Source organism: Syzygium oleosum, unplaced genomic scaffold (genome assembly GCF_021117445.2).
Source record: "Syzygium oleosum isolate NSW1041296 unplaced genomic scaffold, Sole_v2.1 Sole_v2.12, whole genome shotgun sequence".
NCBI lineage: Eukaryota > Viridiplantae > Streptophyta > Magnoliopsida > Myrtales > Myrtaceae > Syzygium > Syzygium oleosum.
Genome location: NW_026607496.1, coordinates 523,081 through 594,166, shown reverse-complemented (window position 1 = coordinate 594,166; position 71,086 = coordinate 523,081). Strand labels below are relative to the sequence as shown.

Here is a 71,086-nt window from a genome sequence, read left to right as displayed (position 1 = left end):
GATGGAGGAAGGCGTGGAGTTCTCGCCGAGGTGATGATCGAGTGGGGGGGAGCCTTTGTGTTACCTGGTGGCGGCCCGGAGGTCCGATGCGCGATGCCGCGACGTCGGTGACGATCGAGGGTTTTTTTTCCCCCGCCGATTCCTCGCTGTTTTTCCCGGTGCCGGAGTGGATTGATGGCTGCTCGGATGCGGATTCGGGCTTAGGCTGTTGATTTCCCCCCTTTTGAGTAGGTATGGGAGCTGCGGTTTTGGTAGAGGCGAGCGGGTGAGGATGTGAGGTGTGTTTTTGGATTTGTGCGATGAGTCGAGGTCGGAGTTAGTTCGGCATGTTGTAGTTTCTGGACGCGGGAGGAATTGGCTTTTGCTTGATCGGGGATCGGGGTGCTTCTCTTTTTTTTTTGTTCGCCGCAGCTCGGAAGATGGAGGAAGAGAAACGCTTTGCGGCCTGGAGCAATGACTTGGAGCCGGGGAATCAGACGAACGGCGAGCGTTTCGCGAAATCTGGCGAGCCGAAACTTGAGGAGAGCGGGAATGGAGATTTCGTTGATGGAAGTGGCGATCTTTGTCTGGAAGGTGGCGAGGGCCCTAACACTCTCTGCTCGACCGGAGGTTCCCATGTAAGCGAAGACGCGAGGGCGTTGTCGGGTTGCCCTTGCCGCTCCAAAAAGCTCAAGTCCGGAGTAGGTCCGGCGGATTCGGGGCTCTCGAAGAAGGAGAAGTATGGGCCGGACAAGAAATTGAGTAGACAGGACAGGATTGAGCTGTGCAGGCTGTTTCAGGGAGCAGTGAGCTCGCATGACTGGGAGCTTGCGGAGAGTTTGATACTGTTGGCTGATCCCCAGACACTCAATGATACTTTATGCATTGCTCTAGACTCGATATGGTTCTTGAGCACTCATCAAGAGCTACACGGGATCACCGGATTGATAAAGAATATCATCGCTAATGGTGCTTATGATTTCACGAGAGCGGCTCTTAGGACTTCGTTTCTGGCTTCCTGTGTCTCGGCTTGCCAAAGTCGGACAATGAGTTTGGCAGATACAGTAACTATGATGGCCCAAAGGCAAGAACTGTAGCTTTCTACTAATAGATTATTTCCGATTGGCAAAGTTCCATGAACTATTCGTGCTGCAGTTTAGCTTGCATAGATCTGTAGAACTCAGATCACCAATGGCTATGAATCTCTATCTTTGTTCTTACTATCTCTGTCTCGCTTATGTGAAGTTATTCCGCTGCCTTGCTTATGTAAACCCTCTCGAAGCAGCGGAGCTTCATCCATTCGGATCATGCTTTATATGTTCTTTCCTAGAATCCGTGGCAAGTAGATTTGTGTACATATGGTGCTGGTTGTGTGCGAATCTTATCTTGCTCATTTCTATCCCATTTGGATATATGTCCTGATTTGTACACTGCTTTTAAGTTTTTATAGATCTTGCTTGATGGGGATTCGTGCTCCGTGAATTAGCGTCAATTTGATCAGCTGCAGGTCAAAAAAGTTGAGATACTAGTTAGCTGGTGTCCTCTTTCTAAATCCTTAAAACACATGCTATTTGTTGGGAAGGATTCCTTGTGATTAGCCCATATAAGGCAATGAACGCATGCAATGAATATGCAGCTGCTTTAACCATACTAGTGTAGAAAAATCAGCGCATGGAGCTTATACATTTCACTCCCTGTAAGAATCTCATCATTGCTTTCTATATCAGGTTGCACGAGCGTCTCCAAGAGTGTAATGGTGATGAGGTTCTGAAAGCAGAGGCTGGTGCTAAGGTCCAAAAATTTTCTGAATGGGCATTGAAGTGTATTGGATTGCATTCTCGGTGCCAAGGAAATAGAGATAGGATCAACCACAGCTCAGCTGTTGAAATTCAACTCCAGCTCTCTGCATTTAAGACATTCCTGGATCTTGCTGGTAATCATCTTACAGGGAAGGACTTCACGGAGGCTTTTGACGCTGCTTGCTTTCCTCTTACTCTTTTCTCTAGTACATTTGATCCTGGTTGGGCATCTGGTATAGCTGCAACTGCCATCCAAGGGTTGCTGGGCATGCTTGTCGAGGGGGGTGCTGACAATGTTAACCAGTGTTTTCTTGAAGCATCACGGTTTGGAAGCACAGAACTTGTGCGCATTCTGTTACAGGTGATCTTTCTAACCTGTTTATTTTCTGAAAATTCTTTACTTTAGTTTGCATGTGCTCTTTGTGAAAATATTTTCATAGAACATCATTCCAGTTGTGTTCTGTATTTTCTATTTCCCTTGACTCGGGTTTCTTGTTGATGCTTCTCTTTCCAATGCATGAGAAGCAAATGTTTTTTCTCAATTGTAATTCTTATGCATCTTTCTCATGTACGAATTTTCTTTGTTGAATGTGCTGTATGGAGTACATTAGTTAAGTTTCATTTTCAGTTGTTGCTTGGTGGATGATTTCTATAAAAACAGAGATACATACTTCTCAGGCTTATCAATGACATTTCAGTGGCATGATTTGTGTGGTTAATATTAGTGTGCCCTGGTTCTTGTTCTGATCGCCTCCACAGAGTACTGCTCGATATGAAATTATTTTGGTGCGCTATGGAATCTGGGAATCCGCTTCTGATGCCTCAAACAAACTAGAATTTGTTTGGTTTCTTGCGTAAAAGTCCAATTAGAAGGTTGATTGGTAATCTGACTATTCAGGGTAAACCATCTTGCCACCATAAATTTTTTTTGGCCTAAATGACAATGTCCCTTAATTTGACTTTTTGGGCCGAGATAATTTTCATGGTTTTAAAATGCTGTCCCAAGCATCTGGGGGTTCACAGACCATCGTTTCAAACTAACACTGACACCTCCAACAAAAATAATACAAAACAGGCCCAAGCTGGCAGAGCCTGGTCAAAGTTTTTTTTTCTTTGCTGAGCAAGATAAGTCTTGTTAAAGGCGAGAACCTTTATTCAACTCAGAGGATGCCGCCTGAGACATTTTTATCGTTTGACCATTTGTGGACTCAGATAGTCATAATATGTTCCTTTTGCTTCAACGGCTGGATAGAGGATTGAAGCTGACAAACCTATGTGAAACAAGGATAACTATTTACTGATATCCTTTCTCCAAATGAACATTTGTTACATTTATGACATGGATCTGTCAGCGTGTGCATGCACTTATTTCTTTTTCCTTCCTTTTGCCAAGTTCTTGAATTTTAGGTACCAGTTTAGATGAATTAGTTGCTTCCGAAGTATAGAAAAGGACAAGATAGATAGCTAGCTACATGCCCTAGTGCAAGATTCGAAGTATAGTCTAAATAACTTAATGGTATCCTTCAATTAAACATAGAAATTCGGATTGATATTTTTGGTAGATCAGTGTAACGTGAATGATGCATGAGATAGTGGCATATATTCTGGTGAAAATGGAAGTGAACAGGCAATTAAATAACTGAAAATATGAAGCGTGTCTTTGGATTTCTTTTATGATTTGGACTGTTCTTCAATGAGGTACAATATGGAAGTAGATGGTTGGTTTGTAGCTGTTGCCAATAACTGAATATATGAATTCTCTTGTTAATGCTTTGCTGGACGTGGTTCAGAGCTTGAGCTTTGTTTATATGTATGCTTGTATGCCTGCTTTCTTGACTACTAGCCACGGGTTTTTTTAGAATATTCATGTTGAAGAGTACCTTTGTTCATTACTATAGTTTTACAGTAGTTTTTTTTTTTTTTGATAAACTTACAGATTATTTGGTTTGTTCTGTCAGATTGCTCAGAGGAACAGCTTGGATGTTGATGTCGACTTGGCTTTGGGTTTTGCTTCTCACTATTGCAAGATTGGGACAATGGAGTGTCTAGTTGAAGAGGGGAATGCAATGGCTTTCTTGGGTCCTTTGTTGAGGGCAGCGGAGAGGGGTTGTTTGGAGGTTGTGCAGTGGTTTGTGAGGAGGCGCTGTCGAGATATGGAGCTTTGCCTTGCCCTAACTGCTGCAACAGCTAGCAGCCAAGTGGAAGTCGCTGCGTATCTCCTCCCTCATGTTCCTCAACCCAACCTCACTGCTCTCAGTGTTGAAATTCTTAAAGCCGCCGGTGAACGAAGTGGTGGTTCTCTGGATGGTGTAGCTTTTCTAATGCGATCGGATTTTCTTGGGGATCCGGTTGCAACTTATGCTGTCGCTGACAGCATTGCTAGGTCAGAAGATGAGTCGATAGATCCTTTACTGCGGGCTTTTCTTCAAGAGCACTGGTCAGAGGCAGCTTTTGTTGATGGGCTGAGGCAAGGCCAAATACATTACATGAATTTCATGCGGATACTGAAGCGGGGTGAGTCTCCATTATGCTTGACAGATATTCCTGGACCTCTGAGGGCCGCGATCGCCTATCTGCCATTGTACAGAGAGTGCACTGAGGCAGGTGGCTCCTTGCTGTCCCAAAGACTCAGGGGACAGCTTGTTGAGGCCGTGAGAAGGCTCGAGAATGCAGCCTTAGAGCCAGTACGCCCTTGCAGAGAGCTCTTATCTATTTTGGAGCATCACCTTCCTCGATTTTTGCTCAGTGCTCCGAATGTTGCCTAGCAAGAGTTTTCCTTGCGGCACCCTTTTTTCTCCGTGCTTTTACTTCTCTCTATCCCTCTATATTTCCTACAAATCACTGATAATAATCGCATGAAAGCGGGTTGAAGGTGAGAAAGATCTTCGAAGGTAGATGAGATTTTCGTTGAAGTGTCGCCTTGCTGGCTAAAGCTGTAGTGCCTCTCGGCTTATCTGCCGCATCATCCTCGTGTGCCACCGTATGAAGAGTATGGGTATTGATCTAAATATGTAAGAAGACAGAACAAACTTGGATGTGCATAGTTTGTTGGCAAGCTCCTTAGTTTTATTGTAACACCCGTGGCCGACTTCTTACTTCCTATGATCCCTTTTTGGTCGGGTCATGTGGCTTCTCTCGGGGGTAAAGAAGGGTGGGTACCGATCTTATATACGTCTTAAAAGATGCTTCAATGGCTGTGGAAAGCGACTTGCATACTGTAATGCTATGTTGGTCTAGTTAATGCTTCCTCGCAATCTTTTTACAGCTAGTGCTTGATCGGCTCAAAACACGTACAAGCTTGAAAAGACTTTTGTTTGGTAATCCAAACATCATTGCTTCCATTTAGAATGGAAACAAAGGACATTATCATAAGTTTTGGTCCTTGTGATTGAAAACGCGGAAAAATGATACTTTTTTACGGTCCCGTCGTCGAAACAACCAACTGGAGAAAACTCTTCAGCGACTGTTGCTGTGCTTTTGTCCGGTTTAGCTGAGGGTCCAGAGACTCATTGTGCTCCGGTGATGCGGCGCATCTCGCCGCCAACCTTAGGCAAAAATTGGTGGCGAGTTAAGACACTCACCGCCATGACTCGGCGAGGGGTGGCGTCCCTCGCCGAGATCATGGCACTTGTGACTGCCCTTTCCTGAGCATGGCGAGAGTCCCGACGAGGGTCTGGTGACCGTTGCTGATGGTTTTGTGATGGCCCATGTGGCCTCTCTGTCTTTCTCTCTCTCCCTCACTCTCCCCCTCCAGTTCTTTTCTTTGGGTTTTCTGAAAATTTTTCACTTCCGCCTCATCGTTTTGAATCCAGTACGCATCGGGATCGTCATTCCTAATCTAATTTCAAGGACCGATATGAACCTAAAGGCCACAGTTTAGGTTCTCGATTGGCTAAAATAAGTTTTGAGGAGTAGATTAAACATTCGAAAAAGGTCTATACGGAACTATCGAAACCATGGATGGGACCCCACATGCTATATCATTTTCGGTAAGCAGAACTCCTATGAGTCCAATCTATAGATTACATATCTACATCTAACCACATGCGCGGTCGTGCATCCGAAACCTTGGCAACGTTAGGACTCAAGATTGGTCATTTACAAGTTCAGGTACCTTTGGTTCTTCCTTTACTGGGTTTAATTAGCTTTCAAGGACATTGATTAGTGCCATTGTTTGTGGCGAGTGCACCAAACTTATAGGCATTTGGCACTTCTCTCAGTGCCAATGGCACAAAACTAGTAATCTATTATTACATCCTTGATTACCTCGACCGGACAATAAGATTGTCAAATACACGATGCAAATCGTTTTCACTTGATAGATTCCACCATTATACGCCCAGTGGCAACACGTCAATTCCACAATTCCCAATAGACAAAGATATATCCTGGCAAAGTTATAGATTTCATTTCAAGTTCCTGACAGAGCAAGTGTTGACCAGATACGCAAAGGATAACAATGGCATGTACAGGTCGCGGCATGCACAATTTAACCGATGTCTCATGACCGCAATTTATGAGAATTCGATGTTAAAGAGCATCTCAACTGAGGTATCGAAGTACCAATGAAGGAAACGTTTGAAAATCCTCTTTCTTCTTTCTCCTCTTTGAACACCGGAAGATCGGGTTTACAAGAATGGTATGATCGACTCACGAAATGAAACACACACTCTTTACATATATGCGTACGTCAAGTCCCTCACATTGGAAGGCATAAAGGCCAGTATCACGAGCACAACCAGAATGCCGATGGGAAGCAAAAGCAACATGAATGGGGGAGGCGGCAATGGCGGGAGTATCAACGGTAGTATGAGCAATGACACCGTCAGGCATATCAACACGTACAACGACTGTAAGCTGAAATATCCTGAAGCCGGCAACAGTCTCTTGGCACTTCTCTGCCGATTGTACTCCATCTTCTTTCCCTCAGCCAACCATCTCGGTTCTGACCCCATTTTCCTGCTGTATTCTATGTTCTTGTCAACTGGTCTTCTCACTCTCCTATCCATTATGAAACCCAGATTTATGATTCCCTGTCTCTGTCTCGGATCTGCTTGATCAAGTTCGGAACTCATCTACAATTATGAGTGCTGCTGCACGGCAGATGGGGCCAATGCTTATCTGACTGCCAACCAAATGAACCAAAGGAGGGCGGACGACGCAAGTGCTTAACGTTCGATCAATTCCCTTCTCTCAGTATCCTCACTGAGGATGTTTAGGTAGTAACACCAGGCCGATATGTGCTAATTACAACTCTGAGATGCTGAAAGAACAAGCAAGACGTCTCCCGAAACTCAAGTGCATCTGGTGAATTCTCTGAACTCCATCGTCTTGTACATCCACTTGCCCCCTAAAGTTCAGATTGAAAGCCGCGAACGTCGTTCCCAACGATCCAGCTGCAATACGACGGTGAAGCAACAAGATCAATGCAGAGAAAGCACCTCCCTTGCAATCACATTTCATCCTAGTCAATTCAACAATGTCTCCTCCACCACACAATCCACACATATACCAAAACACAATGTCCCCAACTCAAAAGCAAAGAGAGCTCACAGGATCCAAGCATCTCTCTCTCTCTCTCTCTCTCTCTCTCTAAAAGGTTTCTTTTTCCTTCCAAAGATCTAAACTTTAAACAACGCTATGAAAAAATGAGTTCTAACGGACAATCAGAACAAGCCCACGAATACTAAAACACCTCCAAACGGCCACAAACTAAACCCAACACAATCAACCAAACAGACGGGGAACCAAGCTAAAGACGGGTACCTGTGATACCGAATGAGATGGCAGCGATTGTTATGTGGAGATCTCAAACCATCCGGACAAGAACAAGGAGAAGACGGCAGACAGATTCGGCCAGGGGCACATCTTCGCATCTCAGCCCCTCCGGGCGCCCCTCGCTCTCTTCCAAATTCTTCAACTTTCGTCTCGTTCTCTACTCAACTCCACAGAATCCCAAAGACCCAGAAACGGGGGAAGGCGCAAGTGCTGCGGAACGGGCTGCGCTCGGTAAAAAATAGCCAAGAAAAAGAGAGGGAGAGGGAGGTGAAAAGAACGGCATGTGCGTGATGCTCCGCCTTTCCTGAGGGGGAAGGGGCGGGCGATGGGGATGGATGGATGAATGAATGAAGGAACGAAGATTTAAGTGCAGTGTATTTGATTGAATTGATGAAACGTAATTATTGTGAAATTGAACTGAATTGAATTATAGAAAAACAAAAGTAGGAAAGAGAGGAGAAGGAAGCAGAAGGCAAGAAGAAGGAAGAGAGAGAATGAGACACGAAGATGGGTCTGGTTCAGTGAACGGCAAAGTCAAGTGGGGTGATACGAAAGTTGCTTGTTCTGGAATACATTTCACATCTCTCTCCCTCTGCCTCTGCCTCCCAACCCAAGGTTCTTCTCCCCTGGACTCCCTCTCTCCCTGTCTCTGTCCCCACCCTCTTTTTCTCTCTTTTGTTAGCAAAACTACCGCGGTTTGCCACCCTTCCTAGGGGCGTTCAAGGAAACTGAAACCCCCCACCCGGAAATCGGCAGTTTCCGTGAGGATTAATCCGGTTTTCGGTTCCAATTTATTAGAACCCGTGAGTACCCGTCCAGTTTTCGATTCTGGGCATGGAACCGCCCACTTGCTCACCCAGACCGGATCGATAATATACATAATTTCTCGAAAAAAATTTCGACCCAAAAAAAAAAGAGAGAAAATATTTTAAGAAAAATGAAAACCCTAAAATCCCTAATCTAAAGCTTTAACGCCCATCAACTGAATGTTCGTCTCGTCTCGTCTTGTCTCACTCTCACTTTGTCTGAATCGTTTCTCTATATCTCATTCATTGTATCGACTCTTAAGCTCATTGTCTACTGACTCATGGCTTCGACTCTCAACTCCCGTCAACTCACGGTCGCACCTCCGACCATTCATCGGCTCCATCTCTCGCTCTCGGTCATCTCCATTTACGTGAAATTTGATGGGACCGGTTCCATGGACCCATCAGTGAATCGGACCGGATCGCGATTTGGTTCCCCGGTGGATTCGTGGAACCGATGAGCGGTTCTCAGTTTCAATTTTTCGGAATCAATCTTTAGTGGGCAGTTTCCCGGTTCCATGATAGAAACCGTCCACCCAAACCATATTCACCTCTAACCCTTCCTATTTGGGAAAGGAAAGGTCTTTTCAGGGGGCTAAGGGTGGAGATATTTAGTTTCAGACGTGGATTTCGATTCCGACGTTTTACAAAGAGACATGACAAAAGTCTAGAGTAAGTTAAGAATTAGAACAGATAAAATAATAATTATAGCATTATTTTATTTATATCATAAGTCGATATATTGAGTTTTGTTAAATTATACTATTCTCTTTTCCTTTTCTTTTTCTTTTTACATTTTCCCCTCTCTCTTCTTTTTTCTTCCTTCTCCTCCCGAGCACCTCCTCCCCCGTTTGTGCATCGCCGCAGTCGCCACTGCCAATCGGTGACGTCCCTCATCTCCTGCCAGCCATCGAGTCTGATTGGCGCGCCCCTCTTGGCCTTATTTGCAGTTGCGATCTCATATTAAAGTCATCAATTTCAGGCGACCCAGATCGAAGGTTGCTCAAGACCGATCGACTTTTGAGGTGTGATGTTGAGCACCTCCGAAAGGTGCAATCAATTCACAGGTGCTCACCATCACACCTCGGTTCATTTATATAATATAATATAATATAATATATATATATATTTAAAAAAAAGGAGGAATTATGATTGGTTGGATATGCGTTTGATTTTTTTTTTCTCGATTTTTCCATAAAGTTGCGTAAAACGAGGGAATGTGGCTCAACTTGGACCATTTTATTTGATCGTTCATGTGTCTGAGTATTTAAAAGCAGTAAATTTAAGATGTGAGTAAATCTCCTAATTTTTTTTTTTACAAAAAAATTTCCTAAATTTAGAGGATCTGTAACCTTGATACCAACTTGATTATTAGCATGCATTGAGAAAATGTGAAAGGGTTGAATTCGATGTGTTAATAATTGTCCTGGTTAGGTGGGCCAGGCTTGCAGTTTATAACGTCTTTACTTATATGTACTCACATCTTGTAGTTTACCGCTACTACTTTTCCAGTTCTTATAATCACATTAAAGAAAAAAAAATCTAACTGATTATTTAACAAGTAAGCGCGTTTATTTAAGCAACCTCGGATGATGCTACTCTAGAGGCATTTGTCTTTGTGCTCCAGTGATTACACAATTTTAGAGGTCAAATTTTGAAAAAGAAGAAGAAGATAAACATAATTTGTCACTTTGGAGATGAGAATGCTTACAATTGTAAAGTTTTTTGTCAATCTCAAATTCGTCGATTTGGAACACGAATTCGAACATTTCTGGGTTTCGCCATCCTCGTGAATTTCTAGGCAATTGGAACAAAGTTTGAGTGGTCTTTCGTTCTTAGATTTCCAACTAAAAACTTTTGCCAAAGAAGATCCGACAGAGAATGTTAGAATAGAGGGTAAAATCAAGAGAAGTTGCGGTGGCAGAAAAGAAACAGGAAGAGGAGGTGGAGATGGACTGATAAGCATCCCATCTTTGATGGGAGAAGAAGATCAAGGGTAACATTGAAAAAAGAAGAGGGAAAATTCCCGAAATCATCTCGAAGATGTACCGTTTCTTAAAGTTTAACCTCAGAAGTTAGATTTTGTTTCAAAATAGCCTATAAATCTATTCAATTTGATCTGATAATCCCCTGAAGTAGCGTTCGTTTCTCAAAGTTTTTGCCAAGACTTGACTTTGTTCCAAAATACTCGTGAACTTGATCACTTTGACTTGCTAACTCCTCAAGCTCATCGGCATAGAAAGATAGTGACAGGCTAATGAGCAAGCAGGTGCATGTTTCGCGCCTTTTCCAGAGGCATTTTAGTTTGGAAGAAAAGAAAACTGCAGTCCTCTCGTGCCACGCACATGCACATAAAAAAACTCAAAAGAGTGTCAAATTTGATCCGCATATATAAATGAAGAAGAAAGTGCTAGGGTTTCTCGAGCATTGATCGGAATATTGGAGATGGATGATCGCTGCCAAATGTGGGAGGAGAGTTGTAATGCGAATGTCGTGTTGTGGACTCGACTCAACCCAGATAGGCGCTTTGTACGTGTGAGAAATACGGGGTAAAGTCAATTGAGGGTTTTTTGATTTCGATTTTGTAGGTTGCGATAGTTCTTGGACCAAAATATCCTTGGGAAAGGTGCGGAATGAGCACGTGACCAGCACATGTTCGTCGGCCAACCGTTATTTTCACCTGTAATGAACTATTGGATCAAAATGATCAAGCTCAAGAGGATGATTGGATATCAAAATGATCAAGTTCAGAGAGTATTATCAGAATAAAATCAAATTTAATGGAAATTTTCAAAACCGATGTTGCTTAGTAATTCCAAAATCCCTAAAGAGGACGTGTAGCACTGCTTTGGATCGTGATGAATACGCCCTCTTGCGTCATGTTCTTACTTGGATGATTTGATCTCTCGAAGTGTTTATTTTTATTTTTGGCAATCTTGACCCAACCCTTTGAGTGAATTTGAATCCACAAGGCAATCGACCTGGTTGGAATTGCTTCTACTCGACACAAGAACAAAAATCTGGTGTGACTAATATTTTTTTTTTGGTAAGGTAAGTGTGACTAATATTTAGTTCTCCTAAAGATTGTTTTACATATCAGGGACCAATTCGTAGTTTACAAACTACCTATTTATTTTACGATGATAATCTTAACGATTACCTAAAGGAAAATTTACAGTATTCAATACACTTATTTTCTTGCGTGACATGGGCAATCATGTTTTAAGAATCGAACTATTCTATACACATATTAAGCACCCTAAACACGTTCCTCGAAAGAGAATCAAACAAACAATATTAAAAAGTTGGGTATTTCCTAAATTAAACAGCTGTAGCATGTGGCGCATGACCACAAAGTGGACCCATGAATAAATTGAAAATCATACGAGACAAAGGACGTGAAAATGGGGGCCATTTCATTAGCTGTGGACCAGCTCCTCCTCATCTAATTTGCTCCTGGAAGAATATAAAAAGGAAAAATTGAAAAAAAAGGAGAAAAAGAAAAACAAGAGCACTAGCAAAATTCCTCGTACAAAACTATCTTTTACACAATTAATTATTAATGCAACTTGTCTAGGGTTTGAAGTTTGAACTACAATTCTTTGATGATATATAAGTGCTCTGAGTGCCTGCAAAGACTTTGGCTTATGAATTGAATGCATCCACGCTATTCATTTTGTAACCTGCGCATTCATATAACATGTTAGGTAGTATCTTATTCATCAATAATCTCAAGTGTCATGCTAGACGTGGTATCACCAAATATTTCACTAAATTAATCATGAATACTAAAGTTTCGTAGTTCGAAACTTGAGTAGTTACAGATTGTTGTACAAGTACCGTTGAGATAGGACCGATTGATTGATAAGATATCAACCCGACACAAAGCATTAAGCATCATCCATGCATGAGATGCTTTTCTTTTGTCATTAAATGCATGAGATACCTTGCTTATGTTCCTTCGCGAAATGGTATGTTCACAATTCTTTTACCTTCTTGGGTTTTTAAATACATTAAGTCTTCTGATAAACATGGTGGAAACTCATATAACATGTTAGATAGTACATTATTCATTGATAAATATCAAGTGTCATGCTAGATGTGATATCACCAAACATTTCAGTAAACTAATCATGGATACTGAATTTTCATAGTTTGAAACTCTGATAGTCACAGATGGATGTGCACTTAGAATTAAGATAGAACCGATTGGATGATAAAACATCAACCCGACACAAAGGAATAAGCATCATCGTGCATCAGATACTTTTCTTCTGCCATTGAATGCATGAGATACCTTGTTTGTGTTTATTCGCGGAATGGTTGATTCACGATTCTTTTTTCTTATTGGGTTTTGAATAGATGCTACCTTTTGGCATACATGATGCACACTCATATAACATGTCAGATAGTATCTTATTCATCGGTAATGTCAAGTGTCATGCTAGATGTGATATCACCAAACATTTCACTAAACTAATCATGGTTACTAAATTTTCTTAGTTCGCAACTCTGATAGTCACAGATGGATGTGCAATTAGAATTAAGATAGGACCAACTAGATGATAAAACATTAACCCGACACAAGGAAATAAGCATCATCGTGCATCGGATACTTTTCTTCTGCCATTGAATGCATGAGCTACCTCGCTTGTGTTCATTCGCGGAATGGTTGATTCACGATTCTTTTTCCTTATTGGGTTTTTGAATAGATGCTACCTTCTAACATACTCGATGCACACTCATATAACATGTTAGATAGTATCTTATTCATTGGTAATATCAAGTGTCATGCTAGATGTGACATCACCAAACATTTCACTAAACTAATCATGGTTACTAAATTTTCTTTGGTTGAAACTCTGATAGTCACAGATGGATGTGCAATTAGAATTAAGATAGGACCGATTGGATGATAAAACATTAACCCGACACAAAGGAATAAGCATCATCGTCCATCAAATACTTTTCTTTTACCATTTAATGCATGAGATACCTTGCTTGTGTCCATTCATGGAATGGTTGATTCACGATTCTTTTTCCTTATTGGGTTTTTGAATAAATACCGCCTTCTAACAAACAAGTAAGGAGCCATCTTATCATGTATATAAACAGTCCCCACTATTCCTCCTATGCATTTTGTTGTCCCCTAAATCATATTAGAGAGCAGTGATACAATTCAAACTAAGCAAAAAATATGACATTTATCTCCATTGCAGATAGGTGGAACAAATGGAACATTCGGGACTTCATCATAGCAAGTCTCTCGTTTAAGGTTTTTCTCATTTTATTTGCACTCAAAAGAAAACAATGCAGGATGAGAGCTGTAATGAGTATGTCATGTCGTGAACCGAACTAAACCTAGCTAGGTGCTTTTTGTACGTGAGAATTACAGGGTAAAGTCAATTGAGCATTTTTTAATTTCAATTTTTAAGTTACGATAGTTCTTGGACCAAAATACCCCTAGTAAAGGTGCGATACGTGCACGTGACAATCACATGTTTGTCGGCCGGCCATTATTTTCACCTATAATGAATTTAAGGGTTATTGAGTCAAAGTGATCAAGTTCAAGGGGATGATCGGGTCAAAATGATCAAAGTTCATAGAGTATTTTGAAATAAAGCCAAATTTAAGGGGGATTTTGAAAACGGACACCACTGCAGGGGGATTCCAAAAGTGGACGTGCACCGCTCGAATCAAAGCCAGTAGGCCCTGTTGCCTCTTATTCTTCCTCGGATGTTTTATGGATGTCTTGGATGATTTGATTTCTTGATGTCTTTACCTTTTATTTTTGGCCATCTTGACCCAACCCGTTGAGTGAATTCGAATCCACAAGGCAATTGACTTAATTGGAATTGCTTCTACTCGACTCAAGCACATGAATCTGGTGCGACTAATATTTATTCCTCATAAAGAATGCTGTACATTTCGCGACCAACTTGGAATTTACAAACTACCTATATATTTTTATAAGGATAGTCTTAACGAATACCAAAAGGAAAATTTACAATATTCAATGCACTTATTTTCTTGCGTGTCATGGGCAATTATATTTTGAAATTCAACTATTCTATACACATATTAAGCACCCTAAACAGCTGTAGCCTGGAGACCTGTAGACAATGGCACATGACCACAAAGTGGACCCATGAATGAATTGAAAATTATACGAGACAAAGGAAGTGAAAGTGGGGGCCATTTCATTTCATGCGTGGACCAGCACTTCCTCATCTAGTTTGCTTAGGGAAGAATATAAAAATGAAAATTTGAAAAAAAGAAAACGAAAAAGAGAACTAGTTCCTCGTACAAACTAGCTTTTGCACAATAAATTTTATAATGCAACTAGTCTAGGGTTTGAAGTTCGAGCACTTACAACTATTTTTGATAATGTACGCGTGCTATGGCCGCTTTTTGCGTTGCGAAAACTTTGGCTTATGAACTGAATGCACCCACAATGTCCACTTTGCAACATTTAATTCAAAAGTGCATGAATGCTTCCAAGGATTGAATCCTTAATAAACATTTCTCATTAACTCAGGGCAGCATCCTTAGCGAACCGACCCCTCTTTCCCTTCTCTCTCCTTTGTTTATTTTTAAATCGTTTTGCAACGCCAATCCAGTGTCACGTGTCGATTATGCCGCATTGTCAATGCCCCGTCACTTATTTGATGGTGTCGCATTGTCAACGCCAATCATGGATACTGAATTTTCATAGTTCAAAACTCATTCACTATTTTCATAGTTCTGAACTCAAGATTGAGTACTACATGCAATTCTTATATCTGTGATTTGTGTTCGATGCGTAATCTCAGCGCTGATAAAATAATGGATGACCTGTGAGATTGGAGGCGATGAAACGACCCTCGGCGGCCTCGGCAATGGCTTGGATCCGAATATCGAAAGCACGAGCTCCGAATGACCCTTGCCTGGCTCCATTTTGCGATTGTTCTCTTCATCTTTGAGAAAGCTCTGCACCTCCGACTTCCCCTGGTTTTTCCAAGAATCAAAGCTTGCTTTGCAATTTTTATAAACTTACAGGAGTCACGGTCGAATCCAATCAGTTCACTCTAACTGCTGTGTTTCGGCCATTTTGGGAAAGTGGAGCCTTTTTTTTTCTAAAGTTTTCCGGACGATTTGATTCTGTTTTAAAATATCTTACAAACTTGATCACTTTGATTTAATAAACCCGTTAAGTGGCGTTTGTTTCTCAAAGTTCCATGCACCTAGACTCGATCTTAGTCCAAAATAGCCCATGAACTCGATCACTTCGACCAAGTAACCCTCCCAGGCTCATCGCCGTCGAAAATAACGGCCGGCCAATGTACACGTGCATGTTTCGCGCCTTTTCCGGTGGCAATCTATTTTTTAAAAAGAAAAACACATTTCTCCCGTGCCACTCACGTGTACGTAAAAATCGTTCAAGAAAGCATTGAACTTGCCTCGCATTTACGGATCATAAAGAAAATGGCTAAGGTTTCTCAACCACAGACCAAAAAATTTGAGATGGATGATCACTGCGAATGCGGGAGGAGAGCCGAAATGAGAATGTCGTGTTGTGGATTGAAGCGGACCCGGCTAAACGATTTCTATGTGTGAGAACTATGGGGTAAAGTCAATTGGATCAAAATACCCCTAGGAAAGGTATCAAATGTGTAAGCGATGTGCACATAATCGTCGGCCAGCCATTATTTTCACCGGCAACGAACCCCGCTTCAAAGGGATTCCAATCCCTAAATTGGACGTCCGACACCGCTTGGATCGTAACGAGTAGGCCCTATTGCATCATCCTTGCTTGTATTATTTGTCAATGTCGTTAATGATTTGAGTTCCAAATTCTCCCTTTCTTTTTTGTTTTGCAATCTTGACCCAATCCGTGGAGTGAATTCCATTCCACAAGGCAATCTACTTAATTGGAATTGCTTCCGCTAGACTCAAGAACAAGAATCTGATGCGACTAACTTTTATTTCTCCTGAAGAGCGCTTTAAGTTCGGGACCAATTTGGAATTTACCAACTACCTATTTCTTTCGTAAGGATAATCTTAACGAATATGAAAAAGAGAATTTGCAGCATTCAATGAACTTAGCTTTTGCGTGTCATGAATGATTTACGAGACAAGTGGACCTATAAATAAATAAGAAATATAGGAGACAAAGCAAGTGAACAATGGGGGCCAATTCATTTCATGTGGACCACCTCCTCCTCATCTGATTTGCTCGTGGAAGAATATAAAAAAACGCAAAATTGAAAAAAAAAGAAGGATAAGAAAAGAAAAGAAAAGAAGAGGAGCAGCAAAATTCCTCGTACGGAGCTATCTTTTACTCATTAAATTTTATAATGCAACTAGCCTAGGGTTTGAAGTTTGAACACCAACAACTTATTTGATAATGTATACGTGCTATGACCGCTTTTCGTGCTGCGAAAACTTTAGTTCGTGAACTGAATGCGCCCACGATATTCACTTTGCAACATGCAATTCAAAAGTGCATGAATGCTTCCAAAGACTGAAGCCTCGATAGACATTAATCCATCTACTTAGGGCACCATCCCTAGCGAACCGAACCCCACTTCCCCTTCTCTCTCCTTCGTTTATTTTCAAATCGTTTTGCCACGCCAACGCGGTGTTGCGTGTCGGTTTTCCACATTGTCAGTGCCCCGTCACTTATTTGATTGTGACAATAGAGGTGATCATTGGATGGGCGGCATTATGTGCCCCCACCTGGATTTGGTCAGCACGATGGACAAAACTGGCGGTCAAGCAATTCCATTTTCGAATCGTGCCGTGTACCCGTCCAGCCTGCCTAGACCCGATCGATTTAAATTGGAAACCTGATGTTTTTAATGCTCGGGAGGTTGCTGTGGTTTTTACTTTTTAGGCCCGGAACTAGACTTGACCCACTGATAGGGGCGAGCATGGTCCGGGTGGGCGATTCTCATCATGAAACCGGGAACCGCCCACTAAGGATTGGTTCCGAAAAATTGAAACCGGGAACCGCTTGTTGGTTCCATGGATCCACTCGGGAACCGGTCCCACCAAGCTTCACGCAAATGGAGGTGACCGAGAGCAAGAGAGGGAGGCAATGAACGGTCAGAGATGAGGTCGTGAGTTAATGGGAATTAAGAATCCTGACTGTGAGTCAATGAGCGTTGACCTTGAGAGTCAAGACCATGAGTGAGAGATCAGACAAAGTCAGATGGAGATGAGACGAGCACTTAATTGATAGGCGTTGAGCTTCAGATTAGGAATTTTTGGATTTTCATTTTTCTTAGAATGTTTTTTTTTTTTGGTTGGAAATTTTTCTTAAAAATTATATATTTTTATATATTAGGAGTCCGGTCCGAGTGAACGGTTCCATGTCTAGAACCGGGAACCGGACCGGTGCTCACCGGTTCTAGTAAATTGGAACCGGAAACCGGACTAATCCCCATGGGAATAACCAATTTTAGGCCGTAGGTTTTAGCATGGGTTGCGGTAGGTTTTTAGCCCACGGGACGGGTACGGAGAACGCGATCCCTGCCATCCCCCGTGCCCATCCCTACATTCGCACAGCTACTAGTCCAGTTCATATGTCATTATAGGTGTAGCGTTTGGCGATGATGGGTGCTAAGGGATGATGAAATTTGGTTGAAGATGTGTTGCTGCAAGTGGATTCTTGACTCTGGACTAGGAAGGAGTTCGCCTAATGGAAGTCTTGCCCGCGATGAGAGATTTATTGATGAGAGATTTATTGAGGTGCACGTGCAAAAATTTTATCGAAATGGAGCTCCCACAATAGAGAATTCATGTGGCATCGAGCTGTTAAAATATGTAGGCGATCAATTAATCAATGGCTTAACTTTTGAGTGAAGTTAGATCCAACTAAATATCTTAATCATATTCAATTTGAGCTTCCTTTTTGTGAGCTCCCAACGGTACAGTATTGGTGTTCTATCGTGCGTTTCAATCAAAAGACGCTTTGGGAACTTTGTATCCATCAAGATAGGGATGTATTAGATGTTTGTGGATCATCATTTGCAATGAAAATTTATTCCTGGACAAAGTAGACATGGCTTTAGTGATAAACATTTCATTCTGATTAATAGACAGTGAAAATTGAAATGGTTCCCTTACAGAGAGCAATGTGCCTCTGTAGAAGAAGTAAATTTTGCACTTTCTGAGATCTCAATGGTCATGGAGAAACTTGCAGATAATAATAGTTCATCATCCACGGGTCACAAAATACTGCCATCGGGAATAACCGCGCTGTGAAGAACAACCACTATTCCATCGCGAATCACATATCCTTGGTCTTCTCTGTCGCCTTCTTTAACGTTGTCTGAATTAACAATCTACAAATACAAGCTCAAAAGTTCAATTCTTCTGGACGACAGTTTCCGGGTCTTCATCAGTAATTCTTGTGAGTACATGGAAGGTATGCAACGACTCAGATTGCAGGGTATCATCATTTGTTCAAGTGAAAAAGAGGGACGATCGCCATTGTTTCTTGAATGAATTCAATCTAAGTATCAGAAAAATCGACTTGCTAGCAAAAGATGTTCTGAGAGTATCTGAAATCCACTTCTTAGCAATAGAATTTCATTTTCCTTCTCACAAGAACGATAATAGAACTTCTTGCTGTTTTGCTTACCGCCACATTTTTGCCGATCCTCGCATTCTTATCAACAATAGCTGTCCTTATGCGCGTTTTTCCCCCGATGCCGATTGGTATGCTCATGCATTTCCTGTCCACAGAATTCTGTGGAACTTCCATCTGTCATGTTGAGGTAGTTACATCATCATCATCATTGTCAGTATGACAGTTACCGGCGAAATCACAGTTCGATATTGAACCAAAGTTAACAAAGCAAGTGTTTGCATCGGTCTTGTGTGAACTAATCAGATGTTGCTTAAGAATGCTGGTCATTTCAACGCATAAGATGCAACCAAACCGAATGGTTCAAATAGATTCTCACAGAGACATGGATGGTTAGTACTTCGCATATTTGCTATACACGTGGAAATTCGACAACTCAAAGCGCGGATGCCTCTTACTTCATAGACGTCGGACCCCATGATAATTGAGTCCTCGATTATAGCCCCATCTTCAATCCTTGTCCTCATACCAACTACAGCTCCTGTGATTTTGCATCTCTACTCTTGTACATATAACAGAAGTAAAAATCCAAAATGAGTGAGCTGCATAAAGGGGCTGACTTTAAATCCCTGATACAGTCGAAGAAGCTATCATAATCAGATGCAGCATTGCAGACTTATGATGCATTTTTTCACTGAAAGACTTCAGATTTTGTCGATCTATGTCAGGGCAAGGATCAGGAGAAACTTTTAATTCAATTTGTTCTGAGAACCAAAGGACTTCTTACATTGAGTATGCATCCGTCTCCAATAACACTGTCTGTGACTAATGAATCTGTCACGACGCTCGGAGGCAGACACCGAGGCAAAGTGTACACGAGAGAATCCCTTTTGAAGAAACTGTAAGATAAAAGCCGTGATTTGTTCGACTGTCGGCGAAAAAAACTTAAGAGCAAGGTGAAGCATTTTCATGAAAAATCTATGGGCAATGTGACTCTTACTCGTATCCCCTGTTGCATTTCCTTGTGCTCTCCATATTCGCTCGGTAAAACGCTCCAATGCTTCTCATGTCCTCCCAATATCCATCGAATGGATATGCCATAACCTGACAATTTCTCAGAGAAACATAAACTCTCCTAAATGCAGCGAAAAGAGGGACCGATAAAATCTCAAACAAAACAATTCGTGAAACCCGGCGCGACCTTCATTCCAGTGGATATCGCGCCTCGTATTACTTCACTGGAAAAGTCGTTTGCGCCAGGGAAACTCTCTTTTAGAAGCTTTATCATGACATCTCTGTTGATGAGATATATTCCCATGCTTGAGAACCAATGGCAATCAAATGTGTTTTGACATTTGGGATTTCCAGTAGACTTATCTTTGAGCTCTACCACTCTATTCTCATCAGTTATCTTCAAAGAGCCAAAACCTGGGTCTTGGTCCCAAATAGCATTCAGGACTGCGACGGTTATATCGGCCTCGCTTCTCCAATGCAACTCCACGAGTTCCCTGTAGTCCATCTGGTAAAGATGGTGGCCTGGAAGGACCAGAAATTCGGTGACTGGATACTCTTCAAGCACCCACAGACATCTCCTCACAGCATCAGCATTCCCCTGAATTTAGAAATAACAGAAACTTCAGTAAAAGATACGAAAAGCCATAACAGCTAAAACAAATGAAGACTAACAGTTAGGGACAATGGAGGTGTACAAATTAGAGTTTGAGCTTTAGAATCATAGGAAATTAACTTGGATAAGCGATCCAATTATAGTACATTGGATCGAATTGTAGTTTAACATTTTTTTTGTCATTTTGAACCAAAAGCAAACATAGGAGTACTCTCTAATTTCCATGTTACATCAATATGATGTCATAGATTGCAATAGGATGTTAGTATGACTAAAAAGGTTACACTGCCAGACCTGAAACCAGCCCTGGTCTTCGAGGCTTTGATACGCGGCGATCACTTCAACGAAGCCTTCCTTCCCGAGGCCAGCCCCGGAATAAGCCCTCAAGAGGTGCGAGTTCAGGGACGTGGAATTGAATTGGGTGAGAGCGTATATTTTGCTTATGCCACTGTTGATGCAGTTGCTCACTACTGCATCGATGAGCCTGTAATTGGCCGCTATCGGTATCGCCCCTTCTGATCTCCTCTTCGTCAAAGGATACAGTCTTGATTCTGAGCCATCCCCGAGTATAATCGCCGCAACACTCTAACCACACACATATATACTGAGTTAGAGTTTGATTTGCAAGAAAGTCATTTCGCATTTTCATTTTCAGTGGAACGTTTTCAAGAATTGTGTTCCATTTTCAATCTTTCACCTTTTCTGAATATAGACATATATTGTTCATATGCTTTCTCTGCTTTACAGAAAATCGAAGAGGCCATCAGAACACATTCCTATAGTAGTTTTTGCCTAATATTGAAACAGAAAACCCCAGAAAAAATAGAGCCAAAACAGGGCTTTCATCAAAATCTCTGCAATGAAATGCGACCTGATTCATTGGAGGAAACTGAGATATGGACTGATGATGGCGCTGTGAATTGGCACAACGAATCTTCTGCGACCGTCTGAGGCAAATGCGGGGCTGGCTCGTGCCAAGTTGCATCTTCCACTGCAGAAACACAGAATTGGATTGGGGATGCTGCATCATAATCACCAATTTAACAATTGGGATATTGTTGAAGAATGTAAACAGACTATGGACTAATTTTATTGTTAAAGATGCCATTATTGCTTGTATTTGTAGTATGATAGAGGGAAGAATGAGAGAATATTGAGGTTTCTTCTAGTTCATGACCACCTATCTGAGGAAGGATCTTTGCTTTTGCATGGCCATGACACTGCCTAAGGCAGTAAAAACGTGAGTGTCTCAGGCTCTCAACACTATCAGATTGGAAAGCTGCACTTTGGTACTTTATATTAATTTATTTGTCTATTTTGATATTCACTTTGGTATTCTTTTTCCTATTGCATGTAAGAAGCATGAAGAGGAAGTTGAGTGATGGGCATGGCATATTTTCTCTATATAGAGATGGAAATGTCTTGCTTGGATTCCAATCCTCCCTTTGGCTTCTTTCATCTTTATTCCTTGGGTAGGATTTCAAATATACTTTCTGTTGGCTGTGAGGATGAGGAGAAAGAAGCCGAGAAAATCTGTTAAGCATTACCGATATCACGTGCCGTACCGACTTAGTATTATCAAGCTAATGATATTTCTTTTCAAATTCAAAAATTACAAAACTGGCTGATTATCGTGCCGGCGAAATGGAAGAGCTGTGATTGTTCTACCGACACCATATTAACATACCACTCGATATAACTTATACATAAAACACTTTTGCAGGACCCTATCAAAACTTTACCTCAAATTACACTCTAGCACCCTCTACTTTCCAAAATTTACATTTTCTACCCCCCAACCACTTTATTTTAAATAATCTCGTCCATCATTTTCAATTTGGCCCGCCTGCAACAAACGCTACAAAAACTCAATTCAAAAGCTTCGATCGCAATGCTCTCGCAGTCGTTCCCGTCTTCCTCCTCCGCATTCTTCAGAGTTGGTCTGCGCAATCGACGGCGACGGCTGAGCAAAGCGGGAGATGGGCGATGCGAAATCTGGAGCGGCGGATGCGCCGGCGGCGGGCGAGCCGAAGGGCGGCGGGTCGGACGCCGCCAGGATCTCGGAGGTGAAGGCGTGGCTGGCCTCCCAGTTTGAGGCCGCCGGCAAGGAGGTCCCCGACTTCGAGTACAATTCCCGGAGCGTCGCGCATCTGTACAACCTCGCCGCCGCCTCCCAGGCCAAGACGCAGGCCGCCAGCATCGTCGCCTCCGATTTCCGCCAGAAAGCCGCCGAGTACCGCTCGCAAGGTCAGTTCGGTTAAATTTTTGGATGGTAGCGACGCCCGCATGCTTTGCGGGATTGGGAAGTGATGTGAAGCTGTGAAGAAGTTCAATTGGTGGTTTCCTCTAGTTGTTCTGGAATTCGATTCATCTGAATCGGCTTCAAATGGGTTCTTCTCCAATTTTTAGTAACTGTGTGAGAGCAATGGTTGTTCTGTAGGGGTAATACTTCATATGGGTTTTTAAATTGAGGCATAGTATTAGAAATTTTTGAAGGGTTTGGTCATTTTTTGAAGTTTTGTGGATGCAGCTGCTAGGATTAGAGAGATACTGGAAAGTGCAGGGTTGGCACAAGAGAGTTTGGCTTCAAACATTGTGGCCTCTGCTCAAGCACTGGCCAATGTCGCCAATTTGTTGAATATTAGGGATACTGAACTGAGTAGGTGAGAGGGCTTCCTGTATTAGTTTTGTTATCCTTGAATGATGTCCTTCTGGTTTGTATGATTCATATGTGGAAGTTGCAGCTTTCTTGTAGCGATGGGGGACATTTCTTTGCGAAAGTCTAGTGTGGAGGAGAAGAGGGCTAAAGTGGAGAAGGATTCGAAGGTTCTCCTTGATTACACCAGGAAGGCAATAGCAAGACTAACCTATTTGAAAAGGTAAAAGCCAATGTAGAAGTTACCTGTTCTCCGCAGGAATTGTGATATGTATGCTGTGGGAAGTTTGTGACTTCATGAGTAACGGGAGATGCAACAATGTATGCACTTTGTGATGCTGAGTAATTTGTGGCTGATGGGTCTCTGTCGTTTTTTTCCTTAACATGCTCCTGCGGTGTGTTTGGATTAAAATTGCATGCTCATGCTTTCTTAACAATATCCTGGCAAAATGTCTGGACAGGACACTTGCACAGCTTGAAGACGATGTAGCTCCCTGTGAGGCTCAGGTGGAAAATTGGAAAACTAATTTGGCTGTGATGGCTTCAAAGGAGCGACAATACACGCAGCAGTATGCCAACTACAAGGTACCATTCCTTTGCTTATTGGCGTTCTGAGATCCACAGTGAAATTAAGTTTTCAGTCTAATAACAAAGCCAGAGAATTTAACATTTGCATTGTCCTTCTCATTGTATTCGGGTAGCACTGTTAGGTGATTATGAAGTTTCTTTGGAGCTAAATTTTGATATTATCAAGTAGGGGTGAGCGGTTCTCTTTTCGGTCCGGTTTGGTCCAACCCAAAAACCGGGAACTGGACCGGGAGGACCGGTTCCTAGTTTCTAGGACCGGGCACTGGACCGGACCATCAGTCCGGTCTGGTCCGGTCTAGTTCCAATGGGACCAATATTAAATATTATTTGTGAACTGGGAACCGATTGTTCCGTTTTTTTCTTTGTAGTTCTGATTTGATCTCATAAGGCCATGGAAAAAATTGGAAAAATATATATAATATATGAAAAAATTGAACAATCGGTTCCAATGGGACCAATATTAAATATTTTTCATATATATTATGTATTATATATATGAAAAAATTAGAAAAATATATATTTATCGATCCGGTCCGGTCCGGTTCCCATCCTAGAACCAGGAACCGAACTGCCCCGAAACCGGTTCCACTTTTAGGAACCGGGAACCGGACCGATATTCCTGAGAACCGGACCAAACCGGTCGGTTCGGTCCGGTCCGGTCCGGTCCCGGTTTGGGCTGTCCATCTTGCTCACCACTATTATCAAGTGTATGCATCTTGAGTTGAACAGGCTGCTATCTGGATGCTACATGAATCCCTAGAAATTCATGTTATAAGTTTTTTCCCTCTTTGATCATTTGGCGAATTCTATACAGACGGCACTAAATCGGGTAGGATACACTCCAGAGATCAGCCATAGTGTACTGGTGGAGATGGCTGAACACCGAAAGGAACTAGAGAAGAAAACAAAGCCCATTCTTGATACTTTGAGAAGTTACCAAGACTTGCCTCCGGTAATTTTTCCTTTTCTTTTGCCTAATATCAACTCAAGCTCAACACTGCAAATGTTGACCACTTTACCTGTATTGAGGTCTGTCTTATGTCTGAATTATGCTCCTCCTTATGTGTTATCTTCTTGCAGGACAAGGCTTTAGCTGCTTTAGCAATTGAGGACAAGAAAAGGCAGTATGCTGCAGCTGAGAAATATCTTGAAGACGTGTTGCATTCAGCTCTTTCAACATCTGAATGACAACGAATATTGATCTGATGTAAGCATTGCCTCGTACATTTTGTTTCTCGGGGGGTGGGGTGTTAAACGGAAAAAAGAGGTTTGGTTTTTCGTCGTTTGAAACTCATGAACGATTGAGCTGTCCTTCGGGGGTAGCTCTCAGTGGATGAGATAGATTTGTGTCTATATGGGTGATGAATTTCTTAACCAAGTTAGCGGAAGAATTTAAACGATGAAGATGTTGAATGATTCACCTGGAATATTGATGATACCCCTGAGTTCAGATGATTCGAATCTCAGATTAAATGACTAGTTTTATCCAACAATTTCTGCTCAAGCAATCAATCACATTGTGTGTACAAGGATACATATCGAAGGTGGCAAGCTTATTTATTCAGTAAATTTGTAGTGTTCAAACCTTATTCTACAATCTTGAAGTGGGAACTTCACCCCAATCCTATCAAAGCATTCGGTGGTTGTTTTATCAGTGGCAGAGGTCAGACACGAAGTGCAATCTGCATGCGAGAGACCTCCATTGCACGCTGCATGGCCATAGCAGGTCGGACCATCACCTGGATATGCATCGTAGTAAATGTAACCTTGGTCCTCTGTCCTCTCCACCAAATCATTGAGGACCCAGTTTCGATTACTTCCAAACTTACCTCCATTGCAGATTTTGTCTACCAACTTTCTGTTCGGACCACCCCGATGACGGGAAAGATGCTTAGCAGAAATGCAGATCTTTGAAGAGCACACAATGGTTGTTCTCTCATCCTCATTTTCTTTTCCCTCTTCAATGCCTTTTTGTTACTGTTCGAATAATGAATTCATTTGACTTTATAAAGGCTTCAGTCTCTTAGGCTGCGCATAACAATTTGCCAAGCAGTGTTTGATTCTGTTCTTTTGTTTCCAGAATCAGTTTGAGAACAGAAATGCGTTTGTTTAATATTTTGATTCTGGGCACAATTTTGTCAAAAATTGTTCCCATAATCAGTTTTCAAGAATAAAAAAAAAGTAGTTTCTTGATTCTGGGAACAATTTTGAGAATCAATTTTTTTTTCTTCTTCCTTTTCTTGGTTTTTAATGTAGCTTCTAATGTCCGGCCCGAGGACCGCCCTCGCCGGATCTGATGAGAATAAAATATTTTAATAAAAAATATTTTACCAGTCATGGCCGGCGACCAGGCTATGGCAAAAAAAAAAGAAAAAAATATATTTTTAATAAGTTAAAATATTTTACCAGCCATGGCCGGCGACCAAGCCATGGCAAAAAAAAAATATATATATTTAATAAAAATATTTTAATAAAAAATATTATTAATAAAAAAAATATTTTACCGGCCATGGCCCAAAAAAATAAAAATGTATATTTTTAATAAAAATATTTTAATGAAAAATGTTATTAATAAAAAAAATATTTTACCTGTCATGGCAAAAAAAAATAAAAATATTTTAATAAAAAATATTATTAATAAAAAAAATATTTTACCGGCCATGGCAAAAAAAAATAAAATATATATTTTTAATAAAAATATTATTAATAAAAAAATATTTTACCGATCATGACCGGCGACCAGGCCATGGCAAAAAAAAAGAAAAAATACTTTTAATAAAAATATTATTAATAAAAAAATATTTTACCGGTCATGGCCGGCGAGCAGGCCATGGCCAAGAAGGAGGAAAAGAAAAAAAAAAGAAAAAAAAAGAAATATTAAAATATTTAAAAATATTATTAATAAAAAGAAATTTTGTGGCGTTACCAAATGCATTTCTGTTCTTTTTCTATTCCAGGGATGGAATTTTGGACCGTTAACAAACGCCTTAAAATGCTCAGAATCAATTCCGGGCACAGAATAAAAAAGAATCACTTCTGAGCAGAATCTGTTTCCGGGCACAGAATCGTTGTCATGCGCAGCCTTAGCATTCTCCGCACCTTTGCCATCGTTGGATTAGATTATGATTTCTTACCAGCTTTGGTCCTCTCTCTCTCTAGTTTTTTTGTAAGGAAGAAGTGAATGTTACAAGAGAAAGAAGGATAATGCACGAAATGTTCTCAAACTAGTGTGCAGCTCTAACATGGAACTTCGTGTTTGTAATCTAACGTGTGATGTGGATAGATTGCCATAACTGTCATCGTTTTCTCGTTAGATGAGTAGGATTCGATCATATTTTACGACAAGACTATCATAACGTTACGAATCAACTTACAACTTGTTGGGACGATTTTGTATTTAATTAAGATGGCGCTTCGTGTGAAGTCATACGGTACATCAAGTGCACTGTAAAGGAGCCCGAATGATCTTTAGTGCACAAAACCTTTGCAGGAGTACGAGCTCCTTTTAATACTGAGATTTAAGTAGCTTTTTAGATCTACATCTTGAATTGTTGGTTTAGTAGGGTATAGACCTAAGTTTGTTAGAAGTAAATAATATACTCCATCGTAACAATCAACGCGCAAAGAATTTGATAAAGGGCAATTTAGTGCTATATTGTAAAATTTTTGATTCATGAGGATTTGTGTAATTTCCTCTACTTCATAATAATTTGTACCCAACGACTCATTTCAACCTCAAAATTTGACCCAGGATTTCCATGAGAGCCCACGTCCTTAGAGAAGATAAAACATATTACAACAAATTACAATCATATGGGTGAAACTATATTCAAATAACCAATATGCTTGTCAACTAATCTTACAAATTTCTTATATTCCGAATCTGAATTTCAATCTTTCTATCATGCAACAACTTTGGACTTTCCTTAAACTAATTTGAATCTTTAAACATTCTTTTATAAACTTAATATATATATGTATGTATATATGAAATACTTTTTTTTTTGGTCAAATGCTTAGAAAAAAACCACAAAAATGATCAAAACCCTGAACCTCTCAGCTCAAAAGCTCGAAGTCGCGTCTCCCACTTCACCGTCTCCTCTCCTCCCCGGTAGAGAATTCCAAGTTCGCAGCTGCTCTCTGATTGTTCCCGTCTTCTGCCTCCACCGATGGCGATGGCGTCCACGCGAGTCGTGCTCCCAGCCAGGAACAGCTTGTGCGGAGCAGAAGCAGCTCCACTCGCTTCTCTATCGCCGAGACAACGCACAAGGCGCGGCCTTTCGCTTCTTCGCGAACGATGCGCCGCGGTGACCATGTCGGCCTCGCCCATCCCTCAGATGGACCTCCAAGTCCGAGCTTCTAAGAAATTAGACATACCCATCATGGTAATGACACTTTTGCCCGCGTAGTGTTTGATGAAATGGCTTTCCTTTTTGTTGGTGGTGGTGTGAGACAAATGTGATGGAGTCGTCTTGTTTGAAGTGCGCAAAATGCTTTCTTTTGCCTAATTCTGCTTGGTGGAAACCGTATTTGGGCATTGAGAAGTTGCAATTGCTTGGTTTTAGCATTGAAATATATGTAAATTTTGGGTAATGTGTGCTTTCGTCCTAAGTTACTGAAACATCTCAATACAATATTCAATCTTTTCCTGGCCATTTTTATTTTTGGCTTAGTCGATGGATGCATCGCATCTTTGCTGTTGCTGCAGGTGAACAGTAGTTCGGGCAAAATGGGGAAGGCTGTTATAAAAGCAGCTGAATCTGCAGGGCTCGATATTATCCCCATGTCATTTGGCTGTGCCGAAGAGGCTGGAAAATCCGTAGAGGTGTGTGGAAAAGAGATTAAGGTGCATGGACCTTCAGATAGAGAAAGCGTTCTGGCCTCGGTCTTTCGTGAACACCCGAATATGATTGTGGTCGACTACACTGTGCCTGATGCAGTGAACAGTAAGTGACACATCTTTAAGAGATTATGTACTGTTCGCTTGATAAGTTAAATTAAATTCTTATTACTTCTATTATGAAGGTAACGCCGAGCTGTATTGCAATGTTGGAGTTCCATTTGTCATGGGAACTACTGGAGGGGACAGGGATCAGCTTTACAAAACAGTCCGAGATTCAAATTTATATGCAGTAATTTCCCCACAAATGGGGAAACAGGTAACAGAACCCAAGGTCCTTGTTCAGTTTTAGCCATCTCTGTGCTTTCTTATTTTGTCCTAATTATTCTCTAGCTTTTGGTAGGTTGTGGCATTTCTTGCAGCAATGGAAATTATGGCAGAGCAATTTCCAGGAGCCTTCTCTGGGTATTCTCTAAAGGTGCTCAGTCCTTGCTCTTCTGCATCTGCTTTCTCCTATTCTGCTCCTCACTTTGCTCTCTGTCTTGTGTAGTTCATCCCTTTAACCGGGTCTTGTTTAATGATTTTATGGATGTTTAAGTGCACATATAGCTGATGTTAAAATTAGATATTCTCACCGATGTTTGATTAGATACTTTTGATAGAGCATTGGTTGTAAGATTGACTGTGCATGTAAAAAAAAAAGGATGTGAGAATGGAAGTTCTGTGAGTTTTATCCTAAATTTGTCAATTAGGTGCTGTTGATCTCTTTATTTTCTGTATTATATCAACGCAAAGATAAAATATAAACACAATGATACAAACAACACACTACCTAAATCGCAAAGCAGAAAAAAGACGGTGGCCAAGTGAGGTTATAGGTGACTCATTTATGTTGTGCTAAGCCGATGTGGGTTTCACGGCAGATTAGATACTGTTAATCTTACCAATATAGGTCTGATTCTATCCTGTGAGCTTATCTTTATTCAGTTCCTATCCTCAATTAGATTTGTCGTATTTTACCTGTTATCATTTAACTCGTCATGTTTCATTTGCTTAGTTATCAAGCTGAATGATGGTCGAGTACTCTGCCAGTTGTTGTGAAGCGACCCACTAACCAGAATAGGGAATGAGATAGGAGTTCGGGTGCCCATACACTGAACCACTATCTTCACTGAAGTTTGAGGGAACAAATAAGAGAAAAAAGATTTTTTGTTAGGTGAGAAATAGGCTTCTTATATCAGTATCTCAGGAAGCATGAGAGCTGGAACCTGTGGCAATTTGAGTCCCTCGGGCTTTTCTGTAGTTACCCTTTTCTTAAACTCTATCTTTCTGAGCGATTGAGGGCCATCTTCGATCTTTAAAATGCCATAGTGTGGTTTTACCCCCTGCCTACTTCTCCTCATTTTTTCCAGTTTGAATGGGTGCATCGTTGATGTCTATTCTGGTGCACTGAGTTGTAGTGGAAGACCGGATGTTATGCTGCTTTCTTAAGTGCTTGAAATAGCTTGAGAATCAGTATATGTTGTTGCTGTGGTTTGGTCTGGTGGTTTGCATTAGTTGATGAACATTTACTCGAGTGCAATGAATTTGGGTTAATTATTAATATTGCAACACTCTATTGATTTACTCTTGACCTAATGATTCCGAATTTTTATTGTAGACATAGTATAGTAAGTTATTAGTGCTTTCAGTTCACGTTTGGATTTGCTCACAGAGGCACTGATGAATTTGTTTATAAAGTATAGGTGATGGAGTCCCACCAATCAAGCAAATTGGACACCTCTGGAACAGCTAAGGCAGTGATTTCTTGCTTCAAGAAGTTGGGAGTGTCTTTTGACATGGATCAGGTTGGTTGTGAAATTATGTTCGTGGCTTGGACTCAATTTATTGGGAAATTCTTGTTAATTATTCTTTTATTTTCCTATAAAAGGCACGTTGAGGAACATTTACATATTTGTTGCGAGTCCAGATCATTTATCTGTGTTTATATAGATTGAATTGTTAGTAAGCAGGCTGTAGATTAGTTCTTGGCAAAATTCATGAATTCGTTTTAGTTTGTTTCGTAAATCTTGATAAAGCTTTGTTTTTATGTACTCTCTCAAGAGCTAAGAGGTCTTTGGGTTCAATTCTTATACCATTGGCCTACATTGCCTATGGGGGAAAACCTTCGTTTTATACTCGCATCTTAAATATTTACTAAATTATGCATGAGTGAATGGCACAGTAGATGATAAACCGTAACAATAATCTTTGTAATTGCTAGTTCTATTATTAAGATTATTATTAATATTTCCACAGTTAAAAATATCTCACACTTATCTGTGCTTTTGCTTTGGAATACCATCAGATCCAGATGATCCGTGATCCTCAACAACAAATGGAGATGGTGGGAGTTCCAGAAGAGTATTTGCCTGGTCATGCTTTCCATTTGTATCATCTGGCATCGCCCGATGAAACGTAATTATGTTTTATTGTTAATATCTCCACCTTCTTATTTCATATGATTTTCTAGAGATGAGCATTGCAACATATTTGTCTCCTCTTTACAGAGTGTCTTTCGAGTTTCAGCACAATGTTTGCGGCAGATCAATATACGCCGAGGGTACAGTTGATGCTGTCTTGTTTTTAGCCAAGAAGGTGATAATTCTTCCAACAGAACCCACTTTAGTTTGGAATTGAATTTTTTCCTGGATGTATAAGTGCACATTAATCAAAACTTGCCCGTAATGATATTTAAAAGTTCTTTTCCTTTACTTGCCAAAAATGAGACAAGGCATTACAAAATGGCAAGCTTTGAAGTGACACCAGCTTGCCCCTCCTATAAATACTTATATATATAATCAGATTCACATAATGTCTGAATGCAATGTACAATATCTTAGTTCTGAATGAGGAAATTTTTCTTTGTATCTAATCAAAGTTAACTGTTAGGAGTTGTAGATAATTATTGTCCCTATACATCCCATTGCCAATGTACTCGCTAATCGTGGTTTGTGAAATGTGTTGTCTTTTAGCAGATCCAGCAGAAGGCAGACCAGCATATATACAATATGATTGATGTATTGCGTGAGGGTAGCATGCGTTGATACTATTTTCATGCTGAGGTTTCTTGTGCGGCGCTTATCTTTCAGGTCAGCTGTATTGCCTTACTTCTGTTTGTAGTCTCAACTCTTCTTCTTCTTCGTATCATTATTATAATAATTATTAGTAGTATTTGTTTGGCAGATGTTGTATCTCCAATTCAGGACTCTGGTTTTTAGAACTTTTTGATAATCATCGTTGCTTCACATGGTAATAGAATAGAAAAGATTGCAAGACTTGTTCTGGAGATGGATCATTAAGCTTGAGCAGCTGCAGCTTCTCTTTGAGACGTGTAGGATTTTGATTATTTGTGCTGCAAGGCATGCGTCTTAAAATCAGAGGATGCTAAGTAGAATGGTTTTGTAATTTCCCTGCAACTCTCTCATACTCAGCATTGTCGGCAACTGTACAATTTGAGCTTGCAACTTGGAAGCCATATCGAAGTGTCCTGCTTTTCTCATTCTTGCTTGAAAACTGATTTCCAGAGGTGAACGATGAGTTGTGGAGGAAGCTTAATGAAGTTTGATGTTCAAACTTGAAAGGCCCACTGTCACGCCCCGCACCCTACGAGCGCGCGATCATCCCTCGATGGTCGATCATTGAATGCGACGTCCCAGACACGTCGCCGACCCAACCCAAACATCAGAGATTAGGCACGTGCGGAAACAAATAGAAACAACCCGGACAATTAATAATGACAAGGGGTAACAATAGCACAAAACAATAACTGTAATTCCTACACTTGACAGATACATACGACGTCTACAAAAAGACAATTCCTAAGCTAGGCCACAACAACAGAACCACATTCCTCAAAAGGGACAAAGGTTTACAAACTTAACTCCTCTACAAAGGGGGCTCAAAATACCGAGTACTTGACCCGTCCTCGATCTCCGAGATACCCTTGCAGCGTCTCCAGTCACTCATGATCGCGGATCTGAAATGGTTATATAATAACCGTGAGAACGAGTCTCAATAAGCAACCCCTATACCCCACGTAGGCCAATGCGTACCCAGACAAGTCGTACATGCAAACTACCCCATAACATATAGAGTTCACATCATTATACTTACCTTGCCCTCGAATCACGAGCCAACCCTGCATATTAGTCCAAACAAGATAATGCAAGAATAGTTCATCATCATATCACGGTCACCCGGCACACGCAATCTCACTCGCATTCAACCAGCCCAGCCAAGCAACCACACGTTCAACTGGTCAATTAAATCACACGCTCAACCAGCCAAATCAGTCACACGCTCAACCAGCCAATTCAATCACACTCAAATCACATGCGTGTCCGAACATCTTTCTCACAACTCGCGCCACTGCACCTCAAATTCATTCTCACAGGCACACAAGCCTCACAATTCGATCAATTCCAATGGCCGCCACAACACGTCCCAAGCCATATCATTCAATCAATTCCAGTGGCCGCCGTCAACACGTCCCAAGCCACACTATTCAATCAATTCCCATGACCGACGTAAACACGTCCCGGTCCAATCACACCTTTAACGGGCCACCGTCAACACGTCTCAAGCCCGCATCCATTTGGCACATCGACCATTCATGCCTTCACACGGACCGCCGTCAACACGTCCCAAGTCCGTAGCCCTCCGATCGATCCGAGCTTAAAATCGACAGGCAAACACACGCCAATCAATTAAATCAATTTCACGCCAATTGCATCAAACAGCCCATAATCACAACTCAGTCCAATTCACAATTCGCCACCTCAATCCACAAACCCGACGTTCAAGTCGGCCACACGCAATTATCCAATCGAGCATATTATTTAATCAAATTCAAGTAGCAAAACTATAAAATAATATAATTAGATGAAACACGCCCTAGCCGTTCTAAACCCGAGACAAGTCGATGAAATACCCACGTACAAATCAGACTCACATCACAGTCCATCACACTTGCCCACAAATCCGTCATTTATGCCTACCACATACGAACATCAAGTCCACCCATGAATGCCACTACAATATTATCAATTAGCCCACCATAATTAGTCATTAATTAAGCCCCACACTTCTCACAATTTAAATTATCAATTAAGCACGTACAAAAATTGCTCACAATCCACGTTAAGCCCTAAACCGGTACTAATTACCCCCTGGACAAGTCTAATAATACCCGATGTACTAGGTAAGGTTTAGGGAGTCACTTACCGAGTTTTGGCCCGGGAAAAGTCGTCTCGGGCCTAGGATGGCCAAGGTGAACAGTGCGGACCAGGCACGTGCGCGGGCACGGCGGTCGGCCGCGGGCACGGGCGCGGCGACGGCGCGGGCGCGGGCAACGGGCGCTGCAGCGGAGCGCGGCAGCGGGCGCGGCAGCGGCGTGGGCACGCGGCTTGGTCACGGTCCGAGCTGGTCAGTCGGGGCTAGCTGGCTGGTCGGGGCGGCGACCAGCGGCGGCGGTGACGCGGCGGCGACGGCCAGGCGTGGCGGCAGCGTGCTGGGAGGAGAGGCCAGTCGGGTGAGAGAAAGAGAGACAGAGAACGAGAGGGAAGGAGAGGAAGAGGAGGAGAGGGAGACAGAGGCTGAGGGGGAGGCAGCGGACCGGCGGCGGCGGCGACGGTCGGCTAGTTGCACGGCGGAGCGGCGGCGGCGAGCTGGCTCGGCTCGGGCAGAACCAGACAGGGAGGAGACCGGGGGAGGGGAGAAGCAAGGGGGTTGGCGGCTGGTCTCGCGGCGTCGACGGGGCGGAGGCGGTGGCTGGGCGACGCGCCGGCGAGCTGGGCAGGCGCCGGGGGTGACGAGTAGCGGCGGCAAGCTCGCTGCGCTGCTGCGCGCGCCCCGCGGGCAAGCCGGCGAGGGGCGATCGGGGCGGCTGGCGAACGGCGCGACGGCGGCGGAGCTTGCGGGCGACGGTGGCAGGGCGGCACGACGCGACGGCGGGCTCGAGCGGCGGTCGGCGAGCAGAACCGGAACGGACGGAGACAGTCGGGCCCGAAAAGGAAGAAGAAGAAGAAGAAGAAGAAGAGAAAGAAGAAGAGAAAGGAAGAGGAGAGAGGAGAGAGAGAGTGTGTCAGAAGGGGGGGAAGGGGTTGGTCTGCTTGGGGAATGGGCGTGGACGGGACGGGACGCATGCAGAGGAGACGTGCGGCCAGAAGAAAAAGAAAGGAGAGAGAGAGAGAGAGAGAAACGTGCGCGGGGGAGGGGACGGGCGGCGCGGCAGAGGAGAGAGGAGAGAGAAAGAGAGAGAAAAAGTTAATATTTATTCTCGAGCGCGAACCAACGGACACGGTTCAAACTAAATATTATTCTAATTATCGCGATTCAAATCCGGAAAAAGATCTAACTGTCCCCGAAAAATCCCAAACAATAATATAAGACAACGGGCCAAAATAAAATAACTCAAGACTCACTACGAGGGAGGTCTACCAGTCCAAATTCGCACCCGGTCCAAAAATCCACTTTCTCACTATTCCTAATCACCTCGACGCTGGCCACAATAATATCGACACCGTCCAATTTATTTCGTCCCGAAACTCTCGAAAATCGACTGCCAAGGTCAGGGTCTAAATAACGGCCAAATTCGATCGAATGCGATTCTAGCGAAATCTCAAGATTTAAAAATAATAACCGGGAGTGATCAGTTCCCGGGCGAGATTTTTACTATAAGCGCACTGACGAAATACCCGTTTTATAAATCCCAAAAATGAGCCAAAATTCGGAATGTCACACCCACAATGGTTCAAAATGGAAATTCTCCATGGAAAATGCATTACTACTTGTACTAAGAGAGATGATCATGTGTGGATGTCAAAGGCTATAAACTTGAAAAGTATTTGATTTACAACGAATAAGATGAGAGGGAAGGAATAATGAGACAAACAGTCCCTGAACTTTTGCCCAATGTGCAATTTGATCCATAAATTTTTAATTTATTCAATTTAGTATCTGAACTTTAGTCTAATGTTCAATGTGGTCCCTCAATTTTTAATTTGTTCAATGTGATCCCTGGACTTTTGGTATTTGTTCAATTTAGTCTCCGAACTATATGAAAATGTTCAATGTAGTCTCTGAACTTGAATTAATGAAAGGATTACATTGACCATTTTTATATAGTTTAGGGACTAAATTGAATATATACCAAAAGTCCAGAGACCATACCGAACAAATTAAAAGTTCAGGGACGACATTGAACATCAGGCTATAGTTCAGGGACTATATTGAACAAATTAAAAAGTTCAGGGACCAAATTGCACATTGCCCCAAAATACAGGGACTGTTTGTGTCATTTTCTCTGAGAGGGAATACAAGAACGTCGTCAGTTACAAATTACGATTTTCTTGGCAAGGGAAAAGTTGATCAATCTCGTCACATTCAAAATTTATCATATGTGAATTCCTTTGAAGTTTGAGATCCATCTCATTCATATTGCTGGAGATGGTATTGCCACTTTGCAATTGGACAATTTTGTTCACCATAAGTATACCAAGAGTGTTATAACTTTCGTGTGTCACTTACTTAAGTGTCATAGCTTCTTCTTTTTATTTCGTTCACTTGAGTGCCGCATCGGTGTAAAATTGATCACTTGAGTGCCATTTTCGGCAAATCGTTCTATGGGAATTTTTTTAAAAATTTTTCCATTCTGTCATGGAGTTTTTAAAAATAAATTGAAGTCTAACATGAAAATATTTGTCCAACATGGGAAGAGTATAACAAACGTTGTCATTTTATGCTGTTTCTTTAAAATCTTCCCCAATTAGACGAAGCCGTTTTCATACTCTCTCTTCCTCAAACGAAGTTGTTTTCAAACTCTCTCTTCATGTCACTTAAGTGGTCACTTTAAAAAATTGAAGAACCTAAGTTTTTGGAATTTCTGCCGTCCTTCAGCCAGATGCTCAAGCGACGTTGTTTGCCTTCTTAAGTGCTGATTTTAGCTTTTCAACGCGTTATGTCAGATGATGTGCCATATTGGCTTTACCGGCGAGTCTCAAATGATCGATTTTCAAATTTGCGGCACTTAAGTAAGCGAAAAAAAAGAATAAGTTATGGTACTTAAATAAGCGTTGTATTAAAGTTATGATATTCCTAGTGTACTTATCCCCCTTGAGCCATTTCACAATGCAACGGTAGCAAAAGCAATGGCTGCAATCCAACTTCACGAGCCAATCTTGATCGAGATAGGCATCCTACAATGGTTTTGAAAACGATAGTATAATTAGTGGTAGATATATTCAAATTAGCCTAAGGTCAATTTTAGCTGGAAATCACTGGCGTGGATGTCGGCCGTCCTATGTGGTATGATTGACTTTCACGTGGACAATTTTTATAATTATTAAAAAAAATTTTGAATTTTTTAATATTTTTTTTCTTTTGTCTTTCAAGCCCGATGAGGGCCAACCTCGCCGGTCATAGGTGAGGGCTAGGTCGGCCGACCACTGGGTGAGGGTGAGGGCTTCACGGCCCTCGCACAGTGGTCAATGAGGGTCATCTGCCCTTGCCTGTGACCAGTGAGGGTCGGCCGACAACCCTTGCCGGACTTGGTGAAAACGAAAGAAAGAAAAAGAAAAGAGAAAAGAAAAGAATTAAATTTTTTTAAAATTATAAAAAAATGTCCATATTAGTTATGGTAATCCTACGTGGCAGTATCAGCGTCCACGTCAGCAATTTCTAGCTAAAATTGGTCGGATATACTCAATTAGTGAAACGATAAAATGTTTATGACTCAATTGGCAAAATTAAAAGGTTTGAAACTAAATTGACCAGAGTGCATTAGATTTTTGACTTTTTTAGACAATTTTCTCGAAAACTAGATTTCTCTCCACTGTTGCGCCTAACGAGCATATGTGTCCGAGTTCGTGTTTGCATATCGATGAATCCGTGTTTATCTATTACTTGCTGCATCACTTTGGATCTCCAAAAAGTCGCATCTTAAAATTGATGGCCCTTTGTAATGGCTAAAAAAAGCAATTCAATGTTATTAATAAGAATTTTGACAAAGCAAAAAAATTAATCGAAGAATAAGATAAAATAAAAGAAGTTTTGTGTGTTTATGTGCGATTTTAGTGAAATTATTCCTTGAAGCTATTAGTCGAGTTTCTCCTTGCCGAATTGAGGGAAAAATTACCAAAACAGTCTTAAAATCTTTTTTTGTGTGTGTCAATTTAGTCCATTTGGCCAATTTTGGCTGGCCGGCACTGACGTGGACGTCAGCCAACACAACATGGAAATTTTTAAATATTATATTATTTTATATTTTACTTTTTTTTTTCTTTCTCCTTTTTTTCCCTCCTTTCATCTTCAACGTCTAGTCAATTGCCGGTTCCGGCGACTAGCTAGAGGCGGCGTCCAATGAAGTCGGCCTCGCCCGCCCTTGGTAAGGCTCGACCTCGCCAGTTGCCGGCGAGTTTGAGCCACGTCAGATTTGGTGTGGCTTGTCCTCATCGGCAATTGGCGAGGTCGGCCTCGCCCGCCCCTGGTGAGGCTTGTCCTTGCCGTCACTCGCAAGGTTGAGCCTCGCCGGCAACTGGTGAGATCGGCCTCGTTCGCCCTTGGCAAGGCTCAAACTCGCCGGCGACTGGCGAGGTCCGTCACTTGCGAGGTGGAGCCTCGCTATGCTTGGGCAAGGCTCGAACTCGCAGACCCTTGCCTGTCGTCGGTTCCGGCGACCAATGAGAGGTTGAAGATGAAGAGAGGAAAAGAAAAAGAAAGGGAAAAGAAAAGAAAAAAAAGAAAAATAAAAGAAAAAAATAAAATTTTAATAAAAAATTAGACAAGAATAAAAATATTTACAAATTGCCATGTCAGGCCTACGTCCACGTCAGCACTGGCCAGCTAAAATTGGCTAGATGGACTGAATTTGCACAAATGCAAAAAGTTTAGGACTGTTTTGGCACGATTTCATTAGGTTTACGACTGTTTTGGTAATTTTCCCCATAATTGAACAAATCCTAACTTAACATGATAGGGAAGTTGCAATTTGTATACGATCATCTACCGACGATATAACTAATATCATCTTTGCCCAATCTACTCACCATATATCCCCTTTTCATTGTCAATTTAAACTATGTAGTCTAATTTTCATTACACATCTATAAATTAAATCTCCCGCCACATATAAAAGGTTTTAATTGTGTTTTGTGATCTTAAGGCTCCGTTTGTTTCGTGGAAAATGAATGATTTTTAAAACATTTTCATAAAATAGATCAATTGTATTACTTACAAAAATGAGCGAACGATAAATATATTCATCTTCTATGAAATATTTATACAAATTTGTTATTGATAACAAATTTTTTTTCCATTAGCTAATTATCTCCAGCGATACAATCGATTATATTTAGGAAAATACTTTCAAAATATCATTTTTCAGGAAACAAATGGAGCCTAAGTTTGTTATTTGATTTCCTGAAATATCTCGACACATGGTGTTGGTAACCTAGAAATTGGTTGGCCTTTGTTCTAGTTAACATTATGTATCATTAATTATCATCAAGTCTATATCTTCTCAATATCAAAACAGACACGGGAGTATCTAACTATTTAGGTTTTATAATTTCCTTCAATCAAAATTTATTTGTTATTTTAGTTAATTATTTGGTGCTAATATTACGTCATTATTATTGGCGCATGTTATTGTTTTCCATTTAGTTCCTTAAAGTCTAAACTTATGCACAAAGAAATTAGAAATTCTGCAATGTTAAATATGTTAAAATCAATTGAAACTCAATCAATCTCCTCACAATCCATTACATGAACTACTTCAAAGTTGAGAAATGCTTCATAATGTTAAAGCTCTCCTTTTGCACAATGGACAAAAGTTCCTCAGCTTCAGCCATTTCTGAATGCAGCCATAATGAAAGTAATGCCCGCAGTCTAATTTTCCTAGCTTATCCTCAACAATGTAGTCATCCTGCAATAGTTCCAGCAAAATAAAAGGTACAATTTAGTAGCGTTTATGTATACTCATAGTTTGAATTTAGCTAAGACAATTACTTAAGGACAACAAAGTTGTACCTCAATTCTATCTTAATATATTCTTAAGTAATTGAAGTGGTTCTTACCAGACAAATACAGCAAGATTCGGCTTCGATGTTAGATTCTTCTGAACTCGAGGGTTGATATTGCTTTGACCTTAGATGTGTGAAGATGGCTTCGTCACTCAATCCTATGGAAACATTTCCCATCTGTTCGTCGAGGTGGACCAGTTCAAAATAAGAAAGCATATGAGGAAAACCCAAGTATTTCATAATCACCTCTCCTGAAGTAAATTAGTTATCAAGTATAAAAAAATATTGCTCGCTCGATGGCTAAGTAAAGTTGCCACCAGTTGTCCCTTGATCTTGATCAATAGCAACATTAATGCACATTGGTTTGGTTTTTAGTTGTTTGAATGCAAAATGCACAATAACACACATAAATGTTGTGAAAGGGCTCGAGCATATATATACACGTGAAGATGAATTATAAACAGTTTCACTAATTTAGACATTTCGACATTAGCATGAGAGATAAAACTCGAAAATCACTTCCGCAACAAAACTCAATCAAGGGTGACAAATATTATTACTCGAAAACATCTATGTCCACAGCACAACTCGTGACGACACTGCAAGAAATGTTTGAAGTCATACACAAGCAGCAGGTTCTGTTTAGTTGAACTTCATAGTTCATGGTACTATAAAAGAGATTCTGCATATACTAAGTAAAAGCCAACAAGATAATGCCGAAATCCCCCTCACGCCTTGGACTCAACAATGTTTTCAATTAGACTGAAGTTGTTTTTTTTTTGCTTTTATTACATGTTTTTCTATAATTTCAATAGTAATAAAGGTTGAAGCATATTATCTCAAAGTTCAACATCATGATATCATGATATTGAAGGTATATATAATTGCATATTATCATGATATGGCTCGTAAATTAAACTTCATATCAAGTATAGAAATGAGAATACAAGTTTAATACGATGCAATGACGTATATGGTAATGCATCACATAATTAGTAGTAAAAATCCGTTCCGATTTAAAGCTCTCAATTTCAAATACTTTTTAGGGAAATATATCGATGAAATTTCCAATGAGAATATCATCGTTAATTAAGGAACCAAATTGAGAATTCTGCAAAAAATTGTTAAGTTTTCAAGTCTAGTATTGTAAATACGATCTCGACGTTCCTAGGATGAAACATGAAAACATAAAATAATAATAATATTACATTTTTTGGAACATACCGCCCTTGTTCTCACTCGAATACCAGCCCACGGCGATGGAGACGAAATCTCGGGACGAGCTCTACTTCGCCTCGCCCCTCTACTCATCCATCCCGACATTCTAGATGCCATGGAAGTAAATCGACCGGCTGGAGTTAACAATCCGTTGCGATGTAGCCCTGTTGTGTTGTTCTCTTGATTTTCCATTGTCGAGACCTGTAAATGTAAATTCTCTTGTCAGGGTATTAACAATAAAAATATCTGTACATATAAGATAGGAACCCAATATATGTTTCTTGACGAAATATTACAGATCATGTACTAAATCATAAGAGGGTTTGTACGTATTCTATTTAAATTAGTAGGATATATATCGAACAAAGTCTGTTTCTGTCGAGGGATGAATTACTACTCGAAGTATTGGAGGGGCTAAGTTGGAATGTAATTGCTTTAGTTATTTTAATAATGTGTATAGTTCTCATGTTATACGATTATTTAGGTTCAATTCAATGTTTAAACTATTACATCACTTCTACTGTATAGAGACGCTCTATTTTCACACCGACCTGATTATCATATTTATAATAGCATGCAAAAAAATTATTGCAGTAGACCTTAAATTGTAGTAAAATGATAATTTTCAAATTGGTCATTAAGGACAATTTCGATAAAACTCATAGGCAACAAAAGCATCAAGGTTTTGATGACTTTTTAGAATAAATATTGCTGAGACGAAGATATTAAATTAGATTATGATAGATTATGGTAAGTGCTATAATTGATAGGTTATGTGAAATCCAATGTGTATATCAATCGATAACTCAGAATTACTTCGTGACTCATGTAAGATGAATGTTTTTCATAATAGAATCAACCTACTAGTTATATAAAGCTTCTATAGAGTAAGGATCTTTTTTTTTTTAAATAAGTTTGTCTGTAAGATTGATTAAATAGTCATCGATTTAAATTGTGCGGTCAGAAGATGAATTAACTTCATTTGATTTTTTTTACTATTGATATCATGACAAAAATGTCCTCTGAGATCTATATTGTGGATTTAAAATAACGAACCTAAATAATAATCAAATGAAGTGGCTAGAGTAAACTTTAGGGGAAAATGACACAAACAGTTCATGAACTTTTAATTTATTCAATGTAGTGTCTTTGAACTTTAACCCAATGTGCAATATGGTCCATGAACTTTTAATTTGTTCAATGTGATCCTTGAACTTTTAGTACATGTTCAATTTAGTCTTTGAACTAAATGAAAATGTTCAATATAGTCATTCCATTAATTCAAGTTCAGGGATTACATTGAACATTTTCATATAGTTTAGAGACTAAATTGAGCATGTACCAAAAGTCTAAGGACCACATTGAACAAATTAAAATTTCAGGAACTACAGTGAACATTAGGCTAAAGTTCATGGACTACATTAAACAAATTAAAAATTCAGGAATCACATTGCACATTAGGCCAAAGTTCAGAAACTGTTTATGTCATTATCCCTAAACTTTAAAAGCATAGAAGCAAAGACAGCCCATGACCATTTATAAAGGCTTTTAAACAAATTCAATACCATATTGGAATAAGAGAATATACGTACTTGATCTGAGAAGCACCGGCCAGAGGTAAAACCTTGATCAAAATTAGCCTACAAAAAATGGCCATTCGTGAAAAAATAATAAATACATGTAAAAAAATATTTGTAAAGGTAAAAGGTAAGGAAATAATCATAGAGTTGTTAGAGAACATTATAAAAGATATAATATACATTATCTAATATACATCTATATCGTCACATGTATTGAGAATAAAAACGAACTAAGGTCACCGATTGATCATTGCATTGATTACAAGAAATAAATCATACAATTTGAACGTACGCTTGTCTCGACGATCAAATATAAGAAATGAACTTACTACATCCAACTAATATAATTACTAGTAAAATATCCCGTGCCCTCCGGGATACAACGATCTATTAGATCATGTCGTTAGGCCTTGCAATGCAATTATTTACACTTGAAATTAATTGATACTTCTCATACAATGTCCCTATCATCGAAAGCAAAATTTGTAAAATACAACAAAAAAAAAACTTTTTCATGGAAAAAGAGAAATCATATAGATCATTACAAACATCGATACCCTAATGAAAATATAGATTAAGAAAATTAAAATTAAGAAAAATCACTCGAAAAAATATGTTTCATCTATCAAACACATCTGAGATTCGAATAATGGATGTCATAAACATAACCTTCAAATTCTTCTTCACATTTAAAATAGAGAGAAAAAAAACCACAGTGCAAAAGTTGAAAAACTACCTATATCATCGAATATGCTAAGAGAAGAAAAGGGATATGAAAGGGGGAAAAAGACTAAGAGATCACATGAACAATAACCTGGAAGATCTAGACCAATGCGAGAGTTCAAGAGAATTTTGATGTAATTTGCATAGAATATGCTAAGGAGAAGAAAAGGGATATGAAAGGGGGAAAAAGACTAAGAGATCACATGAACAATAACCTGGAAGATCTAGACCAATGCGAGAGTTCAAGAGAATTTTGATGTAATTTGCATAGAATATGCTAAGGAGAAGAAAAGGGATATGAAAGGGGGAAAAAGACTAAGAGATCACATGAACAATAACCTGGAAGATCTAGACCAATGCGAGAGTTCAAGAGAATTTTGATGTAATTTGCATAGAATAAGACAGAGATGAGATGACGCCAAAATGAAGACAAACTTGAAGAAGACAAGTCTGTATTGCAGAACTTGTCTCTATTTATCTTTTTCCTCCCCATGCCCGACCGCGTAAATTCAAACTTACCATATTGGAAAACTTTCTCATATAGGGCATCTCAATCTAGTTGCTGAGAAATCCTAATCCTAATTCTTGTATTACATTTGTGCTTGTATTTTATTCTTGAACTAGTTGCGTTTTACTGACTTAATTCGTTTCTTTGTCTACTTTGGTTCCTCTCCCACAGTACTTAAAAAAATTGAGCTTAGTTAACCTTAATTTTTTCATAGATTCTCAAAGTAATCCGCTGAAAGAGCGCAAGATTCCTTGTGAATGGAAACAATTTTCTTATCCGATGTAGATGATATTAAGTTCTGGAATCTAGTTACAAGATTTATGAGTTGAATGTGTACTTGTTATCGAATTGGTAAGTGATATATCTAAGTTCGTTACTTTGACTTAAAACGTCGATTGATGGATCTTCTAACTTAGTTACTGAGTGACCGTACACTAGTTACCGTTATAATTCTTTATGTATCCTCTACTATATATATATTTTTGTTCGTTGGCAACGGTTAACGGTTTTTTTATTTATATTTTCTCAGTTTAAATTTGTTTGTTATTGTTAAGTATATGAAGCCAATATTGTTTCATCAATGACATAAGATATCATGTTTTTTTAGTGATTGTTCCAAATTTCAACTTAAACACAAATAAGAGTAATGCAATTATGATGAGATATAGCTTACTAATTAAACATGCAACTCTCCTTCATTTAGCCAAAGAATAAGAAAAACTTCTGGAAATAAGATGATTGTCAATGGTTCATATGAGATGATTATTTTTCCTCATGAAATTTGGTTGATGGCTATCCCACAATAATGAAATTGCCGAAGAAAAGAAGAGTATATGGATGCAAGATACCATACACATCGATCTTTTCGTGGGCAATACATAAATAAGTTACGATATACTCTCTTGCTCATTCTAGATAGGTCTACTTTGGGAACAACTTGCTCCCACACGCATACACAACCTTATCCAGCAATAAACTTTATAACATATCTTCGTGCATTCATTTTCTTCATCAAGGCCAATTGGGTAAGTTCAAACTTGCTGTATTCTATTCATTTCCCTAATTATCTATAAACTTATAGATTATACATTAATTATTTGACTAATTTAGCGGTAGCCTATTCTAGTCATTTTGTCCAAAAAAAATCTAGTCATTATCTATTTTTAGGGCACTTTCCGTTTTTGTATTTTCTTTTTGTTGTCATTTATTTAGTTCTATTTGCATTTGAATTCTTTCCTTAATGCCTTTTTTCCTCACAATTTTTTAAATGCGTTCCTTCTATAATTAATTTTTTCACATTCCAAAGAGTAAAACAACTATATAATAATCCTTACCAAAAAAAAAACAACTATATAATAATTAGGTAGACATCCTTTTGTATAGATTTTTTTTTGGCAAAAATTGACTTTGGAACCTATAAAAATGTTCCTCATCTCTACCTCTCTTTGTACGCGCATTTGTTTCTCTTTTATAAATAATTAAATTGGAATTTAGAGATGTTGGCATCTATATAGTAAGTCATTTTCTTTTTTTGCTGCACATTGAAGAAAAATGATGGGAAGAGAAACACAACGTATAATAGACTATGTCTCGTCTTATATAGTTACAAAAAAATTGTTTAGGGTAGTTTTGAACGAAGAATGAGGGAAAAATAAAAAGTCCCCTCATTTTTAGCCTCAATAATATGTAAGGTTAATACCACGAAAAACCCTAAACTAGTATACATGTGATAAATTTACCCTAAACTAATTTTTTAGTCGCAAAAAAGCCCAAACTGGTATACCTGTGATAATTTTACCCCAAACTAATCTTTTGACCACCAAAAATCCAAAACTGGTATATTTATGATAAATTTACCCTCCGTTAAATTAAATTAATACCACGAAAAATCACAAACTGATACACTAGTGACAAATGGAGGATAAAACCCCAAACTGGTTCACCCGTCAACTACCACATGTCATCCAACTCAGAAATTCGATGGTAAAATTTAACGGAAACTAATGGAGGGTAAAATTGTCACAGATGTACCAGTTTGGGATTTTTGGTAGTCAAAAAATTAGTTTGGGGTAAATTTATCACAGTTGTACTAGTTTGGGGTTTTTCGTGATATTAACTCTAATATTTAACCTCCTTGAATGCCAAATCGCCAAAAAGGGTCAAGATGGCAGGAACCCCAAGATAGTCCAATTTCAAACCACATAGATTGAGGGGAAGACCTTCGTTCCAGCCTGAAGTCATTCTAAAGAAAACTAAAATTTCTCTCTCCGGACAACACCATTTCCAAACACCAACCTCTATACCTAACTTAATCTCCAAACACCAAGAGCCTTTTCACATGGACAAAGCCACCATCTTCTGCGCCACCGCCCTCAGCCCACTTTCCAATATCCATGTCCAGGTCGACTCGTTCGTTTACTCTCTATGTCCGGATTGACTCGCTCTCATACCCCTCTCAAATCATTACGTGGACTACTTCAAAGCTTGCCTCATTCCTAATTTTAGAACTGCAGCCATAGTGAAAGTGAGGCAACAATCCAACTTTGCAAGCTTATCTTGATCAACGTAGTAATCCTGCAATAACCTAGCAAAATGAAAAGAACAATTTAGTAGTGCATATACACTCATAGTCTAAAGTTAGCTAAGATTATAACGTATGGCAAATAAACGAACTTCCTCTTCAATTCTATCTTAATGTATTGTTGAGTAAATGAAGCTGTTCTTGACAGACAACTAGAACATGATTTGGCTTTGCCATCAGGTTCTGCTGAAGTTGAGGGTTGATATTTTTGCGACCTTAGATGTGTGAAAACGGTTTCCTCACTCAATCCTATGGATGCATCTCCAATATGTTCTTCGAGGTGGAGCATTTCCTAATAACAAAACCATTAGGATGCACGTGTGGGTTGTATTAGATAAATTTTATATCGGAAAATTGGTGTGGTGTAGAGCGGTTAATATATTCTAGTTTATCCATAACTCATTGACTTAAGCTTTTCAGTGAAGGTAGGTTCAACTAGATATGTTAATAGGCTCGAATTTGGGCTCCCTCTCAGTGATTTCCGTAAGTGAAGGTATCGGGCTTTCACTGCGCGCTCCTAACAAATGGTATTAGAGCCGATGGTAGATTGGTGGGCCCATGGATTAAGTTGGGCGTGATTTTCGTGCAATGGGGGTTGTGGTGTAACAATGCAGGCCTAGTGGTAGACATCATATCTTGATGTAGAATGATACTTGGATTAAGGGGAAACAAACCTAACATTGAGCATAAAGTTGGGCTTGATTTCCGGGCGGTGGCCGGTTGTAGTGTAACAATGCAAGCTTGGTGGCAGACGTCATATCTTGAAGCACAAGGAAACCTTGGGGGGGGGGACCTAACACAAGCTCACGTGAACGACAGATTGTTATGATGCACGTGTGTCATGTGTTAGAGAAATCTCACATTAGAGAATTGGCTTGATATAAAGCTGTCAATATATCTTAATTAACACATAACTCTTTGGCTTGCTTTTGAGTGAAGTTGGGTCCAATTAGATATGTTAATAGGCTCAGACTTGGACTCCCTCTTGGCGATCTCCTCCGGTAAAGGTATCGAGCTTTAGCTGCACACTTTTAGCAAAAACTTATGAGGACAACTTAACTATTTCATAATCACCTTTTGTTAACTTAATTATTTTTTAAGTATCGAAAATATTGTTCTTTCTAGGGCTAAGTAAAGTCGCAACTACATCACCCTTGATCTTGGTCAATGTCTACATTACATGCCCATTACGCATGTGGAGCCGAATTATTACAACTTCACCAATCAGATATTTCGATATTAGCATGAGAGATAAAACTTGAAAATCATGATCATGAAATTTCTGTTCTTTGCATCATCTCATAAGACATGTCTTCCGTGTCGAGATGCATTCCCACATATAATCTTCACCTTCATCACATGCATCTTCCATGCTTGACGTGCAAATTGGTAAATCCAGAAAATTCTGGATCAATTTGCACTTGTTAGACCAGATATAGCTTGTTATTTATTTCTCACTTAAAAGTGAATATATTAAAAGATATCAATTTCTACTACAATCAGGACTGTAAATTTTTGCTACGCCGCAACGGTGTTATATCTGAAAACTATTTTTTTACTCACTAGCCAGATGGAATAATTGTCCTTTAAAACCTCATCGAAAATGATTTGAAGATAACAAATATTTTATACTCAAACATATCTATCTCCACGGCAAAACTCTGGACGCCAATGCATGAAATGTTTGGAGGCACAAATATAAAATAGATTATGCATATACTAAGTAAAAGCCAGCAACATAATGCCGAAAACCCTTCACATCTTGGACCCAACAATGTTCTCAATAGGACTGAAAATGTTTTTTCGCTCTTATCACATGTTTTTCGTTAATTTTAATATTAATAAAGGTTGTAACAAATTACCACAAAGTTCAACATCATTTAGGTGGAAGTCTAAAGAACATGCATCCAGGTACGAGTCTCGGTGACACACAATAAGAGGCAAATGACAATTATGGCATTATCAGATTGTGGTTAATCATTGTCAAAAGAAAGTTCCCATTAAAGGTACATAAGACATTACCGTTTAGTCTACTTGACATGGATTTTCATTTATACAATGAAATTCTTCCAAAAGGTCTATGAATTACAGATTGTCATGGTATGGCTTGAAATTTAAAGTTCATATCCAGTATAAAAAAGAGAATCAAAAGTTTAATGCGATTTATCAAGAGCATGAGGGATATGGGAATGCATCACTTAATTGGTAGTAAGAATCATTCTCCATTTAAAACTCTCGATCTCAAATACTCCTTTCAAGGAAATATATCAACTAAATTATCAATGAGCTTATCCTAGTTAATTAGGGAACCAAATAAAGAATATGCAAAATTTTGTTGAGCTTTCAAGTCTAGTACTATAAATACGACCTAGCCGCTCCTACGACGAAACACGACCAACACATAAAGATCTATACCTCATATGTTCTCATTTGAATAGCAGCCCACAATGACGGAGACGATATCTGGGGATGAGCTCTAGCTTGCCTCTCCGTTCGGATCGCCCATCTCGACATTCCAGTTGTCACAGAAGTAAATTGATCGGCGGGTGTTGCCGACCCGTAGCCATGTACCCTAATCGTGTTCTCAGGTGGACCTTGATTAAGGTTTGAACTACTAGAGCCGACTTCTTATGTAGAAGATGCCTCATAGGGTTCGTACTACGTTGTTGACATTTAGTATGCTTCATTTGGACGATTATCCTTTCACAGAGCACACCATCTTTGTTAGGAACACATGATTGTTGCAGATGATCTTATCCTTTGTCTTAAGAGCTTTTATGGCATTGTGAACAACGTATGACATATATGTACATATTTTTATTTTTTCATACTCTGACAACAAAAGTTACATTTACAGGTCTCTACGATGGAAGATTAAGAGAACAACATCAGTTCTTCCTTCAGGACGCTTAATCTCAACTACGCAAGTGATGAGAGTAGAAGTTTTCCTATGGGGCTCTAGTAGTTTGAACCCTAATCGGGTTCCACCGGAGGACTTGATTGGGGTACGTGGACACAGATCGGTAACTCCCGCCAATCAATTCATTTTTGCGGCAACTGAATGCCGGGATGGGCGATCAGAAGGGAGTGGCAAGCTAAAGCTCGTCCCAATATATCGTCTTCGTCACTAATGGACCGCTATTTAAAGGAGAATGTATGAGATATGTTCCGAAAAATGTAATATTATTATATCTTTATGTGTTTATCTTGTTTCTTCGTCGGACTGGTGAGGTCGTGTTTATAGAATTAGACTTGAAAACTCAACAGATGTTTGCATATTCTCACTTTGGTTCCTTATTTACCTATGATAATCTCAATGGAAATTTAGTCGATATATTTCCTCGAGAAGGAGTATTTGATATTGAGAGCTTTAAATTGAGACGGATTTTTACTACCAATTATTTGATGCATGCCCATATCCCTTGTCCTCTTGATGCCAAAAGAATATTGCATCGTATTAAACTTTGGATTCTCATTTCTATACTAGATATGAACTTGAAGCCACATTATGGTAGTATGTAATTACATTGACCTTACTTTTTTCTACTTTGCATGTTACCACATTATTCGAAATCCGCTCCTTCACAAGAAAAAAAATCGTACATGTTTCCAAGATAATCTTATCCTTGTGATACTACCGAAAGAAGGATATAATTATTTTGACCAATATATCCAATATTGCGGTAAATTTCGACCCCGCAATTGAAGTAAGTTCTTAGAAGATAAATGGATAATAAGTTAACTTAAAATTTATCCACAAACAAAACTGGATGTATAGAAAGCGAGAAACCCAAAGCTATGTTCAACAGAATTTTTCAAACCTAAGAAACAAAGAATATGACAATCGTTCTGAAATAATCAGAGAAGTCACAGAAAAATGATTATTTCTATATGCTTATATTAATCATGATTATTTCTTTTGGTGCTTTTACATACAATAAAATGCTTAACCAAGCATGACCGACTATGTAATGACCATTTAGTATTTGAATTAAATCTAATTATGAAACTTAAATTAATACAGAAGAGGGGGTGTACGTATTCTATCCATATTATCAGGATATATATCAAACGATGTTTAAATACTGGAGGGGCTAAATTGGAATATAATTGCTTTAGTAAAACAATTATTAAAGTGCATTTCAAATTTGAACTATTGCTTCACTTCTATTTTATATAGATGCTCCATTCCAGCACAATTAAAAAAAACAACATTTCTACGAACTCCTCAAAACTATTACTCTCTTGCTTTGTAAAAGTTTTTATTCAGACTTCACCTTCGTTAACGACACACCGAATGGTTTGTAGTCGCACCACTAGTTCTTATTTTAGATCGCATTAGTAATAGATTTAAAAAAAATCAAATGCTATAAATCTTTCTTTCAATGCCTACACGTTCTTTTAATTGATTAACCACCAGAGAATGAGTAAGACAAGTAATTAATTTGCCCTTTGGAAATGGAAGCTAAAAATTTTCAAACCGACCTAATTATTATAATTATAACGAAAAATTTATCCAAAAAGTCATAAATTTCTTGTATGATAATTAATTCAGTTCTAAACTTTTCAATTTGGCCAATGTAGTCCTAAACCTTTTGACGATTTGTCAATTTAGTCTTTCTAGCTAATTTTGGTTAGAAATCGATGACATGGAGTTGGTTGTTTTACGTGGCACAGCCGACGCTAACGTAAATGATTTTTACAATTTTTAAAATTTTTCTCAATTTTTTCTTTCTTTTTCCTTTTACCTTTACTGGCGGTTAATTTTTGCTGACATGGACAACCGGATTGCCGAGTTGGACGTAGGAGTACACATGTCCTACATGGAGTTGGTTGTTTTACGTGGCACAACCGACGCTAATGTAAATGATTTTTACAATTTTTTAAAATTTTCTCAATTTTTTCTTTCTTTTTCCTTTTACCTTTACTGGCGGTCAATTTTTGCTGACATGGACAACCGGATTGCCGAGTTGGACGTAGGAGTACACATGTCCTATTATAATTCCTACATTTACTTATGTGGCGTCGTCATATCATATCAGGTAACATATGAGAGAGAGATGGAGCTCCAAGACATAGCGGCAGGAGCTTCTTTGAGCTCGCGGCTATGACCGTGCGAGCTTTGTTGAGCTCCTGGTCGTGGTGGCTAGACCTTCTTTGAGCTCGTGACCAAAGCCATTTGACCTTCGTCAAGCTCGTGGCCATGACCACTGGGGTGTTCTTCGAGCTTTGCAATGGCCACTACAGCTTTGTCAAGCTCGCATCATAGCGACTACAGCTTCTTTGAGCTCACAAAGGCCGGCCGATCGAGCTTCTTTAGCTCAACCACAAAGCCCATGGCCACTTGAGCTCAGCCATTGGACCTCGACCATGGCAGCTAGAGCTTCTTCAAGCTCGCAGCCATGGCTGTTCGAATTTTCTCGAGCTCAGCCATGGCAAAGTTCAACTTGGCCATGGCCATTTAAGCTTCGTCCTGCTCGACCAAGGCCAATCAAGCCTCATCAAGCTTGCAGCCATGATGCCTGCAGCTTCTTCGAACTCGTGGCCATGGCCGCTCAAGCTTCGTCGAGCTCGAACATGACAAGTGGAGCTTTTCTTAGCTTGTTGCAACCTTTCCAAATGTGAACCACCAAGAGAAAGCAATTGATTACTAAGCCAAAGACTCAGCGCGGATTCTCCCAAGCCCATACCAATTTCAACTTCAAGTTTTTATTTAATCAATTTAACATGCAATTTAATTCAATTAGGAGTTACCACTAATCTATTATTGATCAATTAGGAACCCAAGTAAAGTAGGGAGAATACTTTACTTTTGCAAATCAGAGATGTCGTGAGTATGAAAACTTGATTACGCTAGATAAATCTAACGCATTCCAGTACCTTTTCTCTTTATTTCAAAAATATTTTGCAAGCAGTCTTGGTTGATTTCAATCTCAAACCACTGACATGCATTGGGTGATCATGTGAGTGCGCATACATTAATTTAAATTTCAATAATCAAGACGATAAATAAAATTGCTAGAAAAAGGGTAGAAACCTTAATGCATTAAACAGAGCAAAAGGAAGCTTTATTATAATCCAACGCGACCAAGGTTCTGCAAGTTATTAACTAGGAAGCAAACAATAATGCAATGCATGACCTAGACATGATTTCTAAACCTTTTGACGATTTGTTAATCTAGTTCTTCTAGCTAAATATCCAAATAATAAGTTTATGACCAAATTTGCAAATCTTCAAAAGGTGTGGGACTAAATTGACACAAAAAAAAGTTTAGGACTAAATTGGCAAATAGTAAAATGATTTAGGACTAAATTGGCACAATTAAAAGGTTTAGGATTGAATTGGTCTCCATACAATAGATTTATAACATTTTGGACAATTATCCCGACTTGATTTCATAAACTGCTCAAGCCCATGTATTTTCACAATCTCCATTTTTATTAAGAAATTTGAGCTGAATATGTTTTCAGAAGAAATAAGAAAACGAAAGTCGAAAACATTTTTCATTTTGTGTGAGAATGTTTTCACGAATCAAATATGCTCTTTGACGACGGAGCAATGGTATCGATCAATTTGTTAACACATTCAAAATCCATGTTATTTGGACGAACTTAGGTCATGGCGAGGCTGAGACCACAACGACTGGCAACGTAATGTCTAGGCTCATGACCTCAAATCCGAAAGTTAGAGAGAGAGAGAGAGAGAGAGAGCCGTGGGTGGCGTGGGTGTGGGGAGACAAGATTTTGAGGCTCGATGACGGAGTCGTGGTGCTTGGACGGAAGTGAGACTGTGTTAGCTGAGATGCATGGTGTTGACACCTATTTTTAATATCCCCAAAAATTAATTACACAAAATTTAGGAACTAATTTTCTTTAATTCCTAAAACAAAAAAATATTTCTATTTAAATGCATTGCATATAGACATTAGGCATATGTGCATTAATAGGGCCTATTAGAGCATATTTTCTTAAATTTAAGAAAAAAAAATCGAAATCGATTCGGGCCGGGTCGGGTCAATCGACCCGGCCCTTTTCTTTCTTTTTCTTTTTCTTTTTCCTCCCGCTGGCCCAAATTCGTTTCTTTCTTTTTTTCTTTTTTTCTTTTTTCCTCTCATGCGACCGGGCCCTGGCCCGGCCAACCCCCTTCCTCTCTTCCTTCTCCTCGCGGCCGCTCTCTCCTCCCCGTTCTCCCCTGTGCGCGACCGGCGTGACGCACGGCGGCGCCGCTCCTCATCGTCGTCATCCGGTCAGAGGAGGCCGAGGCAGCACGCCACAAGGACTGGCCATTAAGGCCAGTCCCGTCTTCCCCATTTCCCGGGCTCTCTCTCTCTCCCTCTTCCCTGTCTCTCTGCACACTCCACAGAATCGGCCCCCCCTCTGCACCGCCTAATGGCCGCGAAAGTCATGGTAGGAGCAGAGGCCGGTGCAGAGCATTGAATGGAGCAGAGAATGGCGTCGTCGTCCTCGGATATACAGACCGGAGAGAGGAGAGAGATGGGGGGGTTTTTTCTCGGCCGTTTTGAGATACAGAGAGAAAACAGAGAATCAGAGAGAAGTCGAGAGAGAAAGAGAGAGACTGAGCGAGATAGAGAGGCTGAGAGCTCTTCCGGCGACCGCCGTGCTCGTACCGAGACCATAAAAGACCAGAGAAAGAGAGGAGAGAGGTCGGCCGGCGGTTTAAAAAAAAACAGAGCGAGAGGCCGAGAGAGAGAAAAAGAGCACCGAGAGAAAACAGGGAGAGAGAGAGCAAATCGAGAGCTCGCCAGAGCAAGAAGGAGAACTAGCAACGGCCACCGTCGCCTACTGCGGAGCGTGCTCTGAGACCCCGAACGCGCCGTCGACCGGTGAGTCTCTCCCGCCGAGAACCGCCTCCCGTTTTCCCCCGTTTTCCGAGGCTGTGGTTGGGCCGGGACTCGCGCCGGCGTTTCAAGCTGCGAATCCCGCCCATACCGATGTCGATCCCGGCCTCCACTCGCCGTCGGAAGTGAGCCACGGTCACGGAGCCGACCGAGTCGCCGAAGGAGGTCAAAATGCCTCTATTATTGTCATGCCCGCCAACCGTTTGTCAAAATGTCTCACAAAGCCCGGTTTGTGTTTGAGCTTCGTCGGAGAGTAGGGCCGAACGGTGAGTCAACCGACTCGGGTAAGTGTTGAGAGACCATCGTGGGGATCGGAGGAGCCCGAATCGTGGTTCAGGTACGTCGCCAAGTTCCGATCGGCGTCCGGTTTGACGAATTCCGATCGGGGCTTGGCCGGCGATTATTCAGCCGGTTCTCCCAGCGACGGCATCAACACTCCTCGCCTCGATGAGCCGAGGAGAATGATGCCACTGGCCGGACGAAACATCCGGCGAATTGCCGGATTTTCGTCCGGTCAGTGGCCTCCGGCGTTTGAGGCTTGGACACCGGCTGAACCGGTCCGGTCCTGTTCAAAAAAATCGGTTCAGGGCCGGTTCATCGATTCGGGTCAATCAGACCCGACCCGGATCCAATTATCCGACCCGAATTAATCAATTCGGATCCGGAGATCCGACCCAGTCAACGTTTTGGATCGGATCCGTTGACTCGGGTCGGACCCGACCCGACCCGGATCCGCCGACCCGACCCGGTCAACGTTTTGGATCGGATCCGTTGACTCGGGTCGGACCCGACCCGACCCGGATCCGCCGACCCGACCCGGTTACAATATTATATTGTTTTCTTTATTTATTTTATTTATTTTAAAAAAAAATTTTAAAATTTTTTTTAAAATTTTTTTTTCTTTTTTCTGTGTTATTATTATTATTTTATTATTTTTTTTCTTTTTTTTTCTTTTTCCAAAATTTTTTTTTTTAAAAATTAAAAAAAAAAGTTTTATGATTATGTGATATATTTGTCATGGTATTATTATGTAACTTTTTGTCTTGTTTAAATTAGACAAGCCTAGGATTGCGCGGTAGTATTTTGCATGTTAATTTTATTACCGTTGTGTTATTATGCATGTTTTTAATACAATCGCATGAGTTGTGTTTTGAATGTCATCTGACTTAGTTAAGGTTAGAACCTTAGGCTGCATGAATTGTTGTGTTCCTGATTGCTGATCGTTTCTGATTATGCACTCGCTTGATCACCTCACATGTTAGGAGAAAGGTCCTAAAATCAATCTAAATTGCCTGACAAATGTTTTCAGAAATGAACAGGGTAAAATGGTACCGAAAGGGCATTAGTTATCCAACTAGTGTAACCAAGTCCCCGAACTCATTTAATCTCTGGTTCGTAGGAATAGGGTGATTCTCCCATCACCCTATTTGGGTTTCTCATCGATCCACCCCAAATCGATTAGTGGCGACTCCTTGATATAAACCACTTGCATGTTAAAAACTTAAACCCTAAGTCGCGATATGGTATGGGCTTGGGAGAGCCCGAGTTAAGTCCCGAACCTAGATTTAGCACGTACCAGGCGAGCCCCCCCTTTTTTGCATGTTCGATAAAAATAAGGCTCGGGAGTTCGGTCGCGACACATGAGGCGAGCGACAGCAAGTGACAACGATGGAGATGGGTAACAGGATTGTATAGAGAGGAGATGGCCATGGTAGTCTTGCTCTTGTCCTTGCCGACCGCAAGCAAGGGTTGCCAACCCTTGGCTGGGGCTTGGCCACCCCTGCCGACCATTCCCTCACCATCACCGGCCCTTCCCGACGATGGTGAGGCAGCGGCGGCGGCAAGGTCTACGGTTGATTCTAACTTCTTCTTCTTCTTTTTTATTTTTATTTTTTAGCTTATTCTTTTAATTTAATTTAAATAAAATTTATATTAAAAATCATATTTGGACTAAAACGACATCGTTTTAGCCTTATATTTGGTTTTAGCCACATCCTCGCCATGTAGGAGGGAAAAAATATTTTAAAGAAAAGACACGTCAGCATTTTTCGTTAGAACAGAGTTAATGGAAAGATTCGATTGCATCAATTTGACAAGTTTTAGAACTTGATTGTACTTTTTGCAAGTTTTAATACTCAATTACACTTTCGTGACGAGTTTTAGGACTTCCAGTGCACATATCCCTTCAACAACAAAAAAACGGGTTGAGGGACATTATTGATTTTTTGAACTAAAGTACATGGACCAATTGTAACATTTCACCTTCACAGTATTTATTATCACACCCTATAATGTGTCCTATCTCTTACTAATCCAGTTTCCAATCATAATCTGAGCTTCTTGGCAATACCCATGGTGTGCTTCAAATATGATATTTGTTTAGTGTGTCTGCACAACAAAATATTATGGACCATTGGTTCTTAACCATATGCTTATCACTTTAGTCCTATAAGAGATATTTCGTCGTTTGGTTCAGCTTTACAAATGGGCTTTGGACTCTAAAGATCGTTGGGCAAATGCCGGGGTGTTTGGCAAATTTTTTTTAGGACTACTTTGGAGAAATGCCAGCAATGGCAAAGTTGAAAGCATAGCATATTTGGAATGAAAGCTGGTTCCAAGTTTAATGAATCTTTTTCTCTCAAAATTTCCCTCGCTTATATTTTATCATTTCAGTCTTTCTTTCAAGACTGTTCATCTTCAACCTGCATATCTAGAGCTGGATGGATGCCGGCACGAAGTCGCTTGGGGTCGCGCAGCCTCGGCAACCTTGGCGTCGCCTTGCCAGTCAATCCGCTGCGATGGGGGTTGGGTTGCGACCTCGGCCAGATTTGTAAAAGCTCCGATCATGACGAGATCTGTTGCGACTTTGACCGGAGCTGGAAAGCTCAGGTTGTGACCGCCAACCTTGGCCAGATCTGGGAAAGTACCACTTTCTATGGTTGCTTAAAAAGTGTTCGAATCCAGCTTGAATTGTGCAAGTGGGTTTCTTATTCACTTTTTTTTTGTTTTGTTTATTAAGCTCCGTTTGTTTCACGGAAAATAAATTATTTAAAAAATATTTTCTTAAAAACATAGCCTAATTCTTGAGGAATTTTTTTTTTTGCAGCATTAAAGATAGATTGATAATAGGAGGGTTCGGAGGTTGATGGATCAGTCTCCTCCTCACAGTCCTAGAGCCACCCAGTCCCCTCTGATGTGCACTCCTCATATTAGCTCCTGTTTATATCTTTCTGTTTCTCGGTTGATTTGATTTTGTGATTTTCCCCGATTTTGAGGGTTTTGGATGTAGCCACAGTAAATTGAAAACTTGTAGCAGTTTTCTTGTATGTGGTTTCTGAATGGATCTTAATTTGATTAAACTGTCTCTAGTTTTGTTTCTATTTGGTAGAGATTTCGCTTTGGCTTTGAGTATTTTGTCGCGAGATTAGTAGTTCTTGTGATTGTTGAAAGGCTAGTTGTGTAGAGAACTATGATTAATAGTTGAATTGATAAAAACTTAGAAAGATCTTTCCTTGGTGGTCATCAATGTGTGATGAAAGTTCAAGTGAAATTATGGGTTTTCTTTTGGTTAAGAACATATAGGGAGGGTCTGCCAACTCTTTTCTTTTCTTTTTTCTTTTTTTACCTCAAAATTGCTTTACACAAAATATACATCAATCAAACATAGCCTAAGTGGAAGAAGAAGATGATGGTGGTGGTGGTGGTGGTGATGGTTGGGCAGAGAGAGAGATAGTCAACTTTAAAAAAAAAAATTCAAGTCAACAAATCTCTGATCGCGTTAAGCCACGTCAACAAATTTCTAACGGTGTTATCCCGACGACAGCAAATATCGTTTCTAGGACGATCAAAGAGTACCCTAACACTTTTTCAAAAGTACAGGGACGGTTTTGAAAAAAAAATTGAAGGACGGTTTTGATTTTTAAACTAAAGAATATGAACCAACAATGACATTTAACCTTCACAGTAATTATCATTACAACCTATAATATGTCCCATCTCTTCCTTTTTCCAGTATCAAATCATAATCCGAGCTTCTTGGCAACGCCCATGGTTTGCTACAATTGCGATATCAATATAGTTCATCCCCTTAAGAGATGATTGACCTAGCCTTCTTCCTTCAACTTAAAACTTTTATTGACAATTTTTGGGTAGCCAGAAAGGCTGAGATCAGTTGATGGGTAGGATTAGAGTGGAGGAGCGCGTGATAAATTGTCATATCTACATGAATTTGTGGATTTTGCAGTGACCTCTTTGTACCTTTGTACCTCTGCCTTCTTTATGAAAGTGCTTTTGTTGTTTAATTCGAAATACATTGGCATCAATTTCAGGAAGCTGTATGAGAGTCACGAAGACACGCAAGTAAAACAAGATCAAATGTATCATACACTAATTTCATCGTGTATGTTCAACTATTCCTAGGGGAGTTGTCTCCTTTGAGAGGAAAGTCAATCAATTTACTCACAAATCATTACATGAACTACTATCGTTCACAATTTTAGAGCTTTCCTTTTGCAAAATGGACAAAGGTTTCTCAGCATGAGCCATTTCCCAATGCAGCCATAGCGAAACTAATGCCCACAATCCAACTTTCCAAGCTTATCTTTGTAACGTAGTCATCCGGCAATAGTTTCAGCAAAATAAAAAGTACAATTAGTAGCATAAACATATTCTAAAGTTATCTAAGACAAATACATTTGTAGAAAAAAAAGATTATTCTTCAATTTCATCTTGAAACGTTCTTGAATAAATGAAGTGGTTCTTACTTCACAAATACAACAAGTTTCGGCTTCGACATTAGTTTCTGCTGAAGTCGAAGGTTGTTATTGTTGCCACTTGACGTTTGTGGAAATGGCTTCCTCATGGAAACATCTCCAATCTGTTCTTCGACATGGAGCAATTCCTAACAAGAAAACATATGAGGAAAACTTAAGTCTTTCTACATATCAAGTCGGCTCTAGGAGTTCGAACCCTAATCGAGTTTCGTCCTGTTCTCAATCCCATGGCTTCGAATCGTTAATTCCCACCGATTAATTTACTATTGCGGTAACTGGAATGCCGGGATGGGCGATCAGAAGGGAGAGGCTCTAGTATATGGTCACTACTGCTTTGGGCCGTTGTTCAAAGGAGAATGTAGAAGGGATGTTTGAATGTTTTGTAAAATGTAATATCATTGTATCTTTTTGTGTCGGTCATGTTTCGTCATAGGAATGGCGAGGTCGTATTTATAGTACTAGATTTGAAAGCTCAATAAATTTTTGCATATTCTCAATTTGGTTCCTTAATTAACTATGATGATCTCTTTGGAAATCAAGAAGATATATTTCCCCGAAAAGGAGCATTTGAGATTGTGAGCTTTAAATCGAGATGGATTTTTATTACCAATTATGTGATGCATTGCCATGTCGTTCATGCTCCTGATGTCAAAAGACCATTGCATCATATTAAACTTTTGATTCTCATTCCTATACTGGATATGAACCTTAATAGTCAAGCCATAGATAATATGTGATTATACAGACTTTTTAGGAATTTTATCGTATATATAAAAATCTGTGTCTAGCAAAAAACAAATTTCCCATTAAAGGTACATAATGTATTACCTTGGAGAAAATTTCAAATAAGGATCTGAAGTGCCTTCCTTTTCTTAAATAAGGACCTCAAGTGGACCTTGTTTCAAATAACGACTTGAAGTGCCCTCATTTTCTCAAATAAGAATCTGAAGTAGCTATAACAGTTTCAAATAAATGCCTCACCCCGCCGACTTGCCGGCTGGCCAAATTTTCCTATTGGCTAATGGCATTTTTGTCAAAAAATAATTTTAACATAAATTTTAGTTAAATTAGATTAAAAATTAAACAAAAAGAAAAAAAAACAAGGGGAGGGCCTGTGGCTGCCGCCCCATCACTAGCGCCTTAGCGAGGGCTGGTGACCCTCGTTGGCCAGAGACGAGGGCCTAGTGGCCCTCTCCAAAATCGGGAGAGGGTGACCACCCTTGTCTCGGTCTGGGCGTGGGTTGTCGGCCCTTGCCCAGATTTGGGAGAGGGCCACTGGATGTGGGCAAGGGCCGGAGGCCCTCCTGCAGACCAGGGCAAGGGCCGACGACCCTCCACTAGATATGGGAGAGGATTGCCGCCCTCTCCCAGTTCTGGCGCCGGTGACCTTGCCGGCCATGGCCCCACCCCACCGACGATGGGGCGGCGGCCACAGGCGGGAGGGAGGGCTACCTCCCCTTATTTTTTTTTTCTTTTTTCTTTTTAACTTTAGCTTTTTTTAATGGAAAAAAGCATAAAAGGAAAAAAGAAAGATAAAAAATTAAAAGACGAAAATGCACTTGACTCTAGTGAGGTTAGGCCCTTTATTGAGATTGAAATGGCTATTTCAGACCCTTATTGAAGACAAGGTTCACTTCATATCTTTATTTAAGAAAATGAGGGCACTTCGGGTCCATATTTGACACAAAGTCCACTTCATGCCCTTATTTGAGAAAATGAGAACACGTCGAGTTCTTATTTGAAATTTTGCCATTACCTTTTTCTACTTGACACGATTTTCATAGACACAATGAAATTCTTAAGAAAGGTTTGTGCTATTACATATTATTGTAATATAGCTTGAAAATTAAAGTTCATATCCAATATAGAAAGGAGAATCAAAAGTATAGTACGATGCAATGGTCTTTTGGCATCAAGAGCACTAGTTGTAAGGGAATGCATCACATAATTGGTAGTAAAAATGCATATCGATTTAAAGCTCTCAATTCCAATTCTCCTTTTTAGGGAAATATATCCACTAAATCACCAATGAGATTATCATGTTAATTAAGGAACCAAATTGAGAATATGCAAAGATTTATTAAGTTTTCTAGTATAGTACTATGAGTTCGACCTCGTGGTTCCTGCAATGAAGCATGATAAACACATAAAAATACGATAATATTACATTTTTCAGAACATTCCTCATACATTCCCCTTTATACAACTGTCCAAAAGGACTTAGACGATATTCCTGGACGAGCTCTAGCCTTCTAATCCCCCACCCGGCAATCCAGTTGCCATAGAACTTTACTAAAAAGCGATGACTCGACCGGCATGGGTTGTCGCTCGAGCCTCCAGGACTACACTATGGCAAGAAAGAATGGTACGATATTCAATCATCAAGAAGCGATGGAGTTTCTATGTTCGAGCTGAAGTTGAAATCAAGTGTCCTTACCGTTGCAACATGGTCCTCCAAAAGCATAGCACTTCCAGGAAAAACCATTTTGCTCAGTAAATTCACTGCCACTTCCGTCAATTGCATTGTTGTAATTTATTGTCCTAAAGGAAGAATTGATGTCGTTCTGTTGATCTTCCATTGAGAAACCTGTAAATTCAAATCCTTTTCTCAGAGGATTAAAAATATTATAGTGCCAGAAATTGAATAGCTCTTAAGATATGAACCCAATTTGTTTCTTGACAAATTATTAACAAGTATGCACTAAATCTTAAGAAAAAGGATAAGATTATCTTGGAAACACATAAAATATTTTCTAAGCGAATGAAGGAAATTATTATTTTGACTAATATATCCAATATTACAACAAGTTATGGCCCGTAACTATAGTAAGGTCTCAAGCGATAAATATATAATAAAGTAACTTAAATTTATTAACTAACAAAACTGGATGTGTAAAAAACGAGAAAGCCAAAGCTATGTGGATCGGAATTTTTCCAACCTAAGAAACAAAGAATGACATATCGTGCCCAAAAAAAATGATTAAAGTGACAGGACAATGATTATTTCCACATGCTTATATTAATCATGTCACGGATACAGAAGCATAGATTGTCATCAATTGGTAAATCAATCCACAATGTAATGATCATTAATAATGTATTGGAGGGGCTAAGTTGGAATAATATAAATGCATTAGTAGTAGATATAAAACAAGAAAAAATAATTTAAATGCTATAATTTTTTTGTTTCGATGCCTACACATTCTTTTAATTGATTTACCACTGGAGAATGAGTAAGACAAGTGATTAATGTACACATAATGGGATTAAATATTAATAATAGATATTATTGAGACAAGGATACCGTATAATATTCTGATAAATTATCTTAATTGCTCTAATTGATATGTAACATGAAATTCGTTGTGTGTATCAATCAATAACTCATAATTACTTCACGACTTATGTAAAATGAATGTTTTTCTTAATAGAATGAACTTACCAGTTGTATAAAGCTTCTATAGATGAAGGATCTTTTCTTTAAACAGGTTAGTCCGTAAGATTCATTAAATAGTCATGGATTTAAATATAGATTAAAAAATAAAAAAAATAAATTTATTTGAAGAAAGATGCTTCGTCGATCAAAGGCATTTGAGATTCGATCAATCAGTAAACTATACATAACATTCAAATTCTTCTTCACAATTGAAACAAAAAAAGAAAACCATAGGGAACAAGTTAAAAAACTACCTATATAATCATATACGCTTAGGAGGAAAAAGGGATACAAGAGAGGACAAAAGAGCAAGAGAGCGCCTGAAAAGGAAACTAGAAGAACTAGACCAATGCGAGAGTTCAACAGAATGTTGATGTAATTTGCATAGATGAAGACAAAGGGATGAGAAGATACCGAAATGAAGACAAACTTGAAGCATCTAAATTCGTTAGTTCAATTTCTTAAAAATTCAATTGATTAATCTTCTTAGCTACCGATTGACCGTACACTAGTTACCGTTATATATTCTTAATTGATTGTCGATTTATTTATATCTTTTTCTCGTTGGCAGACGGTTAGCGGTAATTTTCATTTTCTTAAGCTCCGTTCGTTTGGCGGAAAATATTCTCCCGGAAAATATTTTCCGGGTTTTCCGGTGTTCGGGGGGTGGAAAACATTTTCCGTGGGAAAATATTTTCCTTCCCCCCCTCACAAAATAACCTAAATCTATGGAAAATGACTTCCGCTTCTTCAAAAGCGGAAATCATTTTCCGGAGCTTCTTCTTTTTCTTCTTCACTAAGGTCGCCGGCCGCTGGCCGCCGCCGCCGATCGCCCGTCGGCCGCCGCCACCGATCGCCCGCCGCCGCTACCGCTTTCTACCGATCGCCGCCGCGCCGGCTACCTCCGCTAATCGCCCGCCGCCACGCCACCGCTCGCCGCCCGGACGCTGAACGTTGGCCGCGACCGCTGAACGCCGATGCCGGCTGCCGCCGCCGCCGGACGCCGAACATTGGACGCTGGTCGCCCACCGCCGCGGCCGCCTGCCGCTGCTGCTGGGCTGCTGGGCCGCGTACGTTGGCTACTGGCCGCCGACATGCGCCACCATGGCGCGGCGGCCGCCACTAGTCATGCCGCTGCTGGGCCGCGCCGGCCGCCGGCGAAAAATATTTTCCGAAACTTTTTCATATTGATCACCGAACACCGAAAAATTATGTTCCAGAAAAACATTTTCCAGGAAAATGACTTCCGAGAAAATATTTTCCAAAAGAAGAATATTTTCCGCCAAACAAACGGAGCCTTAGTTTGAATTTGTATGTTATTGTTGAGTCTATGAAGCCGATATCGTGTCATCAATGACATAACATATTGTGCCGTTTATAGTGATCAATACAAATTTCAACTTAGACAAAAAAAAACTAGTAATTCAACTATGATGAGATATCACTTACTAAATGAAGATGTAACTCTCCTTCATTTAGCCAAAGAACAAGAAAAGCTTTCGGAAATACAATGATTGTCAATATTTCATTTGAAGATGCTAATTTGTCCTCATCAATTTTGTTAAATTAAATCCGACAAAACAAATTTGTCGAAGGAAAGAAATGTATATGGATTTAGGACACCATATACATTGACCTTTTCGTGGGAAATACAAAAGATATTTTAGCATATACTATCTTTTGCTCATTCTAGATAGGTCTACTTTGGGAACAACTTGCTCACGCGTACCTACACATATGTCCAGCAATGCACCTCCTAACATATCTTCGTGCATTACTTTTTTTACATCAAGGCCAATTGGGTAAGTTTAAACTAGCTGTATCCTATACACATACCAAATTATCTATAAAATTATCTGATTATTAATTGTTTGACTAATTAAGTGCTGGCCCAATTTGGTCATCAACTATTTTTTGGCACTTGAATTCTATTTTTTAATTTTCCTTTTGTTTTCATTTATTTAATATTATTGCATTAGAACCCTTTCCTTAGCGTCTTTTTCCCTTCCGTTGTTTTTAAATTACATTCCTTTAGTAATTGATTATTTCACATTCGAAAGAGTAAAACAACAATATAATTAGGCTTCGTTTGTTTTGTAGTAAACATTTTTCTCATTTTCCAGCATTTGGTTTACTTAAGAAAATAAGTCAACGGAAAATGTTTTCCTAATCAATAGAAAACCTATGCTTAAATGCATGAAAATGATTTCCTTTTTGAAAAATCGAAAAACATTTTTCAAAATATGAATGCTAGTTCCCGTGTCCCCGACTTTCAAGTCTAGGTATCTAGCGACCAGGCCCGGTTCCATTGAGGTCGGGCACAGGCCCTCGACGCCCATGCCTGGGGTCCTTTGAGGCGAGCTCAAGTCTTGGTACCCGTACTCAATGTCCCGCCACTCGAGCCCATGTCCATAAAGGCATTGCTTGGGTCCCTGAGCTGGAGCTCAGTTCCTCGGCACTCAGGCTCGAGTCCACAAAGGCCATGCACAGGTCCTCAGCGCTTGGGCTAGAATCCTTAGTTAATGAAAGGTTTGTTTTTGTAAAAATATTTTTATTAAAAAAATCGAATTTTTTTTATTGTTCCTTTTCTTTTTTTTTCTTTTTCTTTTTCTTTCTTCCTCGATGATCGGCCACAAACGAGAGACGAGCTTGCCCAAGGCTGGCGAGGCTCGAGCTTGCCAAATTCCGACGAGCTCGAGCCTCACTAGCCTCGGGGAAGCTTGACCTCACCGACCTCTGATTAGGCTCTAGCTCGTCGGAATCTAGCAAGCTCGAGCCTCCCCGGCTTTGGGCGAGCTCATCCCTCACCTATGGTTGTCGCTGTGGCAGGTGACCAGCTAAGGAAGAAGGAAAAAGTAAAGATAAAAAATAATAAAAGTTTTTGAATTTTTTTGTATTTTCCCTAGAAAAATAAAATCAGATTTTCCATACCAAACAGTGGAAAATATTTTTAAGTTTTTTTTTAGATTTCAGTCAAACACCGCTAAATATTATCATTTTCTTGAAAAATGACTTCTTGAAAAATATTTTCAAGAAATATCACATTTTCCGTAAAACAAACAAAGCCTTAGCCAGACATCCTGTTCTATACTAAATTTTTTTGCCAAAATCCTTATGAATAGTAATTGACTTTCGAATCTAGTAACAAGTTCCTCATCTCTACCTCTCTTTATGTGTGCGTATATGTGTGCGCATGTGCGTGCCCTTGTTTCTCTATTATAAATAATTTGAATTGGAATTGAGAGGATGTTCGCATTTATATATGCTCGCTAAGTGGTATGATAATCTTCCACAATATACAGTATTCAGTTTAATGTAAACTATAGACGTAATTTTATAGATATATCTACTTGAATTTGTTGATTTTGCGGCGACCTCTTTGCACCCTTGTACTTCTTTTATGAAAATAGTGTTTTTGTTGTTTAATTCGAAATACATTGGCATCAATTTCAAGAAGCTGTATGACAGTCACGATGACATCCAAGAAAACAAGACGAAATGTATTATACACAATTTTCATCATATATGTTACAATCATTTTTGTGGGAGTTGTCTCATTTGAGAGGAAAGTCAATCAATCTCCTCACAAATCATTACATGGATTTCTTCAAAGTTTGTTAACACCTAAATTTTTGCAATGTACTTCCCTATTCATTGCATAAGAAAATCATGGGTCGAACTCGATCATTGAGGACTTGAGGACATCAAGGGTATTAGCTGGCCAATTCTCTCTTCCTATCGGATTAAGCTTTTGAGTTGAATTTTTTAACACCGTCATCATGTCATAACGGCTCCTAAGCAAGTGATCTTAACAGAAGTCCCAATAGTTATGGCAGTTAACACAAGTGACATATGTCGTCGTTGGTTCATCCGCGCTCCTCCTCTGCATCTAGTAGTAAGTGAATTTTCTCTCACTGCATCGTCCACACTTGACTTGATCAGTTGTGGCTTTCGGTGCGATTCCTAGCTCACATTTGGACAAAGCTTTCTCCTTTATCTGTTGATTTTGAAGTTGCCTCTCATCCCTAGCCATTTCTTCTGTGGTCATCTTTAGGAGCCTCTATGGCTTGACATGGCCGAGAAGAACTTTTCTCCTGAAATCCGGGTTGTTGGGATCCTTAATGTTGAACATTATGGACCTATACTTCACCTTGTGGGTGCCGTTCATACGACTCCAATTCTGGAACATCGTTGACTCAACTGAAACAGCGATCCTAGATGGGCCACATGCATTTACTTCTTCAATGATGTCGTTGCTCGCTTCACCAGAAACTCTGGACAATGCCTCGAAGAGAAGTTCCCGTACCTTGTCCCTCATCGGGTCATTGCATTTAGTCACGGAAGCAGACAGCGGCGGAGCAAGATTAGGAGACAACTTGCTCACGGGACAATTTGGCTTCTCTTCAGTAACACCAAAGTCCAATCTTGACATCTTCTCAAAACCGAGTACCATTTGGCTCGGTTCTCCTTATCTTTTCTTCAGACCGGAAAGAGGAGGATTTTTTTAACCTTATTCTCCCTGGCTTTTGCACACTCATTTTGAACCACGCTACCATTCTTCTTGCATCCCTTTGATTCTTCCATACAATTTGTTTCCGTTGCTGAATCAAGTCGGATGCAAAAGCTTGCATCATCTTCCTAGGATGTTTTGTAAGGCGTCTAAGACTTTTCTCAACCTAAGAATTTCCAACCATGTATGAATGTAAAAGAGTGAGTGAGGCAAGTGAGCACAAAGGCAAAGGCACATGCATATTATAGCAGACATAGTAACTGCACATTAGGATATGATGAAGGACTCCTGCCGTCTGAATACTGATACGCAGGAGATAAAACTTCAGTAACTGTGTCATAGAAAGCCTTGATAATCTGCGTTTGCTGAACAGAAATGGGGAAAGCTTATTTTCTTACTGTTAAGGCATAATTTTTGTCTAATACATGCCAAATAACTTGAGCTGCGAAAAATAGCTGTTTGCATGCTGGGAACTCTCCAGCTTCGACATTACATTCTGCTGAAGTCAATGGCTGATATTGTTGCGACCTTAGATGTGTGAAAATAGCTTCCTCACTCAATCCTATGGAAGTATCTCCAATCTGTTTTTCGAGGTGGAGTAGTTCCTAATAAGAAAACATACGACGGAAAGCTAAGTATTTCAAAATCACCTCTCCTTAACTAAATCATTTCTTAAGTATAGACAACGCTGCTCACTCAAAGGCCAAGTACAGTCGCAATTGCATCACCGTTGATGTTGATCAATGTGTACATCAATGGACATTTTGTTTGTTTTTTAGTTGTTTGAATGCAAAATACATGATTACTCTTACAAATGTTGTTAAGGGGCTCGAGCATATATACACACATATACACACATGCGAAGAGGAATTATAACGACATCACTATTTCAGACATTTCGACATTAGCATGAGAAATAAAACTCCAAAATCATGATTATGAAAAATTTCTAGTCTCGCATTACCTCATAAGACACGTCATCTATGTCGAGATGCATTATCATATATTCATCACCGCCATCATATGCATCTTCTGTTGCTTAACCTGGTAATTCTTGAATATTCTGCATCAATTTGCACTTGTTGAACTAAAAATAGCAACAACAAAAAAACAAATAGATATAGCCGCTTCTTTATTTCTCAAGTTGAAGGTGAATAGATTGAAAGAAATTATCTTCAACGATAATTAGTGCTGTAAGTCTATGCTACGCCTCAACAGTATAAATTTGCAAAATATTTTTGTATTTGCTAGCTAGATAGAGTGGTTGTCCCTTAAAATCCCATCGAAAATTTCCAAACCCTAATTCTCTAGTGATAAAATCTTTTGGAAGGGGACCTAAAAGTTTTCAGAGGACCTAATTATCATATGTATAGTAGCATGCAAAAGGGAAATGAACGGGGAGAAAAGAAGTTGGCTTAGCCAACGAAGAGCGAAGATTGCGGGCAAGCACAAGAAACTCACATAGTTTCTCCTATGCGCTTCTTCTACGTATGAGGTCGGCTCTAGTTGTTTAAACCCTGATCGGGTTCCATCGGAGAACTCAATTGGGCTACATGGCTACAGATCGTTAACTCCCGCCAATCAATTTACATCTACGCAACTGGAATTCCTGGATGGGCAATCAGAAGGAAGAGGCAAGCTAGAGCTCGTCCCCCGATATTGTCTCTGCCGCTGTGGGCCGTTGTTCAAAGGAGATTGTATGCGGTATGTTCTGAAAATGTAACAGAATTAGATATTTATGTGTTGGCCATGTTCTGTGATATGCGTGATTAGGTCTTATTTATACTACTAGACTTGAAACCTCAAGAAATCTTTGCATATTCTCAATTTGGTTCCTTAATTAATTAGGGTAATCTCATTGGCAATTTTAGTCGATATACTTCCTTGAAAGTAGTATTTGAGATTAGAGCTTTAAATCGAGACAAATTCTTAGTACCAATTATATGATGCATTCCCATATCCCTTATGCTCTTCATGCATCGTATCAAACTTTTGATTATCATTTCTATACTGGATACAAAAGATATTTTACCATATACTCTCTTCTGACCATTCTAGACAGGTCTACTTTGGAAACAACTTGGTCACATACACATACACGTATCCACCAATACACCTCATGACATATCTTCGTGCATTCATTTTTCTAAATCAAGGCTGATTGGGTAAGTTTAAACTTGCTGTATTCTATACATTTACCAAATTATGAATAAATTTGTATGGTTATATATTAATTACTTGACTAATCGGGTAACAGTGCTGTGATATACTCATGGAAATGAATTATAACAATTTCACTAATTCAGACATGTCGATATTAGCATGAGATATAAAAGCTCGAAAATCACAATTATGAAATTTCTATTCTCACATTACCTCATAAGACATGTCATTCGTGTCGAGATGCATTTCCATATGTTCATCACAGTTGTTATACTCATCTTCCATGCTTGAAGTTAACCTGGTAATTCCAGACAATTCGCCATCAATTTGAACTTGTTAGACTAGACACAGCGTCTTATTCATTTTTCTATTAAAAGTGAATAGATTAAAATAAATCAGTTTCTACTACAATCATAAAATATGCTTTTTATGAGTATGTCTTTTCGCTCTTATTACATGCTTTTCTATAACACCAATAGCAGTAAAGTTTCAAGTAAATACCTCCGAGTTGAACTTTTTTTAGGTGGAAGTTTAAAATACATGCAAGCAATACGAATCTCCGGTGAGACACAATAAGAGGTCATTACCATTATGGCATTACTAGATTGTGGTTAATCGTTGTCAAAAAGAAATTTTCCATTAAAGGTACATAAGACATCACCTTTTTCTCCTTGACACGGATTTTCCTATACACGATGATATTCTTAAAAAGTTTCATGTAATTACATATGATCAAAATATATATTGATAATTAAAGTTGATATCCAATATAGAAATGAGAATTGAAAGTTGAATATGATACGATAGTCTTTTGGCATCAAGCCGATGAGGTATATGGGAATGCATCACATAATTGGTAGTAAAAATCCGTCACTATTGAGAGCTCTCAATCTCAATGCTCCTCTTCAGGAAGTATATCGGCATATTCCCATTGAGATTACCATAGTTTATTAAGGAACCAAATTGAGAATATGCAAAAACTTGTTGAGTTTTCAAGTCTAGTACTATAAATACAATGTCGCAGTTCCTACGATGGAACATGATAAACACGTAAAAGACTAAACAGACTAAACCTCCCTCCTCTAAGAATGCGAGTGCAATGAATCGGTCATGCCACCGTCATGTCCTTATACTAATAGCTCCTAAGCAAGTGATCTTAACAGAACTTCCAATAGTTATTGCAGTTAACACAAGTGACATATGTTGTCATTGGTTCATCGGCGCTCCTTGTCTGCATCTGGTAATAAGTGCATTTTCTCTCGCCGCATCGGTCGCACTTGAATTGATCGGTTGTGGCTTTCGGTGCAGCTCCAAGCTCACACTTGGACAAAGCTTTCTCCTTTATCTGTTGATTTTGAAGTTGCCTCTCATCGCTAGCCATTTCTTCCGTGGTCATCTTTAGGAGCCTCTCCGGCTTGACATGCCCGAGAAGAACTTTTCTCCTGAAATCCGGGTTCTTGGGATCCTTAATGTTGAACATTAGGGACCTGTACTTCATCTTGTGGGTGCCGTTCATTCGACCCCAATTTTGGAACATGGTTGATTCAACTGAAATTGCAATGCTAGATGGGTCACATGCATTCACTTCATCAATAATGTCTTCGCTGGCTTCAGCAGAAACTCTGGACAGAGCCTCGAAGAGAAGTTCCCGTACCCTGTCCCTCATCGGGTTGTTGCATTTGGTCACCGAAGCAGACAGCAGCTGAGCAGAACCGGGAGACAACTTGTTCGCATGACCATTTGGCTTCTCTTCAGAAACACCAACATCCGACCTTGACAACTTCTCAGAACCAGGAGTACCATTTGGCTCGGTTTTCCTTTTCTTCAATTCAGACTGGAAAGCGGAGGTTTTTTTAACCTTACCCTCCCTGGCTTTTGCACACTCATTACGGTCCACACTACCATTCTTCTTGCATCCCTTGGATTCTTCCATAACAATATGTTTCCACAGCTGAATCAATTCAGATGCACAAGCTTGTATCTTCTTTCTGGGATGTTTTGTAAGGCGTCTAAGACCTTTACCAATCTGA

General features: G+C 39.8%; 5 protein-coding genes, 1 long non-coding RNA gene and 1 pseudogene across 7 annotated transcripts in view; 3 read left to right on the top strand and 4 right to left on the bottom strand.

Moving 5' to 3' along the window:
- The window catches only part of LOC115677143 (ankyrin repeat protein SKIP35-like), a 5,300-nt gene extending 281 nt beyond the window's left edge, over positions 1 to 5,019 (top strand). The window contains exons 1-3 of the mRNA XM_030600229.2: positions 1 to 1,063; positions 1,707 to 2,139; positions 3,737 to 5,019. The exon at positions 1 to 1,063 is cut by the window's left edge and continues 281 nt beyond it. Coding sequence (XP_030456089.1) covers positions 420 to 1,063; positions 1,707 to 2,139; positions 3,737 to 4,543 — 1,884 coding nt within the window. The 5' untranslated portion in view covers positions 1 to 419 and the 3' untranslated portion in view covers positions 4,544 to 5,019. The remainder of the gene's footprint in view (positions 1,064 to 1,706; positions 2,140 to 3,736) is intronic.
- A 1,336-nt stretch (positions 5,020 to 6,355) lies between these two features.
- On the bottom strand, positions 6,356 to 8,131 carry LOC115677234 (uncharacterized). The gene is made up of 2 exons (XR_008817612.1): positions 7,545 to 8,131; positions 6,356 to 7,174 (listed from the first exon to the last, which is right to left on the bottom strand). It is a non-coding gene; the product is annotated as an uncharacterized LOC115677234 (long non-coding RNA).
- A 10,249-nt stretch (positions 8,132 to 18,380) lies between these two features.
- Positions 18,381 to 21,718, bottom strand: LOC115677081 (inactive glucose-1-phosphate adenylyltransferase small subunit 2, chloroplastic). The gene is made up of 8 exons (XM_030600132.2): positions 21,434 to 21,718; positions 20,857 to 21,147; positions 20,137 to 20,547; positions 19,936 to 20,039; positions 19,723 to 19,834; positions 19,394 to 19,492; positions 18,990 to 19,112; positions 18,381 to 18,690 (listed from the first exon to the last, which is right to left on the bottom strand). Exons 1-8 carry the CDS (start codon positions 21,668 to 21,670, stop codon positions 18,574 to 18,576), a joined length of 1,494 nt encoding a protein of 497 aa, XP_030455992.1. The 5' UTR covers positions 21,671 to 21,718; the 3' UTR covers positions 18,381 to 18,573.
- A 693-nt stretch (positions 21,719 to 22,411) lies between these two features.
- LOC130139414 (AUGMIN subunit 1-like) lies at positions 22,412 to 25,833 on the top strand. Its single transcript, XM_056316327.1, has 6 exons — positions 22,412 to 22,809; positions 23,093 to 23,225; positions 23,307 to 23,441; positions 23,680 to 23,803; positions 24,621 to 24,758; positions 24,887 to 25,833. Exons 1-6 carry the CDS (start codon positions 22,542 to 22,544, stop codon positions 24,992 to 24,994), a joined length of 906 nt encoding a protein of 301 aa, XP_056172302.1. The 5' UTR covers positions 22,412 to 22,541; the 3' UTR covers positions 24,995 to 25,833.
- A 2,013-nt stretch (positions 25,834 to 27,846) lies between these two features.
- On the top strand, positions 27,847 to 32,095 carry LOC130139409 (4-hydroxy-tetrahydrodipicolinate reductase 1, chloroplastic-like). Of its 2 annotated transcripts, none has more exons than XM_056316302.1 (9): positions 27,847 to 28,191; positions 28,515 to 28,752; positions 28,832 to 28,965; positions 29,050 to 29,124; positions 30,392 to 30,493; positions 30,994 to 31,103; positions 31,196 to 31,283; positions 31,664 to 31,777; positions 31,872 to 32,095. In XM_056316302.1, exons 1-8 carry the CDS (start codon positions 27,976 to 27,978, stop codon positions 31,730 to 31,732), a joined length of 1,032 nt encoding a protein of 343 aa, XP_056172277.1. In that variant the 5' UTR covers positions 27,847 to 27,975; the 3' UTR covers positions 31,733 to 31,777; positions 31,872 to 32,095. The 2 variants fall into 2 exon arrangements, with proteins under 2 accessions (XP_056172277.1, XP_056172278.1); XM_056316303.1 differs by having other exon boundaries at positions 31,858 to 32,095.
- A 34,096-nt stretch (positions 32,096 to 66,191) lies between these two features.
- LOC115677003 (transcription elongation factor TFIIS-like) lies at positions 66,192 to 67,646 on the bottom strand (annotated as a pseudogene).
- A 2,566-nt stretch (positions 67,647 to 70,212) lies between these two features.
- The window catches only part of LOC115677048 (transcription elongation factor TFIIS-like), a 1,892-nt gene continuing 1,018 nt past the window's right edge, over positions 70,213 to 71,086 (bottom strand). The window contains exon 2 of the mRNA XM_056316228.1: positions 70,213 to 71,082. Coding sequence (XP_056172203.1) covers positions 70,213 to 71,082 — 870 coding nt within the window. The remainder of the gene's footprint in view (positions 71,083 to 71,086) is intronic.

Bases quoted from the DNA above. Each gene is read 5' to 3' on its own strand.
- LOC130139409 (XM_056316302.1), top strand. From the start codon at position 27,976: ATGGCGATGGCGTCCACGCGAGTCGTGCTCCCAGCCAGGAACAGCTTG. The intron at 28,192-28,514 runs GTAATGACACTT...CTGTTGCTGCAG, and splicing joins AATTAGACATACCCATCATG to GTGAACAGTAGTTCGGGCAA. The intron at 28,753-28,831 runs GTAAGTGACACA...TCTATTATGAAG, and splicing joins TGTGCCTGATGCAGTGAACA to GTAACGCCGAGCTGTATTGC.
- LOC130139414 (XM_056316327.1), top strand. From the start codon at position 22,542: ATGGGCGATGCGAAATCTGGAGCGGCGGATGCGCCGGCGGCGGGCGAG. The intron at 23,804-24,620 runs GTACCATTCCTT...AATTCTATACAG, and splicing joins AGCAGTATGCCAACTACAAG to ACGGCACTAAATCGGGTAGG. The intron at 24,759-24,886 runs GTAATTTTTCCT...ATCTTCTTGCAG, and splicing joins GTTACCAAGACTTGCCTCCG to GACAAGGCTTTAGCTGCTTT.
- LOC115677081 (XM_030600132.2), bottom strand. From the start codon at position 21,670: ATGGCATCTTTAACAATAAAATTAGTCCATAGTCTGTTTACATTCTTC. The intron at 20,548-20,856 runs GTCTGGCAGTGT...TTCTAAATTCAG, and splicing joins AAGACCAGGGCTGGTTTCAG to GGGAATGCTGATGCTGTGAG. The intron at 19,835-19,935 runs GTAAGAGTCACA...TTTATCTTACAG, and splicing joins AAATGCAACAGGGGATACGA to TTTCTTCAAAAGGGATTCTC.